The sequence below is a fragment of the Spermophilus citellus genome (genome assembly GCF_964194105.1).
Source record: "Spermophilus citellus genome assembly, chromosome: 3".
Lineage (NCBI taxonomy): Eukaryota > Metazoa > Chordata > Mammalia > Rodentia > Sciuridae > Spermophilus > Spermophilus citellus.
The window spans coordinates 176,675,224-176,747,312 of NC_138184.1; the positions used below are offsets into that span (position 1 = coordinate 176,675,224).

General features: G+C 38.0%; 1 protein-coding gene across 1 annotated transcript; it reads right to left on the reverse strand.

The window, feature by feature from the left end:
• Window positions 1-217: 217 nt before the first annotated feature.
• Window positions 218-26,262, reverse strand: SLC26A3 (solute carrier family 26 member 3; the record flags this gene model as incomplete). Its single annotated transcript, XM_081287759.1, has 19 exons — window positions 218-2,106; window positions 2,212-2,354; window positions 5,349-5,403; window positions 6,878-7,111; window positions 7,409-7,504; window positions 9,075-9,167; window positions 9,259-9,328; window positions 10,459-10,565; window positions 11,806-11,901; window positions 15,158-15,235; window positions 15,341-15,454; window positions 15,571-15,718; window positions 19,046-19,128; window positions 19,576-19,728; window positions 21,908-22,072; window positions 23,390-23,559; window positions 23,741-23,851; window positions 25,353-25,492; window positions 26,132-26,262. The coding sequence occupies 19 exons, from the start codon at window positions 26,260-26,262 to the stop codon at window positions 2,008-2,010; spliced, it is 2,286 nt and encodes a 761-aa protein (XP_081143885.1). The 3' UTR covers window positions 218-2,007.
• Between the last annotated feature and the right edge of the window lie 45,827 nt (window positions 26,263-72,089).

Sequence of the window (72,089 nt, forward strand, 5' to 3'; positions counted from 1 at the left end):
ATATATTTCTTTATATTTGTTTTAGGGACCACACAAACTCCAAGGAATTCCTCCAAGGAATTTTCGTAGCACAGTGCCTGGCCCCAGCCATATTCAGTTTTTACCTCTAATTATTGCTAGTAGCCTATCCACAAATGCTGACTTCCTCTAAGCAAAGTCAGGAGTGTTGTTACTTTTTTTTTTTTTTTTTTTTTTTGGTGCTAGGGATTGGACCCAGAGGTGCTTTACCACTGAACCTCATTCCCTCTTTTTCATTTTTAATTTTGTGACAGGTTCTCACTCATTTGCTTAGCACCTCACTAATTTTCAGAGGTTGGCCTCAAATTCTCAATATTCCTGCATAAACCTCCTGAGACACTGGGATTATAGGCATATGCCACTGAGCCCGGCCAAAATGTTTCTTTTTTTAATATGGGAAGGCAAGGTACAGCATGGTTCCTTGTTTTAAAGTTTTAAAGCTTGGATCAGCATCATATTTAAACACTGTTCTTGGGTTTTGGAAATCTATATGCCACAAAATAAAATTAAACCCCTGTCTCTCACCATGCACAAAACTCAAAGTGGATCAAGAACCTAGGAATTAAACCAGAGACACTGTGTCTATTAAAAGAAAAAGTAGGCCCAAATCTCCATCATGTTGGATTAGGCCCCAACTTCCTTAATAAGACTCTTATAGCACAAGAATTAATATCAAGAATCAACAAATGGGATGGACTCAAACTAAAAAGCTTCTTAGCAAAAGAAGCAAAAGAAACAATCAGGTGAATGGAGAGCCTACTAATTAGGAACAAATTCTTACCACAACACACATCAGATAGAGCACTTATCTCCAGGTACTTTTTATTGTACTCAGGCAAGGAGCCGAGTTTATATTTTTCCAGAGCTGCCAGGATTTATTAGAAAACATCTTCCTTAGGATTTAATATTACCACTGCCATCACCTTTGAGAAATCCCATTCTCATAGGCACTAAACAGCATTTGTTTGTACAGATCATTCAACCAGTGCTGGGAGGTAGCATGGTGGTACTTGACTCTCCTCTCATCTTTGGTCTCCCTAACTTTCTGCAATGACCTCTTCATTTGACCTTTGCTATTACTCTTTGGTCCAGGTTATTTTACATTAAACATTTCTTCATTTCTAATCTACATTCTTTTTTGCTGTTCTTAGACCTTTCCTCAGTTAAGAAAATATCACCAGTCTTGTTGTATTTGAAGATAAGTCGGTAGATTTTTCAGGACCCTCAATTCATTAGTCTTTCATCAAAGAATACAAGTAGTTATTGTGAACAGAGCTCAGGTCTTGTCCTCAGATAGGTACTAGTTTAAATTCTGTTATTGTCATTTGGTGTGTGACCTTAAACAATTTTTTTGAAGCTCTTTCCCAATTTCCTCACTTCTAATATTGATATCCTCTTTGTATATTGTTGTAAGGATTGAATTAATGAATGGGATCCACCACCATATACCTGTCCTGCAACAGAAACCCATTTTGATTTGACATTGTAGAATGAAATGGAACTATCCAGTTAAGTGATTGGTAAGTCATCTCATAAGGAAGGAAAAGAACTTAAATTTCATGTTGAGCTAAGCACTGTGCTAAGGACATCCCATGCACCTGGATTAGTTTCTCAACTCCATCACTAATTCATCTATTTACAGCAATAGCAATACCTCTTCTGTCTCATGACTTAGTACAAGGCTAGAATAAGATCATGGCTATAAGTAGTTTAAAAAATAAAAAAAGATATTCTCAGTACTGTATGAATAGAGATCTATCATCACTATTTTCTATCCTGGCTTTTTTTTGGGGGGGGGGGGTTTGCTTTTACTGGTTTGAGTTAATTTTCTTCAAAATTTCCCATGAGATTGGTTGGCATTGCTTCAGTTTTCTAGGGATGAAGCAGAGAGACTAAAAAACAAACAACTACTAGACTTTCTACAGTATGCTGGAAGAGGCCCTCCTACTTTATTTATTTATTTATTTATTTATTTATTTGCTGTGATATCTAGATAAAGATAAGTCTGTTGAAGAATCTTACCTGATATTCCCGATAACGCAATCCTCCATTTGTATTTATGGTAAAATCAGATTTCATTTCTTTCTTCTAAGAAAAAGAATGAAAGTATAGTTTTTAAAATGTTCAAATATAATGAAAAATTAAGAAATGCAATGGATTGTTATAAATGTGATGTCATCAAAGAGCTGGTACCTGATTGAAATTAAACTTTGAAGTACTATAATCTTTCTTCATCAAAATATGCAAAACAGCATCGTGAATTGTTAAGAAAAATATTGAGTCCTTGACTTCATCATCAAAAAATTCACATCGAGCAAGCTTCTCAATGAAATCATCTGAAGAGAGAAAAGAAACTGTAACACTTAGGAAGAAGTTATTGGCTGCAGGTTTTCCTCTTGAGGTTGATAATTTAATATTCCATTTGTAAATGTGCATTTCATTGACATTTGGTTAAGTGTGGGTTGCAACAATAGGATAACTTTGTATCACTAGTGCAATGTCTCCTGGAATTAAAGAGTACCTTTCTAATAAACATACCTGTTTAATGCCGTACTGTAAAAAGGAAGAAGGAAAAGATTCAAATGGGAAAATCTGAAGTAGTTCCTGGAAAATTAATCCACTTTTATTTAGGCAGGAACCTAGTAAGTTAATCTCCCTGTTCAATGGCTAGAACATCAAATATAGTTATTAAAAATTGGTATTCTTTCAAAACACAAAACATGATAGATCTGTGATATGCTTTGGTTTTTGATTGCCAAACCTATCATTTACCAGTTACTTAACTGTAGCCCATTTTCCCAGAGCTGCCAGGATTTATTAGAAAGCATTTTCCTTAGGATTTCATATTACCACTGCCATCACCTTTGAGAAATCCCATTCTCGTAGGCACTAAACAGCATTTGTTTGTACAGATCATTCAACCAAATATGACCTCATGTCTACTATGTGCAAAGCTCTTTCTGAGTAATAAAAAGGATCAAAAGGCAAATTAGATCTGAATCTCACCCTGGAGGAACATAGAATATTTATATATAATTGTAGTACTGAAAGGAAAAAGTGTTTTATAAAATAATTAGGGAAAGGAGCAGTCCAGTGTTTTCTTTATTACTAGTTTCAAAAATAATGTCCAGCACACAATAGGTATTTGTATTATCTTTTTTGTTGTTGTTCAAGAAGAGAGGTGCAGGACATGTATGTACTATGGAAATTCTGAGACAGTAGGTAAAAATTGTTTCCTCTTGGTGGGTATCTAGGATAAATTAACTGAATAGATGTCACTTTTCTAGTATCTATGATTTGGAGAAAGGTGGAGGAAGAGGAGGAGCAAAAGTATGGAGATGGGAAAGTGTTCACAGGCAGGCTTTTGACAGGTGACCAAGGGAGAGGGTAGGGGAGAGGGGTGATGTTGGTTTGACTGAGAAGGGATACCAGGCAGCAGGAATGGACACTTTCAAAGAGATCTGGAATGATGGGGAAGGAATAAAATTGTTTAGTAAATTAAGAGTTAATAGTTGAGTGAGAACATTTATAATTTTAAGCAACCCTTGAACTGAATATATCTATAGACTTGGGGATAGGGGGCAAGAGAGATTAAAGGTGCTAATTCTGTCTCCTTGCAGATCTGTGTGCTAGTCGTACAAGATACTCCTTAAAATACACTTAAAATAAATACACTTAAAATACACTTCAGATACTGTCAAGGTTGACTCCCATATTTCATTTCAGTCTCTTCTCAAGGGTCACATTACTGGGTATCCCTAATGGCTAGTCTAAAATAGCAACATGCCCATGGCTCTATATCCTTAACCCTGCTTTGTTCTTTATAGTACTATCTTAAATATTGCTTTGTTTATTATTTGACTTTCCCATGAAACTATAAGCTCCACAAGGGCAGGGATTTGTCATTCACTGCTATAGCCACTCCCAGAACAAATAGTAGTTGTGTGGCATGTTCTAAACTAGATAATTAGGTAAACAATACTAATAACTGCCCTTGGAAGAGATTACAGTCTAGTGGGGACACAAACACAGAACTGCAGAATTAAGTGATGTGCATTCTACAGATGCAAACAGTCTGAAGATCCAGTGCACTGCCTGGGTAAGGAAGAAATTGTCACAGTTATTGTTGGGGAAAATTCTAGAAGAAATTTTCTAGTCAGAAAAAAAATGAGATAAGAGATCATTCTAGCAATGGACAAAAACACTAGTTAGAAAGGTCTTATAATGATCTGGATTAAGGCTGTGGAAATGGAGAGGAAGAGACTGATTTTGGGGGGGGGGCGGGGGGATGTGTGCTGGGGACTGAACCCAGAGCCTCATGCTTTCCAGGCACTCTACCACTGAGCCACATCCCCGCCCAAGGAAGAGACTGACTTAAGGGGAAATATTTTTAGGAGCTGGTGGCTTATTACCTGTAAAGGGAAGGAGAGAGGGAGAAATTAAAGAGAGTTCTGGGGTTTCCATTTTGGGCAACTGGATGAAAAGTGATGTGGTAATTGACATAGGAAAGGAGCAGTTTAGGAAGGAAGGAAAGGTCATTTATATAGTTTAGAATACGTGTGTCGGAGGTGCCTGGGGGGGACAGGCAGACAATTGAATACATGGATCTGCAGCTCAGAAGAAAGGTCTGCACTGGAGGTATGGTATGGGGATCCATTCACATGTAGGTACACTTGAAGTTATCGTAAGGGTGAAGGATATTGACTAGGAGTTCATGGAAGTAGAACTGTGGAGTTTAAGGTAGAAGGCTGGGAAGACAAACTGCTAAGGGATAGGAGAGGCACCAGTGTCAGAAACAGGAAATACTAGAGAGGTAGGAGGGGAATTCAACTCACGGAAGTCAAGGGAGTGAGAATTTTGAAGACAAATGCCAATGAAATGGTCAAATGTTCAAGCAAGCTCCAGCAGGAGGAGACTGAAAAGGAGGCCATTAATCTTGAGAAGCTGGACATCACCATAACATTGACAAGGGCATTCTCATTATCCAAGGGAAGCCGAAATCAAGATGTTATAGCAGAGGAATGCAAGGGAAGAGGGAAGAGAGACACAAAACATGACTAATACAGCAAGTTTGGAGTAAAAAAATAATGTTTGCTCATTTGATGCTTACTAAGAATTCAAACTGTAAAATTCATTTAATTATATATCAACACAACTCAAACACAGTGAAACTGTTTCCATAGGGAATTTTATTGGCTCAACTGCGAATTAGGTTTCCTTTTTGATGATTGTATAAAATACCTGTTTTTTTGGAGAGGCTGTCTAGATCAAGCATTGGCAGTGAGCCTGCAGTTAGTATCAGAGCATAAAATCAATATAAAAGAACTTACCATCAGTTCCAACAATATACACATCTACATTGATCCTGATAAAGTCTTGCAAAATCTGTTTAAAAAAAAGTGCATCTTTTTTTTAGGGAACAGTATCACTTATCAGATACATAAGGAAAACAATTCTGGGGGATATATTACTTTCAGAACCTTTTACATTTTGAAAAGAGGTAATAGCATAGGTAGATACTAAAGTTAAAAACAAGGCTCTATGAGAGAAAGAAAGAAACCTGAATAGAACAGCCCTCCTCCCTCCTCAATAAGAAGTTAAAAATAATCAATCTTGAGGGAAGTGTTCTGAGAAAATCTCATGCCTAAAACTCATAAAATCAAGAATGATTTAATTAATTAATTTGTTATTGGTACTAGGAATTGAACTCAGGGGCACTTAACCACTGAGCCACATCCCCAGCCCTATTTTGTATTTTATTTAGAGACAGAGTCTCACTGAATTGCTTAATGCCTCGCCATTGCTGAGGCTGGCTTTGAACTCACCATCCTCCTGCTTCAGTGTCCCAAGTGGCTGGGATTACAGGCGTGAGCCACTGTGCCTGGCTCTATGATTTAATTTTAAACTAACATCATTAGTGAGGATGATAGGAACTAGAGCTTTCTGGGTACATAACATTAAAACAAAACACTACGGCCTATATGTCATTCAGAAAAAAACCCTGTCCCTGTCCTTTGTGCTATGCTGCTAGGATTTAAAAAAAAAAAAAAAAGCTAATATAAACAAAAATGAAACTAAAAAAGAAAAGGCAAGCAGTCTTCAGAATTATGTAGCGTCAAAACCAATTTCAAGATAAGTTGGAAGAAAACTAAACTGATCCCATTTCCTAATTTTGTGTCCAGCTTATTAATATTTAATAGATCTTATCTTAATTCAGATTACTTAGGAAGATTTCTGTGAAAACCTAAGGAAAATGTAGAATTAAATTTTCTGTTTTTGCACCTTTGTTGCATATTTATTTGCTTTTAAAAATGTTAATGAAATTGTGGAAAGACCTGCAACTTGATTGTTTTTGCCCTGTTTTTAAATCACATGTAACTCTTGTTCTTTTATATATCTGTTTTTTGATATTATTATAAATAGCCAAGTGAAATTTCATCAACTTACAATGAATGAGGATTAAAAAAAAAGATGCACTGTTCCGCTGTTTCCCTGACCTTTCCAAATCTTCTCTGATTTCAGGATAATGTTAGATACATGCCCCCAGGATTTGAAAGCACCATTTTCAATGCCCATATTGTACAGGAGTGTGAGCATAGTGGTCTGAGAGAAGGCTCAGCCTACTTTAGAATGGGGTTTGGTCACCTTCAAAATTGTAAGCAGTTCCATGGGAAATGTATTTTTAAAGAATTCATGGAACACACCACTCCCTCCCCTTCAGCCCTTTCATGGAATATTGTAAGATTAAATTTTACCTCTAATTCAGTGTGTATTATCTAAAGGAACATCCTTCCATAACTATAATTTTTACTTTTAGTTAATGATTGATTATTTCCATTAAGAAAAATAAATAAATTACCGTTTTGAGACCCCTCATTGAAGAAACATCAAGAAAGGACACTGCTGAAAAATCGAGAATAAGGCTGTGGAGGCTGATTTTGGGGACCATGATGTTGAGGGGAAGATCAGCATTCCAGTCTATCTGGAAAGGCAGATCTGTGGTATTGATGGGCTGATCTAGTTCCTCCATCTGATTGTTATCTAGCTCTTCATCAGAATCTTTGAAGCCATCAGCAGTACATATAAATCCTTTCTGCAAGAGAGGATAACAAGCATGATAATCCTGACTGTGAAAAACGTGTATGTTGAGGTATCCAAGGAGTTTCTAGAACATAGATTTAAAGTCAGGTCAAGCAATGGGACTGTAGACACTTGTCTTTGGTACTTTTCCCAAGACAAAAAATTTGATGAGACCATTTTTGAAATAACAGTGACACATGGAATAACTTGTTTATCTGGCATTTCATTTAAAGGAACAGGACTCACACCTTGACTTATATCTTACTGAACTGTTAGCTATATAACACATGGAATGGGCCAGGCAACTCACGGGTGTCACTTGTAGCAGGCCTCTCTTCTGCAGTTTTCGAATTTTCTTCAAAGCTTTGTTGCGTTTGCGTAGAATTCGAAGTGGAGTAAAGCCAACCTGAAAAACCCATTGCTCTGTTACAAGAGTACTGAATATTCTACCTCGATAGCATAATTCTTATAACTAGCCATGCGTTGGGGGCTTAGGACACAAAATAAGGATACTGTGATAAAATCCAAATATGATTTAAACAACATCGGCAACAACATTGCGTCAGACCTGTGATTCGCTTAGTCCATATGCAATTATCAACATTTAAAATTCTCCATACAGTCCAGGAGTTATCTACAAATGATACATTAATAGATGTAAGCCTCATTTGAATTCTTTTGTATTTTGAGCCCTCACTATTGTTAGGGAATTTTATTTGAGTATGGTGATACCTAATGAGAATTCTGCTTCTGTATATAATTTTTGTACTATTACAATTTATTTGATTATATTTTATAAAACCTATCCCTTTATGACTTTATTTCATAATTTTGTTATTAGCTCTGGAGTTAACTTTCATTTCCCCCTTTTCAACACAAATGTGTTCTTATTGCTATAATTTCAGTTCAAGAGTAGTAAGAAAGGGGGATCAAATATGTAACAAAAATCTTTGGCCAAAAAAAAAATGTAGTTAGAGGGAAAGATACTAGATTAAGTGGAAAGAGCATATAGAAAGCCACATACACAAAAGGATACCATTTTAAAAAATAGTTGCGGCCGGCCATGGTGGTGTGCACATCTATGATCCCAGTGCCTCTGGAGGCTGAGGCAGGAGTTTTGAGAATTCAAAGCTAGCCTCAGCACTTATTGAGGCCCTAACCAACTTAGTGAGACCCTGCCTCTAAATAGAATATAAAAAAGAGCTGGAGATATGGCTCAGCATATCTAGGTTCAATCCCTGCTACCCAAAAACAAAAAACCAAAAAACCAAACCAAGGCGCTGGGGTTGTGGCTCAGCGGTGGCGAACTCGCCTAGCACGTGTGAGGCCCTGGGTTCGATCCTCAGCACCACATATAATCTTTTCAATAAAAGCTGTCTGGAGTCTTAAGAAAAAAAAAAACCAACTTAGGTAGTGTACTATCTGATGCATACTGAATGATAATGAGGCTTAGGGCAACTTTATGCAAGGCATAGATCAGACCAAAATGTCTGTATCTAGGAAGAGTTCTGGGCTTTTGTTTCCCAATATTAAAGACTGCTTCCTTCTCACCTTTACCAACACCCTGTATTTACTGTTAAATATTCATTTACAACTGTTATCTCTTCCATGATCCAGTCAAATATTAAATGCTCCTCTGTTGTCTCTGAAATTGATGCCCAAAGAAAATATGTAAGATAATATCTATTAAAGACCAGCAGACTAAACCTGTGGTAAGTCTTTTTTTTTTTTTTAACTCTATAGCAGAATTGGATTAAAGGATTCTATATTGGACCTCATCTAAAGAGGCTTATTTCAGAACACATTAATGGATCCCTATACGGCAGTTTCACCTGCCGTGGGACATGGAACACAAAAAACGCTGATACAACTCAGCCTCAGCATACATGAGGTCAATAACATTCTTGTTAAAAACCAAACATTTCATTCCCAGAGACTCAACAAAATTTAAAAAAAAAAAAAACCCCAAACCTTACAGCATCTATAAGTTTCTGTTTAAAAAATCCAATGTTTGCAAAGTAGATTGGAGATGGACATCTGAAAATTTTCACTCCTTCCGGCTCATACATCTATAAGGCAGAGAAGGAATATTAGATGGTACCCAGTAGATTCATATCAATATCATTTAGCAAGTCAAAGACAAAAATGAATCTCCCTTACATCAGAATAGTCTTTTTTGTCCTTATAGATGTTGCTCCTTCCAATATTAGCCAGTGTACTACATTTTGGACTGTAGGGAAAAACAACAGCAAATAAATTATTCATGCATATTTGTTAGACCTATAAGCTAACATTGTTTTCTTCCTAGCATGTCAACACAGGTTCACTTTTCAGTTTAAAAAACTGGGGAATCATTATGCCATCAGAGACTCTAGATGGCAGACACTTTGCTTACTTATCTTTGTGTCCTCCCACAGCTCCTAAAACAGTGTTTCCAATTTGCCAGTTTACAAAGCAATGCCGTAACCTTTTTCCATGTTCATTCTGGATACCACAGCTTTTTAAGGGAGGTAAGGCAGTGATATGAATGAAGACATGGAAAAGTAAAATTACTTGATTATATGACCATTCAGTTTGTTTCTGTATTTGATGGGTCCCCAGTAAAGAATCCAATAAAAATGTAAATGAATAAAAAAGTGCAAAAGCAATACCAAAGTATTTCAATACCAGCATATTCTATTAGTCAAGGAATCACTTTAACTATTATGGTGACTTCTGCCCTAGAAAGCCTTAGTTCCCATGGAGCCTTCTTTCTCCTTATAATCACACCACTTAATACAATACGGGTTGAATCACCACATGGTGGTGATGTTACATGACAAAGATTTAAACATCAGAAAGATGCTTGAACTGCACGACTATTAAGAATAATTCCAGTCTTTGTGGAACATTAAGACCTAGAGGGGCCTTTGAGAAGTTCTCTAACCCAGCTCCAGGCTTTTAAGATGAGAGTGCAATTTAACAACCTTTGAAGAAGGCTGGAAAATTTCCCTGTCTTCTCAGTAACACATTCCCGTGTTTTAACAGGTCTGAGACAATTAAATTAAACTCACTTAGCATAGATTACTTCTGGTTTACAGGTGGGCAAACAGACTCAGAGATCTAAATGATTCCTTTGAATTATTATCAAAGCCAGAAGTAGACCAGTAGCAAGCTTCTCCCTGGGCTCTCGCCCTGTATCTGGGCCATTTTATTGGCCTTCCATCCTTGAGGTGAGCAATCTGAGGAAGGCTGTACTTGTTAGTCCTGATAGATATGCATGCCTATTAGCCAAACTCCTCTTAATCCTTGACAAAGTTTTTACTCTTCTGATTGTGCAGGTCGAAGCCTGCCAGGATGCAGAGAACAATGAGCACTCACAACTGGGTCCTGAACACAATGGTGAGGAGCTGAAATGCCACACTTGCCGCCAGGCCTAACCCGAGTCCCAGAACAATGGCAAAGATGAAGGTCATGATCCAAACCAACTAAAAAGAAAGCAACAGATGCATACGATTTACTTTGAGTAAAGTACAATGTTTTATGTCCAGAGCTATGAGAATGTGTGAACTTCCGGGGCCAAAAGCAGAGGTTGGAAGTTGTTATCTTGGTCCAGGGAGCAAAGTACGTAGGAGGACACCTGTCTTGAGAGGTCATTTCTGCAGACCCAGGGTCTGTGCCACAGAAACACTAGCAAATATAAAAAGAGCCAAAGAAAATGCATCTATTTCTAATTCCACCTCTGAACCAGTAAAGGAAACAGTCTAATTTTCACAACAAAAATTACAGAACCAGCCTAGTTGTTAAAATCAGAAAATTAACTGGTAGCGCCTATACCAATCTAATTTTTGGTCTGCTCACTTAATCAATGGCTACTGTTTCTAAGAGACTTTTAGCATGCCAAAAGGGTGTTTAAATCCCCACAATGATCTATCAGGAACAAAAGTAAACCAAGGGTAACTTATTACTTTATGTTCTTTAAGTACCACAGTGTATGCCGACAAGCATTTTTACACCATAGACTTTGGCCTTGAGTAAATTATGGACTGTGCTTTTCACAGCAAGGCATGTTGAGAGAAAGGGGGAGCCTTTTCAAAAGAAAAAGTGTTTTCCAGAAGGAATGTTCAGAATTTCAATTCTTCACAGATTTTCTGAAAATGAATACATTGTGTAATGAAGAACAAAAGTAAAATCCACCCCTAAAATTCAGAGTTTCTGTGGCATTCATGATGACTGTAAGAAAAAATTAGGTTTTGCAAGGCATGGCGGCTCACTTCTGTAATCCCAGCAGCTCAGGAGGCTTAGGCTGGAGAATCACCAGTTCAAAGCCAGGCTCAAGAATTTAGCAAGACCCTAAGAAACTCAGTGAGAACTTGTCTCTAAATAAAATAAGATAAAGGGGCTGGGAATATGGCTCAGTGGTTAAGCACCCCAGGGTTCAATCCCTGGTACTGAAGGAAAAAAAAAGGTAGATCTAAGAAAGTCCTGCACTAGTGTTGTGTGGAGCATTTTCTACTTGTGGAAGTCCAACCTTTTATATTAAAATCTCAGAGAATGTCCATTAGAGTATGCAATTTAAAGATGGCAAATAAAACAATCTGAGGTTGTTTTGAACAGACATATAGAAATAAAATTTCGTAGAGTTTACAATGTAAACATATATTTTACATCAACATTAAACTACCATCCTGAGTCATCTCCTTTTCCAGTACCATTGCATCTACTTACACAATCATATTTATCCTTTCGCCACAATCTGCCTATTTCAGCAAACTGCATCAGCATTCCTTTTAAGTTTCCAAGTGCCAAAGCTGCCAGGACAGACTGTGAAACACAGAGACAGCAGATGTACTTTAAGTTAATCAAATAAACCATATAGAAGCAAAGGTGAAGGCTGCAGATAAGTGAGTCCTTTAGTGGGCCTCAAAGCATATCAAAGAATACACCCTTTTCCGGTGTCCAATGCCATGCAAGACAGACACATTAGAGCTGGAACTCTGACCTAGCCCCTGCATTTATTGTCCCCACAGTGACAAGGGCTGAATTGCTCTTTGTGATTATGCCATAGATGATCTGATGGCACTTACTAGCCTCCATCTTGGGACAGAGAAAGGTAGATCTTCAGAACTTTGGCAGGTAAGCACTAGAATAAATTCTTCCCTAAGCAAAGCCCGTATAATGTGTATCTATTTATTAAAGTTGAGGAGATGGGGGTTGCCCTTTGTCGGGGAAAAACAAAAGCTTTGGGAACTTGAGGTTCTGGAATGAGAATCCCAATCTTTGGTGAAGACCAGCAATGGTGCCATTTTGTAAGAGGAAGCTAAAGATCACAAAAAGTTAACCAAGACTTGAGGTAGGCTCTCTGACAGCATGAACTGTATGTGTCTTGTTTCCTGGTGTACCCTCAGAAGGTATTACAGTAAATGCATATGGAAGTGGCTCTATAATTATTCAGCTGAATAATTAATAACAAACTAATATTCCCCAAGCTAGTACCTGCCACTGACAACACAGCCTCTCACAAAGCCCTAGTGTTGACATCACAGAATGATGGATTCACTAAACTCAGACTTCCTCAAAAAGCTTCAAGCTTCCAGTTCTTTGCACCCAAGAATGCCATAATTGGTCTTGTGAGAGTTGTGCTAAGTCTGATGAAACCTGCTGAATAGCTAAGTATATGCATCCTTATTCAGATTTTAACACAATGGTAGGAATGCCCCTGCGACACACGAGCTGTTCCACTCTGAGTATACTGACTACTTTCATACCATGAAAGCCCGATATCCAAAAAAATGCAGCATTTGTTTTCATATCTTGAAGATAGTTTAAGTGATTCAGGTATTTTTAATTTTCACAAGTAACTTTCACATTTCATTATCTAAGCTGTTCATTTGATTCATTCTGAGACTAGAGATCATTGTTTGGAACAAACACGGTCTTAAATAACTTTAAAAAGGAAATTGCGTACAAATAAATGTCAGTTAAGAAGTAGGGGGAAACAGCACAAAGTCTGTAATATATTTACTAGTACCGTACTAATGTCAATACCCAGGTTTTGATAGTGTACTACAGCTTTAAGAAATGTCACTGATGTAGTGGCTGGTGTGAGACTCAAAGGACTCTGTATGCAATGGCCCTCCTTCTTTTGTAGGACTTTAGTATAAGTGTGAAATAGGTCAAGTACAACCTTTTATAAAGACTTTTTTTTCATTAGGTGTTATTTCCCAACTGGTCAGTATTCTATGGAACAATACTTTGAAGCAATTTATAATGAAATATATATACAATAGAGTACTTTTAAAAGTAGAGTAGAGCATTGAGAAACCATAGAAAAGAAAGGGGGATGATTTTACCAGGAACCTGACATTCACATTGCAATTAATATAAAGGACTAAATAGGTATAAAATGCTTAAAACTCTGCTGATACTTAATAAGTACTCAACAAATGTAGTCCAACTTATTATGAGCTATTTTTCCTTCATATGATGAAAAGAAGTAAAGTTGCTATTCAGGTTGAATGACATTCCTGACATGATCATCTAAAGAGAATTATCACGTGGATTCTTTGAGGAAGGTGTTTTGATTGACATTCTGGACAATGTCCTGGAGTGTGGTTTATTCAGGAAAGAGGATTTTAAATGGCAATTGTCTCTTCAGCGTCTCCAAGTTGTTCGGGGAGGAAGAGCCCACATTATACTCTGAGGATACACAGTAGGGTGCTCTATGTAAGGGTAAGTGTACATAGTCAACTTTATTGAGATACACATTTTTTCTATTTATATAGTGGTGACTTCTTGACTTCTTTCATGCTATCAATTTTGAAATCAAGAGTCAGTATATGAAGGATATGTGTTTTTGGCAAATAGTATTCCACATTGTTTAAAGACAGATTGGACCAATGAGGTTCTTTGGGAAGATCACAATGGATGTCCAGAAACCTGGGACTAAATTCACATTTCAGCTACTAACCAACTTGGGGAAAAAAGCTTAGATAACAGCCAGTAGACATTGGTGAACTATATATCCTTCTAGTCAGAAGAACAATAGAATGTTTTTATAATAATAATAATAATACTATTAATGACTTTCATATTAATGAACTTTCATGTTAATGACCTAGGTTAAGTACCTCATCTACACCATCTCATTTAATTTTTGCAGCTGTGTGTGTTGGGTACTAATTTCCTCTCTATTTTACAAATAGAGAACTTGAGGTTCAGAGAGGTAAAGTTATTGGCACAGAAGCACACAGAAAATAAGTGGCAGAGCCAGAATTAGAAGTAGATCTACAGAGTTCCTGACCCAGTACTTTATATACTACCTCTGAATCATATTAGAACCACAAAGAGCAATGCATTGTATTTATCATCATCTGGTTTCCTAGCGATCCTATGTTTTCCACGGTCTGATGTTATTTTTTTAAATGGGGATGCTGCAGCAATTTACAAGCATTTAACTAACCCCTCACAGTTAGGGGAGCACCAGGGTGAATAGGTGAAGTCTGTAGATGTGCCAGCATCTATTCCCTGGACGATTATCCAGTTGATGGCAATCAGGTAAGTACACAACCTATGCTGGGTCTGATTAGACACCTTGAACTTTTTGCTCCCATCCTGCAAGCAGACAGTGTTGGTTTTGGAGTCAAACCAAACCTCTAGGAGCTGCAGGGCGTATTTTTGAGAACAGGTTGTGTGGCTGGTAGCACCACTCTCTGCATTAGATAGACAGCCTGTGATGACCTCAGCCTTGAAGAAAATCTCCACTTCAGTCAATCATGTTGAAGCTACAGTACCAGGGCGCTCTGCTGCTTAAACATTAATTATATTCTGCATTACGTACATGCACAGAGCAGAGTAGATAAGGTAGTTTGGGCATCTGCATTCCTAACATTCATAAAATGCTTCCAGGAAGAAAAGAAAATGTTTTTGACCCATGGAGGACTGGCTAAAGAGAATATTTGAGAGTGTGCTGTTACCTTATTTTCCCTAGTTTAGTTTGTGCTTTCAGAACTTAAGAGCCAAGACCCTTGTTGTATCACCCCAAGGAAAGCCATGTTACCTAAAGGGAGAGGAGTGTTACCTTTTGCAGTGGTGCCAGAAGAAAGGCAATGGCCACAATGACAATCAACACAATGACAGCGGAGAGGAGCCCAGCAACCTGTGCAGACAAAACAGTTCTCTTCACAATCTGCACTCTGCCCTTAGCTTGGCTTTCCCGGTTATTAACTCTGGGATGGCCCCTGCAGCAAGGATATTGAAATACCTGCGTTTTGCCTCCTGTACTCTCCTGGACCCCTGATCTGGAGAGGGCGGTACTCCCTGCAAAGCCTCTAAATGATCCAGTGAATATGTTACTCAATCCCAAGGCAATTAACTCCTGAAGGAGAACAAGGAGGAAGTTTTCTTAGAAGTATTCTGTTTTAGAAGAATATTGTGTGCACAAAATATTGTTTACAGTTGCCTAATCAGACCCAGGATAGATTATGTACTTACCTGATTGCCATCAATTGGATAATCATACTTGAGGGAATAGACACTGGCCACAGAAAAGGCCACTGCGAAGCCCACAATCGCAATGCCAAAGCTGTCTCCTATGGTGTTTTGGAAAATCTGCACATTGGGTGTAATAGGGGGCTCAAATCTGAAATTGAAATGCAACGAGTTTGAGTGTCACCAACGAGCTTATAAATTCATGTGATTATTGGAAAAAAATCAAGGAATGAATGCAATCTTGCCTGAGTTATGTCTCACTCTATGTGACAGAGCTTTGGGAGTAGTGATGAATAGACTCTGAATATGTTTTACAATTAGAGCCCAATGCTGGATGACTACAAAGCTGAGAATAATTGAGTGTGACTTAACAAAAATTTAGTCCTACTGAGACCTTTGGAATTTGCCATCTTGTTGAAAAGCAACACTGCCTGGATTTGAAAAAAAGATTTTAAATCCAGTCCAATGATAGTGGTACAATGGATATGATTTTGCCAGCACACCTACATTATGATGTCCACTTTTATCCCTACAAGCTTCTTGCAAAATGTTTTACATTCTGCTTGTATTGTTACATTGCAAAGCATTGCCCATGGTGCCATCCATGGATGAAGTCTCTTTGAGCAAACAATTTTGAGACAAGGGAAGAAAAACAAAACAAAACAAAGCAAAGCAACGAAAGGAAGGAAGGAAGGAAGGAAGGAAGGAAGGAAAGAAGGAAGGAAAGAAAAGAAAAGAAGAGAAAAGAAAAGAAAAGAAAAGAAAAAGTCATTTGACAACCATAACATTTCATGGAAAACCCCTAGCAAACAGGTGGGTCTTGGACTTTGCCCCACACTCCAGAGAGCTGCCAGAGCCAACCATGGCCCTGATGAGCATGGGTTATAGTTTAAAGTGATACAGTGTCAGAGAAATGTTCATTTCACAAGGGATACTTCTGTGCTTATGCCTCATGAACTTAAAGAGTTAGATATATTTATTAGTTGTATTATAAAAGGTGCACATATCTTAAACTTAATATTAATTTACTAAAATACTCAGTTCCTTTAAACATCTGTTTCTGATCTAAAACATTGGAAGTGGGTTAATTGGATTCAATCTGTAAATATCTTTTTTTTGGGTGGGGGGTGCGGGGTACCACAGATTGAACTCAGGGGCATTTGACATTGAGCCTCATCCCAGCTCTATTTTGTATTATATTTAGAGACAGGGTCTCACTAAGTTGCTTAGCACCTCGCCATTGCTGAGTCTGGCTTTGAACTTGTGATCCTCCTGCCTCAGCCTCCCGAGCCGCTGGGATTACAGGTGTGTGCAACCATGCCCGGTTTATAAACATCTTTGATAATACATTTTCAGCTTTAATTTGGAAGAAGTACTATTTTTCTATACTCGGCTGACATCATAAATTAGAAAGGTTGCTAGGAATGTTATTTACTTGCTTATTTATATATTTACTTATTTGTGGTGGTACGGTTGGAAACTAGGCCCTCACACATGCTAGGCAAGTGCTCTATCACTGAGCCACATCCCCATCCCTGTTTTCTGATATAATTAAATTTTGTGTTTGATGCCAAAATAACCCGGACCTTACTATTATTCTTTTGTTTTAGTTTCTGAATGCCATAAACTTGTGTGATGGAGATTTTATAGTCCGAAGTCTTCATTTCTGGTCTGCCACTTATCCTTCCTGAGATGCAGATTCCTCATTTGTAAAGTGAGGATGATAACAACTGTTCTTTTTTTCTTCATAGTTTTGTGGGAGGGTCAAATAAAATAATGAATATGACTGCTATTTGTACACTGTGAAATACAAAGTGCCTATCAGCTTCTATTACAGGACCCTCTGCATCTAAGTGACATCCTTTGTGTTTCCTCCAGTATTTCAACCAGCACTTCCCTTTGGCCAAGTTATTTGCATTTGGTGTGTGTGTCTTCATGAAAACGATTTGTAAAGTGGCATATGCATTAATAGCATTAATATGCATTAACAACAATAATTGATGATCATTATCTTCCAGTAATATTGTATTTGCAATTAACAGACATTTAAAATGCTCAATTGTTGCTTAGAAAAAAAAATGGGAGTGTAAAAAAAGCACATCAAGTGCCTCTTACCTAACTCGGATGCTAAATGAGTAACAGTCATAATTCAGTTTCAATACTAATTGTAGGTCGGGCACTTAACCATGGCACATGTAGTAACTAGTTCAATCCTTCTGAAAATCCTGTATGACAGCTATTCTTTTCAGCCTTATTTTATAGCCCAGGGCATTGAGGCACAGAGTTTAGTTATTTGTTCTCTGCCTCTAGAAGATGTGAATTTACCTAATGGGTCACACTGCCTCTCTGTAGAGTGTAATGGCTAATAAATGTGAGCTAGGTTCTTCCCCCACCCCACATTCCTTGTAGAGAGAGGTCCATTGACCTTGAAATTATATTTTGTCACTCAGTGATCTTGAAGTTTATCATTTATTTTCAAAACGTCTGCTTCTGACCAGACTCTCTTTGATTTTGCTTTTGTTTATTTATTTTTGATTTGGCGTCTTCCAGGACACAGTGCAATCACCTGAAAGTTACAGGGTGGAGGGAAAACCTAGAAATAGTATTTTAGTCTCAGCCTACTTTCCACTTCACAACTTCACAGAAGTGATGTTTGAGATTCATTAAGTGGAACACCTGAAGAGCTGGTGATAAAAATATTTTTTTGCTTAAAAATATACCTGTATCTGTTATTAAAGGAATTTGGCTATTCTAAGACAAGGATATACATAAAACTGATGACTTCTGGCATTCTCAAAACCTTGTAAAGCATGGGGAGAGGAGTGGTCTTTAATTTGTTTTGACAGATGATGATCTTTCCTTGGAGAAAGAAACTGGTGCTACCTGGAGGGCAGAGAAAGGAAAACACAAAAAGAGATCTCCCCTCTCAATCCACTAAATGTAATAAAATATATTTTCAAATTCCTTGTACTAGCTGGGAAAGCTGCTCTGGCTTTGTTTTGAACTTGACCATGAGAAAGGACAGAGTGTGCCAGTGTGCCTATCGATTGCTCAAGCGGTGTACAAGTATTCCTTCAGTGTTTCTTTTGAACTTTCGGAACTTGGCTCCAGTAACCTCAAACAAAGCACGATGTATTGTTTATAGTAATTTACAGACAAGGAAATCTGATTTTAGTTGATGCTTCTTTAGAAGAAGTGGTTTATTTTGCCTACTTTTTAACTCTCACTACTTTCCTAACATTTACTTTCATGTGCGTCCTTGCTGGCCTGGCTGTGAGTTCTTCTAACCAGGAGAAACTTCCTGATATTAACAGTGGACCCTGACTCCTTTTGTAGCTACTTCCTTGAAGGACAGCAGCCAGCTTTCATTCTTCATGTGCAGTGCTGGGGCTTCTCACCAGGGTTGCACTTTCCTGTGACTGCTGTCTACTCACTCTCTGCTGATGCACAGAGACACCAGCATAGAAAACACACTTACCCAGTATCCATCTGCCCAACCACAGACACGTTAAACCTGTGCTCGAAGTCACAGCCATAGGATACACCTGTTGCGATCACCGTCTGCAAAGTTGCAAATTGCCCAAGTTAGAAATGTTTGATGCAACCAAGAGTCTGAACCTGGGGTGGGGGAACATTGCCAAAACCCACCCTGGACTTTTTAATAAGCCTCTTTAGCCTGGGCTTTGCTATTTCTTTTTAAAAGAGGTCCTGAGGCAATCCTGACTGCCAGTTAAACAAAGAACCACAGCTCTAATTCAAATGGGTCTGTTGTCTGGTCTTCTTAGAGGTCTTGCTCCCTGCACCATCTTTGTCTTGGAAAGAATAAGCCCAAAATCATAACAGGAAGTTATTAAATTCAGAATGAACAGAAAAATCCTACTACACAGTACACCCAGAAACTGCAGAAATAGCATCTGCCCCACTAAAACCTCAAAATCTGCAGATGATGAAAACTTTCTGACATGATGACACTAGAATATGAAAGAAATTTTTAAGATGATCAATTACCACAATAAGTTCGATGGGGATAGGCACTGGAAGTTTGGACTTGTAGCGCTGATTTATCTCTTTAAACACAAATACAATAAACAGGATAATCAGGGATGTCACGAGGTCAGCAATGTTAGTCTTCTCTATTTGGGTGAATACAGACTCTAGTACCTACAGTTACAAAAAAAGACACCAAGCTCCTATATTAGTGCATAATTTGGATACAACACTTACCTCCAAATAGATAAAAATATACATTGAAGCAGGAGGACTGGCAGAAGAGGGATAGTGAGTCTCTGTTCTGCTCCTGTCAAATGTAAACTACAAAATCGTAAAGACCAGCATGGAGATGTGTATGAGAAGGGTAAATTAGCCTAGTGGAGGTGATACCCTGGTGTAGGGGGACATCTGTCATTTTTTTTTCTTTTTCTGAGAAGCTCTTTGGCTAGTGTCAAATTTTGTTGGATACAATTTACAACAGATCTTTTCTGCACTTAGTTCTCTTTAGCTGTTGTTCTTTATTTCACAACCATCACTGCTGTTATATCCAAGGAATAACTTCTAATCCCTGATAGTTTTTTCTTTTTTTAAAAAAGAGAGAGAGAACTTTTTTTAAAGAGAGAGAATTTTTTAATATTTATTTTTTAGTTCTCGGCGGACACAACATCTTCGTTTGTATGTGGTGCTGAGGATCGAACCCGGGCCTCACGCATGCCAGGTGAGCGCGCTACTGCTTGAGCCACATCTCTAGCCCCTGGTAGTGTTTTTTTTTTGTTTTTTTTTTAAAGCCTGACCTGTATTCCCTTAAATCTTAGTCTTTTAAAGGTTCAACTCCCTCATATTTGTTGGCTTATTTTCCAGGTCACTTTTTGGAAAATAGTTCCCTAAATGCATGCTCTCACTTCCTGAAGTCAGAGGGTTGCATATCTATGGGGCCAAGACAGGAGTTGCTCTGGACAGGAATGAGAGACTGTTTGCTCCAATAAGGAGCAAGATCTGTCTCCAAGATTGTTTTGATAGAAGTACTAAGAACACTACCTATTGGTAAATGAAATGATGGAAGGTCATTGTTTTAAACTGAGCTCCTGCAATAGACCTCCCCCGGACCAGATCAAACCAAAATGAAGTCACTCATGCTGAATGCCACATAACCAAGATGAAACTTTAAGAAAGCAGATAGATCTTAAAACATAACAGTTTCCCCCTGCTAGACGCAGGTGATTCCAGTCTGACTTAGCCTAAAAAGATGATCCCCTTTGCTTTAACTCCTGGGGGAAAGAGGAGAAGCTAAACCAGAAGTAATCAGCCTTTAATCAATCAATTTTTTTTGTATTGTTCTTCCCACTTTACCAACCCCACTGTTCCACTATTTCCCAATGGAATTTGAGACTAAGTCCATTTATGATGATGATAGAGAGTGACATCACTATCCACAAAACTGGGTTAATCTCTCAAAATTAAAAAGTTGAACCAAAGTGGGGGAATAAGGTTTGGTCTAAAACTACCTCTGTTTTAATTTGACCTAAATAAATTTCTTTTTATGTAATAACATAACTTCATGTGTACATAGATTAAACTACTCTTGTAACAAGTAGCTGAGTCTCACTCAGCTAGTCACAAGAGGTTGACAGTTCAAACCATCTTCAAAAAAAGACAGACATGAGCTGTAACCAGTCGGACTGTCTCTGTACCTTACTTCCATCTTCTCTGTGTCACTTCCTTTCCTCCGACTATAAATGTAACCAGACTGTGTGGTGGAGTGAAGCTTTCTGAACCATTTTGGTCCAAACTATTGCTTGATTCTATAATTACAAATAAAGCCAATTAATATCTGCAAAACTAGGATTTATTGTTATTTCATCTTAATACTTCTACTTTGCTTTCTTTGGAGGAGGGGAGAACCACTGCCTTATCTACCCGTGGAACAATTTTCTTTTGCTATATGAACAGATATGCATAAAGGACTCAACAACTTCAATTTCAAAAGACTTGATTTATGAGAAATAGAGAAATATAATAAATTAATAAGCAAATTTCTTTGAAAATTAGACTTTGAGAAAAAATTTAAAACTCAGGAAAAAAATAGCAAACCTTTTAATAATACGCTTAGATTGTGGTTATTTTTTTTCCTCTGTTGTTAACATTAACTATATGGTAGATGTGGTTGATTTTCAGTGTTCTTCTCTTTTCTACCAACCTTTTTTATAATATGAATCAATTTCACAACCCATTGATTTTTGGAAGTTGTAGGTTTGCCCTACAGCAAAGGCACTAAAGGAAGGTTCTCTAGGAAACACGTGGTGAATTTTATGTATTTCAATAGTTCTTTTTAAGTGAGGGGAACACTTACTTTGAAAATCGAGAATGGGTCCGTGTGTGCTGGAACTGACAGCTGCAACATGAATTTGAGCTGGGAAACCAACACATGAACGGCGGCAGCAGTGGTGAAGGCACTGATCAGGGACTCAGATAGGTAGATCACTACAAATCCGATCCGCAGAACCCCCAGGACCAGCTGGCAAGAGAAGGACAAAAGCGTGTGTTAATGTGGATTAAGAGTACACCTCAGCAAACTAAAGGATCAGCCATGGAAAGGATTCCAACGTAGAGGTTCACCCTGCATGCACAGGCCTTGAAGAGGCTGCTGTCTCTCCTCCCGGAAAACTCCCATTCAGGACTCCTCCCTCTAATTCCCTCCCATCCCACCCCCCAGGTTGAAAGTTACATGGTGTTCAAAGAAAAGAGGACATAAGTCCAATATGCCCCCAGGATTTATCCCACCCCCCTTATTTATAGGTGCGGTGTCTTTAGAAGACTCACCATAAACCATTTATAGCAGAATCTTATCTATCATCAGCCCTCATAAATTTGCTGATGTAATTTGAAATCAACACTTTCTAGCTGCTACAGCATGCATGGGTGAGTGTCCATTCACATCCCCTCAAATACATTGTTTGACTGTTTAAGAAACACGGAATTGCATATTGGACATCAAAAGTGCTTGGTTCTAGCTGGGGAACAAGGGTAGTTAATTCCTCTCAAAGCATCAGGATTTTGCAATAAAGTGAATGGAATGGACTTTCTTGGCCTTTATTTGGCCTTTCTTTCCTCTCATGTCTTCAGAATGAAGACAAAGTTCTGGGTACACAAAGTCCAGTTGGGTTTTATTTCTGTTCTTAGGTTCAGAAATGTATTACAAACAACTGACTGCATGGTTTGACAGTAAGTAGGACACACACTATTTTCTGTAGAGATTGATTTATTCTTTCTTCAAGAAATTCACTAACAGTAAACTTGAGCAACATCCTGAAGTTTCCATGGCATTTTCTCTATTCAAAATGGTGTCAGTGTTGTGGTTTGAGAGTGAGTCTTTAGGTTCCACCATGATCTTCTCTACTGTCCCTCAAATCTTTGATATGAACAGCTCAAAGTGCAAAGCCCCTAACTCTTGCAATTAGCTTGGAGTCACTGAAGGATTAGGAAGAAAAAATCCCGAAGTTACTAGTGTCCCTATTACTTGTTATGTTTTATGACTGTACCAAGTGATTTTATTGACTTGAGCATTGAATTCCTTACCAGTTGCACCACCCTGTTCCCCTCCTTTTTTTTTTCCTTCTATCTAGATGCACATTCACTTGTTTTTGCAATGTGGATCTGTCTCCCCTTCCCAACCCTTTGGCTGTGGAGAGTGATACTTTTTAAATCACTTTTTCTGGGCCTCTGAACAAGGGACACAAACCAAAGGGAAGATGAAGAGTGTGTGGGAGGAGGGGAAAAATTCCCAGAAAAATGCACACTAGTCAAAACAAGCAGATTATGAGAAAGTGCTCACCTGGATGATTCCAGAAAGGACTGTGACAGTTGTAGCCACCACTAATTTCTTCTGCTCCAATATCGATTCATTATTCTCTGTGCTATTGGATGATTCCAAGGTGGTACTGGCATCTGAGACTACATTTGTAACCACTGCTCCCACCATCATACTTAGAACTGGAAATGGTCCTAATTAATAGAAGGCAAACTGTGGTCAGCCTGTGCCTCCCTGGAGCACATACTACAATACAGCATATACAAAGAATGCCCTTTTCCCAAATCCCAGTCCTAGGTCTTACGGGAAATGATGGCTAATAGAACTCATAAAGAAAAAGCAATAAAGCATTCATTAGCACCATAACTGACTTACCTACAGATATGTGTTTAGAAGTACCCAAAAAGAAGTAGACTATGACTGGGAAAAAGGCTGCATACAACCCATATCTTGGGGGGATGGTGACCAGCAGAGCAAATGCTAAACCTGTAAACACACAAACAGAAGGATCCTTATTTTGTGCAAGGGAATCTCACAAATTCTCATTAGGGCTTTTCTGATATTTAAGGTTGGAACTTTAAAATAAGTTATCTTAAGGAAACAAAATAAGTTACCTTATTAATTAAAAATGTATCAAAGATACAAATGTAAGAATGAAAACCATAAATCTCTTAGAAGAAAACAAGTATACATTTTTGTGACCTTGGGTTAGGTTATGATTTCTAAGAAATGACCCCTTACAGTATAAGCAATTGGAGAAAAAAAAATAAATAAACTGACTTGATTAAAATTTGTAAAATGTGTACTCAAAGGATATTTTCAAGAAACTAAGGGCTAGAGATGTAGCTCAGTGGTGGAGGACTTGCCTCACATATGCAAGGCCCCAGATTTGATCCCCAGCACCACTGGAAAAAAATAAACTGAAATGATAATCCACATAATGAGAAAAATTATTTGCAAATATATGTTGGATAAGGAGTTCTTTGCAACTATATGTACAAAATATAAATACCCTTTGCAACTTGACAATAAAAAGACAACCTTTTTTTAAAGGGCAAGGGATTTGAATAGCCCTTTTTGCCAAAGATGTACAAATGGCCAATATGTACAAGAAAAGACGCTTAACATGAGTCATTGGAAAAATACGAATTAAAACCACAACGAGATACCACTTCACCTTCTAGGATAGCTAAAGTAATAAAGACGAAAGTTAAGGATGTGGAGAAATCTGAATCCTCACACACTGTTAGTGGGAATGTAAAAGAGAGCAGCCACTTTAGACAATAATTTGGCAGTTCAACAAGTGATCAAACATGGAGTTACCATATGATCCAACAATTACACTTAGGTATATACTGAGGCAATTGGCACATGTTTACACAAAAAGTTGTACACAAATGTTCATAATAGCATTATTCATAATAGGCTCAAAGTTCAAACAACTCAAATGTCCATGAACTGGTGAATGGATAAACAAAATGAAATAATCATGTAAAATATTATTTGTCTATGCTGCAATATGGATGAGCCTGGAAAACATGATACCAAGTGAAGAAATCAGACACAAAATGCCACATATTTTATGGATCCATTTTTATGAAATATCCAGAATAGGGAAATTCATAGAGACAGAGAATCATTGTCAAGGGGATAAGTTGGGGTGTGTGGAATGTGAAGTGTCTGTTAATGAGCAAGGGATGTTTTTTGGAGGGTGAAAATGTTATGGAATTAGTGGTGTTAAATATTCAGCCTGTTGAATATACTTAAATCCATTGAATCATACACATTAAAAGGGTGGCTGCAGATATGACTCAGTGGTAAAAAGAGTGTCTAGCATGGACAAGATCCTGAGTTGCATCTCCAGCACCATACCACACCCACACACCCCACAAAAAAAGGGCATATGCATTATATCTAATTTTATGGCATATGCCTTGTATCTAATTTTATGGCATATGCATTATATCTAAAAAGGAGAGGAGGGTACCTTGAAGTACAGCCACCAGCCCTGTGCTGATACCAGAAACGATGTCACTGAGTAGCCATTCCTTTATTCGGTATGATGGTAACCAAGATGCTATGGGGAAGAAAGAGAGGGCAATTCTCTTGGCCTTTTGTGTGGAACAGCTGAAACATTGAAAACCACAGGTCAGTTAATTAATATCAAATTTTAAGTTCAGTTCCTAACTGTGGGTGGAAAATTGGTAAAGATGATAATATATTAAAGATCAAACTAGTCATATAACTCCTACTATACCCAGGTTAACAGATCCCTGGTCACCATCATAGAATTTTTTTTAAGACAAATACTAGGCTAGGGTTGTGGCTCAGTGGTAGAGTGTTTGTCTCACATGTGTGAGGTACTGGGTTTGATCCTCAGCACCACATAAAAATCAATAAAATAAAGGTATCGTGTCTATCTAAAACTTAAATATATTAAATATATTTTTAAAATAAAAAGATCAAATTTTCTTTAGCTGTAGTAGAATTTGTTTGTCATCCTTAGCTTGAACTGTGCTATATTTCAATTGAGAATTTTCCTCGTCCCCATCTATTATCTGATTTGGAAAGACTGTGTCGCTAGCTGAGACAGTATTCATTTTAGACATAACTTTCCAACCCTGGCAGGGAGTAGGAGATTTGGAAACTTCAGACAAAAAGACTCCTTGGTTATGGACTAGAGCCAGAAAGGAGAGCTTGAAAGCTAGAAAATTTAGGAGAAAGTCTCCGTTTATTCCTAATGTCAATGCCTTAAAAATATCTTACCTACAACACAATTTGAGATGATCCAGAAATGTCTTATGATGTCTGTGTTTCTTCTTATGTTCTTCGCCAAAAGTGTTTGCAGAGTACACTGGCCTGGCCACAACATACTGATTTCCTATGGGTTCGATCATTTTGCTTCTTTTGGCAGTGGTGGCAAGTGGAAGACCTTTGGAACTATGTGGTGAACCCTTCTTCTTGCCGTTAGCAGGTTAAAATGCCTGAAACCAAATAGAACTTGCTTCTTAAATAACTCAGAGATAATGTGATGCAATTTACAGATGGGTGAGCTCTGAACTGAATGTTACCACCTTTTGAGATCAAAAGAGGCAGGATTAAGGGACCTAGATTGTATTTTGTGACAGTGATATCACTTTTTCCTCCAATGAGCTGGACACTTCTCCTTTGGGTAAGTAAACAAAGAGCTTGTATTTAATTTTTTAAGAAGCAATAAAAATTGACTCAGTGTACAAACCAGTGAATCTGTTTTCTATGTATAAAGTGAGATCATCTTGTGGACTTTTTTTTTTTTCCCTAGAAATGTTTCCAAAGTAAGGCATTGGAGAACTTGGAGAGATTGAAGTCTTTTCATTGTCCCTAGGTTCAAACAATATTCCAATTTAGTCATCAGGATTTTTATGATACCATTTAAAGTGCTTTTAATTTGTGAAATTAAAAGATATAATCTGTTTACTTTCCTATGGTTTCTGGGAGTCTGGTAAAGTTTTATAATTTATAGTTGAGGAAACTATGGCACAAACTAAAATTAGACTTGGTTACTTAGTTACAAGTGACAAGAACTTTCCTAAGGAAAGACCCTGGGCAAGTTACTTAACCTCTCTGAGCTTCATCTATATAACAGTGATGATGATGATACCCAAGTTTTAAGGTGATTGTGAAAATTAAATGAGAATGTTTTCAAAACATCTGCCATTGTGCCTGGCATGCTATAAGCATTCATCAACTGGTAGTTATTATTTTAACAATTATATGTCTGATCTGAATTTTTAATTCTTATTTTAATTCTATTTCCATTACACTTAAAAGATCAATTTTACAAAGACTTTTTATGTACATTGTCAATTTATCCCTCACAATTCTCTAAGGCCTTACAATTCTTCTCCTCTTACAAATAATAACATGATTGCATACACATCTACCCCTTGACAAAAATCTAAGTACTTTTTATTGAGTCAGACCATGAGTAGTGTCAAAATGGGACTTCCATTTTCAAACTTTGCTGTTTCTTTTACAACATGCAGTTTCTCTATTGTCCTATAAAAACAATTTAAAGAACATTCTGTTAGCATTCCATCCCCCCCACTTGATTTTGCAGTATTACCCATAATGCCCAGGGTTCTGTTCCCTGACTGAAATCACAGTGATTAGATGAATTATGTCACACTAGACTGTATGTTGCTACATGGTGCTTTCTCATACCGGAGGGCATTTTCAGTATGTTTGCAGAGCTCATGTTACAACCAGGAATCTGATGATGGCCTTAACTCTTGGCCTCACCTGACTTCTCTTAGACCATCCATTCCTCAATACCCCCAACCCGCCCACTCCAATTTCTTCAGTGCCCTTATCTTTCTCTGTATTGGTCTTCTCTGACCACAGTGAAGTGCTTCTGCCTCACCCTCTAGCATGGCCCTCAGTATTGAGACCCTTTGAATTTTATTTTGACTTTTAGATCCTCTTGCTATTCTTTCTTTGCCTTTTCCTCAGTCAAGCAGCTTGTCTTCTGTCTCTCATCTCCATTCACACCTCCATCTTTCCATCCTCACATCCAGGTGGCATACCCTAACTATACTCGTACTGGGTGGGGTGGCCCATGCCTGTAATCCCAGTGGCTAGAGAGTCTGAGGCAGAAGGAATGTGAGTTCAAAGCCAGCCTCAGCAACTTAGCTAGGTCCTAAGCAACTCAGTGAGACCCTTGCTCTAAATAAAATACCCAAAAGGACTTGGAATGTGGCTCAGTGGTTAAGAGCCTTGGTTAAAAAAAAAAAAGAACTTGCTCATAAAGTGGAGCTGGCTTGGTCATTGCCATTCATAACATAAATTTTTGTTTTTATTTTTTTGCCAATTACCAACAATTTGGTTGGGGCATTAACATTTAATATCTAATCTATGGTCAATGACTGTTGACATCTTGGGTCTTTTGCAAAGACTGTCTAGAGTGTCTTCCAAGAACAGCTTTACTCCTGTGAGAGATCCAGCCTGGCCAGCTAGCTGTAGGACAAAGACTAAAGCACTATGTGCTTTTACTTTTCTCAGATGCTGCTCTGTGCCACAGTCTGGCTGGGCACAAAATCACGAGCCACTCAAGCAGGAACAAACTTTTATTTCCAAAACTCCCGCGAATGCCACACGCGTGGCCTTCTCCTGGGACACATCACACCAACCGGGAATCCCTCCTCCAGAAATCCCTCCTACCGCACTTCCCCAACCAATGGGAACTCTCTGGGAGTCCCCAGGAGAGCTCCAAAGTAGCAGGCAGAGGTGGACAGCAGGGGTCTAATATCCAATTGAATACACAACTTAACATGACCATTATCATCTCAATGCCTTGCTGGGGTCGTCTTTTAACCAAAAATACCATGCGTCATTTCTACTATGGCTCTCAGCAGCTCTGGACAGAAAGAAAGGAAAAGAAAAAAATCTGCCTTTTTGTTGCTTCATTCATGTTTCCACTGAGGAATTCACAGAAACTCATTGGTTCTCTTCCCTAAGAAAGATCCAGAGGGTACTTCTTTTCTTCCTTTGACTGTTGTATGTGCTCTCTCTGCTAAGCCATGGTCTAATTTAAAAAAAAAAAAAAACTAGTGACAATAATGGTAGAAAGACCTTCATTTGTATGTAGCTCCTTCCCTGGGATGACTGACACTGGGTCTGTAATATGCTCCCTCAAACCCCCAGCTGATCAAAAGCCTGAACTCTAGCCCTCCTGCTGCATACTGGAAAGAGTCTCCTTTTCACACCCAGCACTGCCTGCAAGGAATCAGGGCAGCTCAAGAAATCTTTCCAGAACTTGGAGACCTTGAGAACCACATTCCAGTCTGCCTCCTGCTCCCAAATCTGCTACTTTGTATTCCACATGTAACAAACAACATGAGCCCTGAGCCAACACTCAGATGGAGCCCCTGCTGAAGCAGGTTCCAGATAGTCATAAGTGAATGTCATTCATCATTTCTGAGCTTGTTAAGAATGACCTACTTTAGTTAAGGATTCAAAAGTGATCTTATTTACTTTGTTTTCACCTGAACAAGTTACCTTTCCCCTAGAAATTCTTGGGATTTTTTTTTTTTTTAATTTTTGGAACACATTTTCACCTGCAAATATCACTCCCCTATTAACATATGTCTTCTCATGTTGTTTTATCTTTGTGGTTTAATTTCTCTCTGGGTTCCTTAGGGTGTCATTGGCTCCTGGGAAATTGAAATTCATTCTCAGGGACCCTTCCTCCCAATAATTTTGGAATTCTGACACTTTTTTTGGTGAATATTCGAATTTTTATTCACTTTCCTCTAATGTGCTCTTTTAAATTTTTTGGCCTTTAGATGTGTACACTATTTACATAGACACACACATGTATGCACACATATTTCTGTATACCTTGGTGCATGTCTTAGTTATATGTATTTGTCATTCTCTTTTTTTAAGTAGATTTTTAGTCCTAGAGTTAATTTCTGAAATTTAGTTTCTCAATTTAACTATTCCAGTTTTTTAAATACATTTTTAGTTGTAGATAAATGCAATACCTTTATTTATTTTATGTGGTGCTGAGGATTTAACCCAGTACCTCACATGTGCAAGGCAAGCACTCCACCACTGAGCCTCAATCCCAGACCCAACTCTTCCAGTTTTTAAATAACTTTTTTGATACTTGTAAGGATTGTCATATACACACCCTTTCCCCACCACTTCAGGTTCCACTCTTTTCCAGCCTAAGCACTTGTATCTTCCTGGCCTCTGATTACCTGGGAGCCTCCACTCTGAATGCCCACTCCTGAGAGGTGTCTGCAGCTTTGAACTTTCCAGAGTTCAGCATTGATCTAGGTTTCTAGACTTTCAGAGGTCTGTCCTTTCTGCTGGGAGACAACTAATTTGAACCCAAATGCTCATGAGCAATGCTAGGATTTGTTTTTACTTAGTGATAATTTGAAATCAGGATGCAAGCAGGTGTGCAGAGCATTTCCCAGCCCCTCCCCAGTCACAGGGCACCAGGTAGCTCTTCTGACATCACCCCTCCAGAGCCATCCACATTAAGGAGGGTCTGCTGAAGGCATCACTGCAAATGCCGTACTATGGCTAACATGTGCTGAACATGCTACTTCTTTCATGGATCTTAAATACACCTGTGCCAATCAGTGGAAAACCATAGGTAAGCCAGCCTTATTTTGTGAATTGGTCCTTGGAGAAGGGGAATACAGCAGTGTTCTAATAACTGTCCTTGGGAGAGTGGGGAGAGATGGGAGAACAAGTAGAACAACTGTTGCGGTGATCACCACCACAGGCACCCCAGTCAGCAAAATGGAGCCAGGATCAAGGGCACAAAAAGGTCCACATCAGCTGAGTAGAGGCAGGGAGATGATGGCTTCAGCACGGGATAGGGCCCAGGTGGTGATGAGGAGTAACTCAATGGTAAAGAGAGGTCAGAAGGGGGCGAGTTCCTGTTAAATGCTACGATTCTCCTGTATGTCTGTTTTGAAGCACAATAGGATAATTAATGAAGGTATCTTATGAATGTACACCTGAGCTGTTTCTTTGAGATAAATAAGTGTGTCTGTTATCATTTAGAACATGAAAACCACTTGAGTTTTTCTCTGCTATTTAGTGATAATCGCTATTGGCATCTCACAAACACAAGACTGATTTTGAAACCAGAGTGGGAAAGAGGGGATAATAAGCTGACACAGGTGTTTAAAGGTGATGAGAGTTGGGTGAGGATCCTAAGGGAGTGGAAGTGGTTCTCTAGATGTCTAAGCAAGACTGCTAAAGAAAATGTTCTTGATTATTTTTTCCTTTGGCCAAATTTATGTAGATAATTCATGTATCTCTATTTCAGTGTCCATGGTGGGCAATGACATGTGTGTTGTAGTATTAATTTAGGATGTATGCTTACATGTTTGAGTTAATATATAGTTCTAGGAATTTAGCTCAGTTTGAGCTTAATTTTAGTCACTAACATTATTTTTCATTAATTCTCTTACTACACTGCCCATAATGCTGGAAAACAAAGCCAAATCTAATTTAGGTAGGTCTGAAGCAGAAAAGAGTGAGAATTTGGCGGCTAAGTAGGCCTAGTTTTAAATCCCCACTTTGCCATTGTTTACCTGTGTTTGTTATGAGCAAGTTGTTCCAGCTTCAGTTTGTCTAATGGTAAAAGGAGGAGGCCTTCCCTGAGGGCTGTGGTCAAGGTAAGCTGAAGTATGTAAAGAGAGACACCTTGGCCTTGATTTTATATATAAAAGCTTTAGGATTAACTGTGTAGGCCCAATTTACAAAATCAACCATAGCCTGTTGGAAAATGTTCATGTTGCCATCTTTTCTAGATCTTCATGTTTACTCTGAGCTTATCTCCAGAAACAACAGTTTTCCATTCTCACCCCAGTTTATTTGAACATAATTTTTTTTTTAAAGAGAGAGTGAGAGAGGAGAGAGAGAGAGAGAGAGAGAGAGAGAGAGAGAGAGAGAGAGAGAGAGAATTTTTAATATTTATTTTTTAGTTCTCGGCGGACACAACATCTTTGTTTGTATGTGGTGCTGAGGATCGAACCCGGGTCGCACGCATGCCAGGCGAGCGCGCTACCGCTTGAGCCACATCCCCAGCCCTGAACATAATTTTTTAATAAATATTTTTTAGTTGTAGTTGACACAATACCTTTATTTATTTATTTATTTATTTATTTATTTATATGTGGTGCTGAGGATCGAACCCAGGGCCTCACATGTGCTAGGCGAGCACTCTACCACTGAGCCACAACCCCAGCCCCCTAGAACATAATTTTAAAAGAATCTACCTCTCTCACCTGTTTAGCCTGGCATGCAAGGCTCTTTATATTTTGTCTCTGGCCTATGTCTCAAGTTCTTGTGTGCTTGTTCATGATTATAATAGGTTCCTAACATGCCATGATGATTTAACATCTCCATGTCTTTGCCCATATGGTTTCCTTTATCTGGTTTCTTCTCCCCATCTGCTAAATTCCAATTCATCTTTAAAAATACTCAGCTGTCCCTGACCATTAATTCCTTTCTTCATTGCTTCAACAGGCATCGATCGGCCTATTGTTTGTCAGGAACTTGGTTGTACAAGATAAGAAAATGCTGTAAAGCTTCATGGTACCCCTCAGAAAGAGTTAATCATTTCCTTCTTGAAAACTCCTTGAACATATTTCTATTCCATATCATACTGTATTGTCATTATTTGCTTATGTTTCTCTCCTCTATAAGATTAAATTCCCCAAAAGTTAAGGTCCAAATTCTATTTTTTTCTCTTTTACATAGGTCTTATAACATAGTAAGTATGCAAGAAGGTTTGTTGGAATAAACTAAACTGTGAACAAAAGAGATATACATGATATCACCCTGAAATCTGAAGTTTGCACACACAGGAGAAGTGTCCAAAATGATTGGTCCAGATAATAAGTTGAAAAAAGAAAGGATGTAAGCTGGAGTTGAGAAAAGTTTCATGAAGGAACTGTTTCATGAAGTTCATGAAGGAAGTGTGGGTCTTGAATTAGACTTCACAGAACAGATAAGTTTGGAAAGGATGATGAGAAGGTTGTAGGGAATGAACAAATCACACCCAGATGACAGTAAGAAACCCAAATACAGAAACAGAAAGCTTTGTTGGCCCAAAGACTAAACCATTAGATAAATGCACCATAGCAAGAAGTTTTAGGCCCAATAGGAGCACACAAGATACAGAGAATTCCTAGCCACTTCTAGAAGGCTATGTGGTTTCTGAGCACTTTCACTTTTCTTCCTCCAGTGGTTCCCTGTGAACTATGCAGAAAAAGTAGATATTATTATCACCAATTTACAAATGAAGACATTGAGATGAGAGAAAATAAATGACTTGGGTGTAACTCAGTGGTAGAGTGCTTGCCTAGCATGTGTGAGGCCCTGGGTTTGAGCCCCTGCACTACACTGCACAAAAAAACACACAAAGCCACATCTCTAGCTAGCAAGTAACAGAGCCAGAAAGAAACTAGGTTTTGTGAATCACTGACACTCCGCTGCATGTTTTTCTCTGCAGTGTTAATGTGGGACCTGTTAGCCCCTATCTTCATGAGAAGCAAGGCACATGCTCAGAGCTCCAGGAGAGACACCCTTAGAACCCTCGCCCTTGGGAGTAGAACCACCCACCCTTACTGTCAGCATCACACACACTGTGAGCCTGGGCAGCCTGGGGCGCCATCTTCATAACTTGATCTGGTTTATTCTCCCCTATGCTCCTCAACACTATGAAACTGAGGTTGTATTTTCTTGTCTACATTTGTTCATTTATTTTTGTATTACTAACCTATTTATCCAGAGGGAGGAGGTAAGATATGTATTCACTCATTATAAATTACCTATTTCTGAAATCAAATAGAGGCATCCTAATTTCTTAGTAGAAATGATGTTTATGTGGCCAGCTTTCACTATACTGTTTGCTCAAATGATAAATTTACTTTGGAAAAAAGAACAATTTAATTCAAAGGCATAATAAATTGTTTCCTACTTGTACATACAAAGACTATTGTAAAATTTTGTTCCTGTTATTATAAAGAATGAACTAGACTCTATATATTTATGTAGGGTTGGTAATCTACAGGCTATGTACCCCTGCATGATCTTATACGTCTTGTGGCATAGGGCTCTCTGCAGCTGTCCAGTGATAATTTTTTTTCCCTATTTCTGTTCCCTATTGACTCTTGGTCCTTCTATTGCCTTTTCTCCTTTCCCCCTTTCCTTTGGTCTTGGACTTTCTGGGTGTCTGGCAGATAAATCCCTGATATCAGGGCCAGATGGCCTTTCTATATCCCCTCTAAAGGATGATTCTACCTCCTGGAGAAAACTTTTCCTAAAGGCTTGCTATGTTTGCTAGCCTTCAGAGCAGATGATCTAACTATACAGTCAGATTTGGGTGGGGAATAAAGGAATTAGCTGAATAATTAAGGTAAAACTCACCACTGTCTTTGAAAAGGAACATTGAACCTTCACATTAACTTGGTAACTTAAAGACCACTCAAATATTTATTTCACATTGCCAGTGCTCCCGACATACATTTTTCGCCTATTAGTGGAATCATTCAAAATATTCATGCTTGTGAAATAAACTCAAGAATACAACAGTAATTTCTACACAGGTCTTAATCAGAAAGACAATGCCATTTTCAAGAAATAGAAATCCAGATTGAGTAAAACAAATATAAGATTTTTTCCTACCTGAAATGCACTCAGTGAGGAGCTTCAGCAACTGTGGACAATTTTTGAGATAAAGCAGCCCAGTTCGAAGAAACAGTGTCCAGTTACTTAGGTCTATAGGCTCTGCATGCATCCATATGTTCATGGATGTCTATATATAGGTTATGTAAGGCAGTGAGCTAATTACCTTTCTGTCAGTTTTAATAATTAACTTTCATTAACTTTTACAACAATGGAAGGACTCCAATGTGGTCTTGACCTTTGAGACTGATCAGCAGAAGTGATGATGACAACAGCTTCCTTAAGTTCCTTGTGAGATTAAACCACCTATTGCACTTGTGTGTGTGTGTGTGTGTGTGTGTGTATGTTGTTCCATTGGTTTGCAGAGATTTGCACACAGAGATTTAAAAAAAAAAAAAAAAAAAACCGCCAGCGTTATCTCCCTGACATTTTATCAACCAGTTTAGATGGAAGTGCAGAGGTGTCGTTTCTTGGCTGGATGACTCCATGAAATGCTTAGGAACTGCAAAAGGGGAGCGTACAAGTTGACTCTTGGTACGATAAAGGTCCTTGCTAGGAACGCTCTTTCAACTCCAGGCAACAGTGCTCTGTTTGCACTCTAATTTCTGCTCCTACCACTGCTTTTGCTAAGAGCAGTAAACCCTATGTTGCTAAAGCCAGTGAATACTTTCAATCCTCTTCTACTTAACCTCTTAACATCTGACCCTGCGACTATTCTTCCTCAAAATCTCCTCCTTTTAAAATGTTGATTTTATTATTTTTTTTAAATTTAATTTTATTTTTTACACAAATGGAGCACATCTTTTCATTTCTTGGTTGTAAATGATGTAGAGTCACCCCATTCATGCAGTCATACCCATGTATAGGGTAATAACATCCGACTCATTGCACCATCTTTAAAATGTTTTAAAAAATGTTCTCACCACACTTCATTGCCAACTCCTTTTCTATCCAGTTCCTTCTTCAGCATTCTCCAAGGTTCTGTCCTGGACTACTGTTCTCTTGTCTGTATTCCTCTTCTAAGTAAGAGTTCTCTGGTTCCCAGTGACCTTCAGATGTAACTGGAATCCTCAAGATCCATATATTTATATCCTTGCTCAACATCTCTACTTGGATACTTTTATGGCATCTCAAACTTGACACATTCAAATCTGAACCCTTGATCTTCCCTCCCAAATCTGCTCCATCTCTACTTTTCCCTACTGTAGTAAAGAACATGCCCCTCTGCTCAAGTCAGGAACTTGGAAACTTCTGCTGACCCTCCCCTTACTGACCATCTCCCCATTCCAACCAGTCCCTTACCAAGTCCTCTTGAGTCTACCCCCTAAATATACCCCAAAGCCATCACTTTGCTTCATCTTCACTTAATTCCCTCTCCTGAGCCACCACCGCCTCTTACAAGAGCCTCTTGTTGCCCCTCTCGCTTCCTTTCTTAGCCTTCCTAGTCTCTTTTCTACCTAATAACTGGAACAAACTTTTCATGCTCACCTCCTTCATGGGACTAGTGATTTTATATAGGATAAAAGGATTTCAACATCTTATATGATGTCCCCCTGTCCAGTTTCATCTGGCCCGGCTCACCATTGCCTTCTCCTTGCCTGCCATACTGTCTCTGTTAGTCCCCTGAATTTGTCAGCTCCTTTCAGGTCCCATTTTCTCTGCTTAAATGCACTTCTCCTTCCCTCTGTCTGACTTTGATGTTACTTCCCTTTGACTTCTCAATCTCTAGATGCCCCTTGTTAGTATTCTCTTATAGCTTCCTACACTTTGTTTTTCTAAACACAGCAGCATAATTTGAAAATACACAATTATATGTGTATGTAAAATTTGGCTCCTTTATTAGGGTGAAAGCTCCATGTGGGCAGGAACCTTGACTGTTGTACTCACCACTGCATCCCAATACCTCGAGTCAATCAATCACAGAACAACCAACAATGGAACAGCAATATTAGTTGATTGACAGTTAATGAATAAATTGTATTTGGTATAACACAGTTGCAAAATAATTTAGACAGGTCACTAAGAGTTTGTTCTAAATTAATCTAACCCATGTTTTAATCTCTGGTTTATAAATCTACTATGTAATTAATAATGGTATCATTTACCTCATGCTTTTAATAATTAACCTTAATTCAATGCTTACAATGGGCCAGAGACTATACAACATATTTTATTGTGTTTATTCCATTGAGTCCTTGCAAGAACCACATGCAGCACAGTATTTTTTTTTTTTTGTGGCTACCTACTGGTAGCTTCTTTTGATACTTGTTCAGCTCATTAGACATTATTACATGCTCTATCTTGGGACTTTCATTAACATCTTGGGGATTGTGAGTTCAAAGACATAAAGAATTGGCAAAAACTCCTCTTTCAGACCTTAAAACAAATTTTAAAGTTACATTTCTGATTATCTAATACATAATATCTTCTTAGCCATTAATGTAATTCCTTTGGATAAAGATAATATATTCAAAAATATTGGGACCAAAAAATGCACTTGTTTCTTGCCTATATATATATATATATATATATATTTTTTTTAATTTGGTGTTTGTTTATTTTGGTTACATTGAATATAGATTTGCTGAACAGTTTTGATGTTACTTATTTTTTTAATAAAATTTGTATTGTTAAAGGGCCTTGAGAATTGTTTTCTAATAAATAACTTCATATAAAACTGTAGATTGTATCATATAAGTAACTAGAAAGATTGCTTTGCTTCTCACATGGAAGCCTGATTGCTTGGCCTACAGATCAAGAACATTATCTATTGAATGCATCTTGCACTTTTTCTCCCAGCATATTTAGAAGCTCACTGTTTATATTTTATTAAGTAATTTCTTGAACATTTTTCCTGCATTATTGGGAATTAAACTCAAAGGCACTCTGCCACTGAGCCACATCCCCAGCCCTTTTTATTTTTTACAATGAGACTGGGTCTTGCTGAGTTGTCAAGGCTGGCCTTGAACTTGCAGCACAGTATTTTTATTTCAATTTTTACAAATGAGTATGTTAAGATTTGCTTTAAGTGGTAGAGCCAATTAGAACCAGGCAGCCTAACTTTATCATTTCTTTGGCTACCATATAATACTACTTTTGATTATTTTAAGAACCGTACAGCACATCTATTCAGAACCACTGTGATTGATCAAATTGTGTATTTAGGTTTCGTTGCTGAAAGAACTAGAAAATATTGTACATAAAAGAAGAGTCTCAGAACCACTGATCAGATTAAAAGTGACTTATTTAGAACAAATAAGAGATTTGTAAGGTTAATTGATACAAGCTGAATAAAAACAAATACTAATACAAATACACACACACACACACATACATACACTATAACCAGATAGAATATATAACAGGAAGATACCTTTGATGATAGCAACAAGAGCTACAAAGATTAGTATAAATAAATTTTATCTAAAGACATATAAGAATGCTAATGAGAGCTGGGGTTGTGGCTCAGTTGCAGAGCACCTGCCTCACATGTGTGAGGCACTAGGTTCCATCCAAGCACCACATAAAAATAAACAAATATAATAAAGGCATGCTGTCCATCTACAACTACAAAAGAAATTTCTAAAAAAAAAGAATGCTAATGAGAAAATCATTAAAGGACAAAAGGAAAACTTGAGAAAATTATAAAACCATACATCTTCATGGATATGAAAGCTCAATATTTAAAGAGTCTTCTTCAAAATAGTCTATTACTCAAATGCTATTATTATAAAACTCTTAAAGGTTTTTTTCCGTAGATGTGAACAAACATCCTAAAACTTGTATGGAAGCACAAAGGACCAAGAAAAGTCAAAATGACCTTGATTAAGAAAAAATGGGAGACTTATTCTGCCTGATATCAAGACTAGCTGTAAAGCTATAGTGACTGTGACAATGTCAGGTTTGTGCTATGAACACAATAATTAGACCAATGGAATGCTGAGAGTCATCCTTGAACTGTGTGTGAACTAAAGTGATGTGGAAGCCATTAGGCAGGAAAGCCTGGTACTGGGAACTCCCAGCAGCAATGCTGCTGGTTTGAAGATGCCTGGTTCCTGTGGCTTCCTACCCAGCTCCATCACAAGTTCAGCACATCACCGGAGATGGGATGACCCACTGGAGCCATAACCTGTTTTCTGCAAGACCCCTGCAACACTGAGAAGGAAGAGCCAAGACTACCAAGACTCCTCCTGCTGAAACCTATCTCTGCCTTTCATGTATTCCCCCTTAAATAAAGAATTGGAGCCATTTTTTAGTTGTTTAGTTCCAACTCCTATCAGGACTGTAAGATCTATTAGGCATTCCGCTTTTTAAAATCTAATTTCTGGCTCTGGCTTGTTTTTTACTAATTATTTCAGGCTTTCTATTTCTCAGGCAGCTCACACCTCCTGAGCAGCGATCTACCCTGGCAGGGTGCTGGCAACTCTGCAATGGAACAAAAGTGTTGGAAACATACATTGAAACTTGAAACATGATGGAGGCTACAAGGCACTAGAGAAATGAGGGACTTTTCAATAAATGGTGCTGAGACAACTGGCTATCCATGTACAGTAAATAAAATTTAGATCTTAATTTCATGCCATACTTCAAAAATTTTTTTTCAGATTCCCTAGAAGCCCAAATATAAAGATCGTAACTTTTAGAAGGAGAAAAAATACTGTTATGACCTTGTCATAAAAGTATTTCTTATACAAGTTACAAAAATGTGCACATCATAAATAAAAAAAATGGATAAATACAGCATCATTATAAATAAAACATGAAGGACACTATGACAAAAATGAAGACAAACTCCATACTGGATGAGTTATTTGTCCCAATTAAGTCCAGAATTAATATGCAGAAGATATAAAGAATCCCTACAAATCAGTAAGACAAAGAAGCTAAATTCACAGGAAACTTGATGTGCCAATCAACACATGAAAAGGAGTAAAATTACACTAGTGATCAGGAAAAAGTAAATTGAAACCACAATGAGATACACTTCACACCCATCATCAGCAGGGCTGCGTCTAGATTTGGTGGGGCTTGAAGTTTGTGCAATTTGTGGATCTCATTTTAAGAAAAAGAAAACACAATTTCAAATAAAATATTAGCTACAAGGTTTTCAAAGAGGTCGATGGGAATGAAGGGTCCTTAAGCTTAAACTTCATTTGTTTCATGGTGAATTTTCTTTTGCCTATCAGATAGTAAACACAATACCTGTTTGGAAGTGTAACTCAGTGGTAGAATGCATGCTTAGCATGTGAAAGGCCCTGGGTTCGATTCCTAGCGCGCGCGCGCACACACACACACACACACACACACACACACACATGCCTGACAATATTGTCACAGGAGATGGGAAGCAATAGGAACTTTATCAGGAAGGGGTATTTTTTAAAATTACTGCAATTATTAATGCATATTAATTGCACAAATAATAGATTTCTGTGTGACAAGGAACTCTCATACTATCGCTGTGAGTGTAAATTGGGGTAGTCACTTCCCAGAGCAGTTAGTCACTATCTTATCAAGTTGAAGACACAAGTTATCTAAGACCCAGGAAATTCCTTGATATCCTTAAGGATATTATCCTTAACGAAAATATCCTTAAGGAAAATTGCATGTGTTCAAGTGTGCCCATAGCAGTAATAGCAAAAATATAAAAATAATTAAATATCCTCATCATCTATTAATAGTAGGGCGACCCCTGTTGGGCCCCCTCTCCTCCTGCGGGAGTTCTGTTTCTGTGCACTCTTGAATAAATCCTACTCTTACACTCAAAAAAAAAAAAAAAAAAGTGCTGCTTTGCTCATAAAATGAAATTCCAGACATCCAATGATGAAAATTAATGTATTAGAGCTGCAAAACATGAATTCATTTCACAAATACAAATTGAGTGAAGAAATTATTAAAGAACAAATGCAATACAATCTGTTTATAAAAAGTTTAAAAACATGCAGAAATGAGATTGCTAGATTACATGGTGGTTCTATTTTTAATTTTTTTGAGGAGTTTCCATACTGTTTTCCATAATGACTGTACCAATTTCCATAATTTCTGGACCAATTTACAACAATATCACTTTGGGGTATATATTCAAAGGAAATGAGATCAGTAAGTTCAAGAGATATCTGTACTCCCACATTCATGACAGCATTATCCATGATTGGCAAGATATGAAAACCTGAGTGTTCATTGGCAAACGAATGGATAAAGAAAATGTGGTAGGTACACATAATAATATTAATTCATAAAGAATAGATAAATCTGGCCATTCACAACAATATAGATGAAACTGGAGGACATTATGTTAAATAACATAAGCCAGATGAACATAGACAAGTACTGTATGATATCACTTATATGAGGAATATAAAGTCAAACTCATAAAAACCAAGAGTAGAGGCCAGGTGTGGTGGTGTATGCCATAATCACAGCTACTTGGGAGGCTGAAGCAGGAGGATAGCAAGTTTGATGTCAGCCTTGGAAACTTACAATACTCTGTCTCAAAAATTTTTTAAAAAATTAAAAAAGGCTGGGGATGCAACTCAGTGGTAGAACATCCTTGGTTCAATCCCTAATACCTCAAACAAAACAAACAAACAAAAACAAGGGTAGAATTGTGAATTGTGGTTGACAGAGACTGGGAATGGAGAAATCAAGGAAACATTGGCCAAAAGATACAAACTTTCAGGGGCTGGGGATGTGGCTCAAGTGGTAGCGCTCTCGCCTAGCATGTGTGAGGCACTGGGTTCGATTCTCAGCACCACATAAAAATAAAATAAAGATATTGTGTCCACCTAAAACTAAAAAAAAAAATGTTAAAAAAAGATACAAACTGTCAGTGATAAGGTCAATACCTTCTAAAGATCTGGGCTGGGGTTATAGCTCAGTTGGTCGAGTGCTTGCTTCTGCCAACACACACACAGACACACACACACACACACACACAAAATTCTGAAGATCTAACATATAACATTGTGATTATGATTATAGTTAACAATACTATATTATATACTTGAAATTTACTAAGTAGATTTTAAATGACCACACACACACACACACACACACACACACACACACACATACACACAAAAGGGTAACAATGTGAGGTGATGGAAGTGTTCATTAGCTTGATTGTGGTAGTCATTTCATAATGTGTATATATATGTAACATCATCATATTATACATCTTAAATTAATAATTTTTATTTATCAAAAAAGAGAAAGGAGGAATTTATATTTTTGTCCTAATAAATTTTAAAAAGAAAAAATGTTTATGATTCATAGCTACATAGCAAATGTATGCAAAACAAACAATAGAATGATAAAAAGAAATCAAAGATAATGGTTGTTTTATGGAGAGAGGGGCAGTTTTCTGGAGAGGACTACTAAGTGGGCTTCAACTGTATCTGTAATGTTTTATATTTTTTCTTTTTGCAGAATTTTGGAAAAAGTTGAGGTATATATTAATTTCCTAAAGATGAGAGCACAAAGTATCTCAAACCATGTGGCTTAAAACAATAGGCATTTATTTTCCCATAGTTCTAGAGGCAGAAGTTCAAAGTGGATGTGTCTGCAGAGCCATATTCTGAGATGTTGGGTGCCTCTTCCTACCTTCTGGTATGGCCATCAACCCTTAGCATTCCTCAATATGATGTCTGACAGTGTCTTTACATGGTGTTAGCACTGTCTCTATCCTTGCCTCTTCTTCTAGGGATATTCATCATTGTTGATTAAGGGCCCACTTTATTTTGGTATGAGTTCAGCATAACTAATCACATCCACAGGGACCCCTTTTCCCTAATAATGTCTTTCTGAGGTACTGGGAATTAGGTTTTCAACATATCTTTTTGGAGGACACAATTCAATTAAGAATATGATATACTTACATGGAGTGAAATATGAAAATCTTGAATGTACATTTTAATGAGTTTTTCTAATGCATATATCCGTGTGTATTTGCTTTTATTGATCCTTTAAAAAAACACATATTTAGTGACTTAAAGCAACACAAATTTATTATCTTATACATCTGAAGGCCAGAAGTCTAAATGGCTTTTACCGCACAAAATTAAGGTGACAATGGAGCTGTGTTTCTTGGGGCTCCAGAGGAGAATCTATTAACTTGTCTTTTCTAATGTGTAGAGGCCTCCCACATTCCTGGCTCATGACCCCTACCTCCACTTTCAAAGCCAACAATTTTGGATCTCTCTACACTTTCTTCTGGTGACAATGTCTCTCTTCCTCTAATCACAGTCAAGAAAGGTTCTTTGCTTTTAAGAGCTCAGATGATTTGGTTGGGCCCATTCAGGTAATCTCCTCATTTGAAGGTCCTTAACCTTAATCACATCTGCAAAGTCCTTTTTGCTGTATAAGGTAAAAGGTCATTATTCTTTATTGCTTTGTCTAATATCCACCCCACTAAAGCAGAGTACACTTCCATCCCCCTCCCCAGAAAATTTCTTCATGTCTTTTCTCAGTGAATCCCAGCCAACTCCCAGAAGTAAACCTTGTTTTGATTTTCATCATTCTTCATTAGTTTGACCTATTCTTTTTTTTTAATTATTGATGATTTATTTGAATTTCTTGTTTTTTTTTTTGGCCTATTCTTTCTTGAAAAAATATCTTTATTATTTTTATGTGGTGCTGAGGCTTGAACCCAATGCCTCACACGTGGAAGACTAGTGTTCTACCACTGAGCTCCAGCTCCAGCCCCTAGTTTGGCCTATTCTTGAAATTCATATAAAAGGATATGTTCTCCTTAGTGTCCGGGCTCCTGTCTCATAGCTTAATATGTTTGCAGTTTATCTATATTGTTATGTGAATCAGTTGCCTGTTCTTTTCTTATTGCTGGATAGCATTCTATTGTGTGACTATGCCAATTTTTGTTTATAATTTTCTTGTTGATGGACATTTGGATTGTTTCTAGCTTATGGCTATTGTGAACATTCTTATACAAATATTTTGTGGGTATATGTTTTAATTTCTCTTTGGTACTGTGAGAATTGCTAGATAGAATAGAAATATGTTTAACTTATGTAAAGTTGCCTACCAGCTTTTGAAAAGTGGTTTTACCAATTTAAATTCCCATGATCCAGGTATGAGAATTCCAGTTGCTCCTTATCCTTGCCAACACTTCATATTATCAGTTTTCCATTTTAGCTCCTATAGTGGATATTTGTTTTATTTATTTAAGTTTTCTCCCTCAAACAACAAAATAAGGAATATTCCTTAAAAGTTTAGCCTTGGTGTCATGGGATTACACCTTTGGTGTTATACATTAACAAGCTATTTTTAATGCCATTATATGATTATAATCTGGAAGCATTTTTGTCTGTGTGTGTGTGTGTGTGTGTGTGTGTGTGTGTGTGTTGTGTACTGTGGATTGAACCCAGGTGCTACACCAATGGGCTATACCTCCAGCTCTTTTTATTTTGAGGTCTCACTAAATTGCCCAAGGCAACTTTAAACTTGTGATCCTCCTGCCTCAATCTCTGGAGTCACTGGGATTATAGGTCTGTGCTATTGCACCTAGCCATCATACATCTAAATTAATAATTAACATTTGAAACTTAATATAACAAATTTATTGATTTACTCATATATTCAGAAAACAAGTCTTTTTCTATCCTGTCAAATATCATTGGAATTGCTATGATTCCTTGGATTAAAAATAGTTCTCTTGACTCCTCACCATCTCCTCATTCTGAAGATGAGTTGTGTTTTATTTATTTATCTTTTATTTACATTTTATCTTAAGTGCTTAGCATAAGCTGGGCCTGCAGCCAGTGCTCAGTAAGGCTATTGTTAATAAACAAATATGTAAGCATAGTAGTTTAGTGCACAGGAAAAAACCCTAGAATTACCAGTCTCTGTCTTTTAATAACAGACCCACAATGTCAATTTTGAAACACTAATTTTATTCAATTTACAAATTTGGGTTTGTTCTGTTATTCATTTATAGTGGAAGAGATTTGCTTCATTTAAGAAAAAAAATTAACATTGAGTAAAAAAATATTTTTGTTACCTACTTGGGCTCTCCTAAGTTTTTCACCCACATGTTTGTTTTAGATGTGGCATCATGTGACTTTTAATATTTCAGAGAGTACGTTTGGTAATGTGGTACCACCCTACTCTACAGCACTAAAAGACATGACCTTACCACTGTACTGAATTCTATTAAAAATAAGAACTCCTGGGGCTGGGATTGTGGCTCAGTGGCAGAGGGCTTGCCTAGCATGTGTGAAGTACTGGGTTCAGTTCTCAGCACCACATATAAATAAATGAATAAAATAAAGGTTCACCAACATCTAAAAATATATAAAAAATAAGAACTTCTGAATAAAATTTTCATAACCCAAATGCAGTTTAAAGGTAGCAGAAATACTTATCTGGGTAACCCCCACCCCAGGGATCTGTGATTAGAATTCAGAGAATCTACCAAAGCCCTACAAAACGTGTGTTTGTGTGTGTGTGTGTGTGAGAGAGAGAGAGAGAGAGAGAGAGAGAGATTGAGACTATACAAGTATGAATTTTCTAAGCAAAATTTCCCATACTTTTCATCAGGTTCTCAAAGGCAGAAAAATATGAAAAGTTATAGAGCAGAGTTAACACACTTAATACTGTGGTTCTAGAGATCCATTATGAAGCTTTGTGTAAAAAAAATTAGTGGAGTCATTTGAATAACCGGCTTTGTTTTTCTTCTCCTGAGTTAAATTTCAGTGTTTTAATGAATAAATCAAAACAAATTCCCTGTCATAGTGTATGTGTGTCCCCCAACATTATTGATTAAAAAAAAAAGAAGAAGAAATTAAACCAGGAGGCAAATCTCTTGGTCATGGAGAGAACAAAACTTTTAACTCCTCTATTTCTGCCTTGATTTCAAGTCAAACAAATTCTTCTAATAGATCCCATCTGTCTTTACAAAGATGCCCATATGGAGCATCTTCTTCTGTTTCTTTCAGAAGTTTGGAAATCAGACTTTGTGAAGACTGCTCCATCAAAGAAAACAATTCCCCAGTTTAATATGAAGCTCTATTAATCTCTCTTAGTTTCAAGATAAGTCCAGAAATACCTGATAGTAACACAAATATCAGAATGAAGAGAAAACAGTAAAACTAATCAGTAATCCCAGATTAGAAACAAACTGTCTAGTATATTTTATTTTAGTCAAACTTGAGAATTGAGGGTAGAAAGAGGAAATGAGAAATAATTCTGTAAAATACATTTTTAAAGATTTCTCCTTCCCCGGCAAGAGTTTGGCTTAGTGGAGTCAAAGTCATCCTCAGAAATACACATCCGGTGGGGGTGGTTGAGGGAAGGAGTGGGACATGATGTTGAGATGCTTGCAGGAAGTACACTTTGTACAATCTTGAACAACAGTCACCTGGGGCTCATGACTCTCCTTTCTTGCATAAGTCACATTTCCTTTATTGCTTCTTATTTCAATTCATTTTATTACGGGTAGCAGTATGATAAGATTCCTTATAGCAATATTGGAATGAAGGATTAAATTTTATATGTTTAAATACAGCATGATAACCTTTTGTCCTCATCATGTCCAAGCTCACTCTTATTGCCAGAGTCTTCATTTCAGAGGTGGGACTCCTAGTAAAATAATGGGTGTGCATATGGGTGTGGGATGTGATTCGTCATTTCACTTTATTGTCAATATTATTTAACATTTTGGAAGTGGGCCAACTTCATCTTTGGAAAAGAGCTGGCTTTCCTCCCAGCCTACAAATTGTGGAATTTTTCGTTTTTTAATTATTTTTTGGTAGTTGTAGATGGACAAATAAAGATGCCTTTATTTTTATTTTTTTGTTTATTTTTATGTGATGCTGAAGATCGAACCAGGGCCTCACACATGCAAAACAAGCGCTCTACCCCTGAGCCCCAGCCCCAGCCCAGTGGTGGAGTTTTTCTAGTAAAGATTTCTAACCTAGATGTTGTCCCCATAAGTCTCAACATATGAGTGATAATGAAATGGAGTTAATCCACTTTCATTGCTCTGCCTAATCAAATGGCTCTTTTGTGGCTATTTTCCTAGTTCTTGATGCAATATATGGACACTTTTCACTTCCTTTCTGAGACTCTTCCTCTTTTTCCTTCTATAATCTTAAATTTCTCTTGATTTCCTGGTCTCTTATCAGTTTCCTTATATATCTTCCTCTTTGAATCATTACTCCTGGTCCCCCAGAGCTTAGGTATGTTTCCCTGCTCTTTTAACTGCACACTCATCCTTTTAGAAAACTTTATTTTCTTCTGATCATGATCAGCATCTGTAGTCACTGCTGCTCATTCAAAGACAGTCTTGTACTTTTGACCACCTGCAAGAACGCTCCTTTTAAGGGACCCTGACTCTCCTCAAACTTAGAATGTCTAAAAGTTATGTAGCAACTGAAAACAATAGTATAGTAACATTATTCATGTGGTCAGTTTGGCAAGATGAAAAGGTTTGGTTTTGTTGGTAAATTTATCAACATTTAAAAGACATTTATTAGAATTAAAGAAAAATGTCATTTGACTTGGTACTTCCATTTCTAAGAATATAACTTAGACATACATGTTCATAAATAGGTCAAATATTGTATATAAGAATTTGCATTGCAGCAGTATTTTGTGGTTGCAAGCAGTAATAGTATCAAGAAACAACACCCTACAGAAATCAAATGACAATTAAACTACTTATCAGTATAGAATTGGCTAAATATATTAAGTACAATGGAATACTATGCAGTCTTTAAAAAGAATGAAGTAGAAAGCTCTATCTTAAAAATATAGTATTAAAGACAATGCAAATAAGAGTTGTCATGTGTGATCATATTGATATAAAAATAAATTTCAAGAAAGAATACTCAAGAAGCAATAAATAGTCATTATGGTTTCAGAAAAGGATTGAGAAAAAGAAGAGGATTTTTCTTTTTAATACATATCATACTGTATTGCTGGATTTTTGAAAATTGAGTTTTGTTATTTTAACACTTTTTTAATGCTTCCTTTTTTCCTACAAAAATTAATCTCATATTTTCCCTGATTTCATTCTCATCACTTTCCTATCACTCTGGCTTGAGTGCTTACAATCAGTCTCAATTCCTCTTTCCTTTCTGACTTCATTGTAGAGTTGCTAAATCCCCTTTCTTCTACAGGCATCTCTTGGTTTCATCCTTCCCTCTCAATGGGGCTTTCTCTGCTCTGATCTTGATACATTATCACTTTTATTTGCACAGAGAACATGAACAAGCCACTTAATCACCCTTTCATTTCCTCATGTATAAAATTGAAATAATAACCCCTATAGGGTAGGAGGGTGGCTATTTTAGAATTTAAATGAGGCAAGCAAATGAAGTTTCTGGCACATAGTGTGCTCAATAAGTGCTATTTTCTACTTTATCTCTACAGGTTTTGCCTATTACTATTATATCTTCTAATTCATACTACATGTTGTTACCAAGTGAATTTTCTGACAATATCATTTTAATCATCAAATCCCTTCATTCTTCCCCCTTTGTCCTTGAGCCTACTTTGGAATCACAGACTAGACAAGTACAGCAGTACTTGATAGCATCCTGACAGCTGGGGAGCTGGTGGAGCTCTTGGAGAGTTTCTTCTGGAAGGAGGAAGGGTTGCTGCTGCTGTCCCCATAGAACTCTGCACTAGCAGAGTTCTGAGCTACTCCTGGAGTAGTTTTCTCACCGTCACACCCCTTCCTTCTCAAACTGGAGTGTTCTGGAAACACTCATGGTTCTTATTTGAGTAATGGGTAAGCAGGGGGAAGCCCTGACTTCTCTGTCAACCCTCATGACTTTGCATCAATTAGTTCTCTCATTCTATTTCATTTTCTTCTCTACTTTTCCTTAGTGTGACTCAAGTCAATCCATTTCTCAACTGTCCTTTCCATATTCATTTTCAAAATGGAAAAATTCTTTTGGTACCAAAGTGACATGAAAAAATAATAAGTTTTACTTTTTTTACAATGAAAATTTCATTTTTAATCCCATCTTTTCATAAAGTTTACTACTTTTTTTTCATTGTAAAAAAGTAATAAACTTGGGCTGGGGATGTGGCTCAAGCTGTAGCGCGCTCGCCTGGCATGCGCCGGGTGCTGGGTTCAATCCTCAGCACCACATAAAATAAAATTAAAAAAAGTTGTTGTGTCCACCGAAAACTGAAAAATAATATTTAAAAATCCTCTCTCTCTCTCTCTCTTAAAACAAAGTAATAAACTTTATGGAAAAATGGGATAAAAATGAAATTTCCTACCCATCACCCTAACTTACTTATTAACAAAGTTGATCAAGAGTCAATTGAGAGGAGATTTTTGGTTGCTTCAGTAGACTTAGATGAAAACACTATAATAACCTATTTTATTTCTTTAAATAGCACTAATCTTTTATTTTTAAATGGTTTTGGTGGATAAGGCAGAAATTGATTTCCTAGATGTTGTAATAGAAGAAGTAGGCACTGCTCTTTCTACTCTGAATAGAAGAACTACCACCTGGTACAGCCAGGCACTTAGGCCTCTCCCCTCTGCACGTGGGCTGACCTTAGGTCCTCCCAATTCATGTGCGAGATTGAAGGGTGCCCTTACCTTCCTTCCGTGGCTCTGACTTTTCAGGGCTCCTCTTTCTTCTATTCGTAGGCAATTTCCCAGGAACCACTCCGCCTCCTGAGCCCGAGGTATGATCATTTCTTGGAGTGGCCTGCTGTTCCCTCAGGGCTTCTGTTCTCATCTTGTTAACATTCCCCTCTTAAATAAGTACAGTTCTTATACTTGGTTATTGTCCTGAATTGGTAATTGATTTATGTACACATTGAAATGTGTATTATTGAATGGTTTCTAGACAATGTAGAACCAATTGAATGGGATATTTGTGGTCATTTCTTAAAAAATAAAAATAGTATGGGATCTGACATTTGGCTACAAACATAACCCTGCTATTGTAACATTGTTCCTGTGAGAAAATCAGATTTGACTCTTAATCTCTTGATTTATTTTATCTTTTTGAGTAATGCAGTCAATTGTGAGTTTAAGGACTGCTTGTCCCACTATTTATAATCTTTGGATGTTTTGTTGAATTCATTATAAAGAAACTGAACAGACAGGTACTGTGAACTTTATTCTTTACCAAGTAATTAAGATTTTAGAAACAGAGGGAGAAACACATAAATCATGGGCAACTGGGCATGAAAAGGAGCAAAAAATAACTCCCTTTATTGAAAAGAAAAGAATTTTCTTGACACAATTTATTAATACTAATAATTGACTTTTTTGTACTTGCAGTCAGTACTGCATTACTTTGTTTTAAAATATTAGAGTCTGGGTTCCCACTGGCTTTCTCTTTTGTTCTAAACATTCAACAGCAAGGCTAATCCAGCAAGGAAAGGCAGTCAAAATCAGGACAGGCTATTGTGAATTCTACATCCACTTTAGACTAAAAATGGTCATCTCAAAAATTCATTATACATATAATTTGAATTTATTATCAACTCCAAATTTCATCTACTTTGCATATCTATATAGCCCTGAGAAATATCCAAAACACATTCAGTCTTAGTGGCTTGTCCTTTCACTTTCCAAAACAACATTGTCAGAAATAAAGATTCCTGTTCCAGAGCACGTTTTCAGACATTAAGTGAGACTGGGCTCAGCAATGAAGACCCCTGTGGTGTTTGGTCTTTCCTGATGGTAGGGTTTCTTTTTGTCCCTATCTTTTCTTGCCTGTTGATTTGAAAAAACTCATTTCCTCCTCTTATAGTTCTTAGATATTTTCAGATATTTTTTCCTTGTGTCTGTAAAGGGAACAATTTTGACACCAAAGAATGTGAATCAGACATTCTCATATCTATTGTGAGCTTCAGGAATATCAATTGCAAGGTCTCTGGCTCCTATAACAGAAATTAGCATCTGCTCTACAATTTTCTCAACAAGCTTGCTGTGATTGGACTTCTATCATTCATCTATCCAGCACTGATTAACTGTCTAAAATATGCCTTCACCTCAACATTTTCCAAAGTTCTGTAATGCCCTGCATTTCTTCTTTTTGATTGGGGAAATACTGGATAATTACTGAGGCACATAGCTTTGGCTGCAAATAACTGAAACTCCAAATCAAATAGGTTTTGACATAAGGAAAAAGTAATGTCTTATGCAACTGGAAAGTTCAAATGTAGGCTTCGGAATAGGCTTGATCTGGCTTCCTTTCTTTTGAGAATTTCTTGGCTTGTCTATTCTTTGTAATCTCCATCACCAGCTTAGATTTTTCCTCCTGAAAACTAAGGTAGAAACTACTCATTGATTCCAGTAGGAATTGTAGTTGGATCCATGATTGGTCAGCTAATGGCATGACCTCATGACCAGGTCTGGCTTATAGGATATGAACAGAAGGCAGGAGGGGAGAGTGCCCTCCTCTATATCTCCTCCTTTCTGCTGTATAGAATTTGGACATGGTAATAATCCATCTTGAACCATACAGATGGTGACACCTTTGAAGGCAAAATCATCTGGACCCTAGAGATTAAGGTGTATCAAAAGTTAAAGGAGTCTGGATCCTTGACACTGTTGAACTGCTGTGACAACCTTTAATGGCTTATGTTTTATCTGCAATATGGAAAAGAGATAGTCATTTTGTGTAAACCAGTACTATTTTGGGTCTCTGTAGTGTAGGCAACTAGGACCCCTGGGTTTTTTTTAAACAGATTATTTTATAATAATAGTGAGGTAGCCTATGGCCCCCTAAAGATGTCTTCACCCTAATTTCTGGAAGTAGGGATATGTTCTTTGTGTAGTAAAGGGGACTTTGCAAATGTGATTAAGTTAAGGATCTCTCTCTCTCTCTCTCTCTCTCTCTCTCTCTCTCTCTCTCTCTCTCTCCCCCTCCCTCCCTCCCTCCCTTTTGTGGGTACTAGGGATTGAATTCAGGGGCACTCAACCACTGAGCCACATCTCTAGCCCTATTTTGTATTTTATTTACAGACAGGGCTCAGTAAGTTGTTTAGCGCCTTGGTGTTGCTGAGTTTGGCTTTGAACTTGTGATCCTCCTGCCTCAGCCTCCCCAGCTGCTAGATTTACAGGTGTGCACCACTGCACCCTGCTAAGTTAAGGATCTTGAGATGGGAAGATATATCCTTGGGTTATCTGAATGGATTCAATAAAATTACAGATTCCTTACAAGACAGAAATGAGAGTAGAGTTAAAGAAGAAGCTGTGATAATACTACACTGGCGGCTTTAGAGAGAGAAGAGGGAGCTGCAAATGAAGGAAAGTGGGCAGCCTCCATAAATTGAACAAGGCCAAGGAAAGGACTCTACCTGGAGACTCTAGAGGGAAACATCCTTACTGACACCTTGACTTCAGCACAATGAGACTGATTTTGGACTTCTTACCTCCAGAAGTGTAAGATAATATAAATTTATATTGTTTTAAGCCATTAGGTTTGTGCAACTTTGTTGTAGCAACAATAGGAAACTTAGCCAGATGTGGTGTTGCATACCTGTAATCCCAGTGACTTGGGAGGCTGAGGCAGGAGGATCTTGAGTTCAAAGCCAGACTCAGCAAAAGCCAGGAAGCAACTCAGTGAGAACTTGTCTCTAAATAAAATATAAAATAGGGCTGGGGATGTGGCTCAGTGATTGAGTGTCCCTGAATTTAGTTCCTGGTACATCCCCCACCACCAAAAAAATAGTAAACTAGTACGAATATTTAGATGTTATTTGTCTTTCACTCTCATTCTTTCTCAGGCATACAAGGGAGTTTTCCAAAGGCTATGTGATGTAACAACAGATTGAATGCATCAGATATGAGAATCTAGCTGTCTTCCATTAAACTAGATATTGAATGGATTTGCAAACAATGTAAAAAGTATACTCTTCTAATTTTATCTTTCATTTTGGAAAATTAAATATTTTTTAAAATATTTTATTTTTTAGTTGTAGTTGGACACAATACCTTTATTTTATTTTTATGTGGTGCTGAGGATCCAACCCAGGGCCTTGCATGTGCTAGGCGAGCGCTCTGCCACTGAGCCACAACCCCAGCCCAAATTAAATATGTTTTTAAAAGTTAAAACTATGTTGTTTATTTTAACCCATTAGAGGTTTATTATTGTTATTTTAAATGAAGTAGCAATTTAAAAATTCTCAAATTTAATTTATAATCCATTAAATATTTGAAACTAAAAAGCACAAGATTCGTTGTGGCCCTCAAAAATTTTTAAGGGTACAAAATGATCCTAAGCCCAGAAAATTTGTGAACTGCTCATTCAGCCTAATACAGTAATACAGCTAATACAGTAGCAAAACAGTCCTCAGCAATTTTAGGTCATAGTTTTACTCACCACACTGTATAAAGAGAGAGTTTTTCCCACAAAACATTAAACAGAAGGGCCAGCTTTACTCTGGTCAAGCCAGTTTGTGATTTGTGCCAATCACTATGGCAAGGGGATAGATTGGTAATCTGAGGGATCAGTAATCAGGACCTATGTGTGAAGCTGGGGGTGGCTCAATACCACTTAAACTCTGTGGATGCTACTTAGTAGGAAACGAACATGAACCAGCAAGTCAATTAATATTACATTTGCCATATAAAATAATAAAGATGATGCTAGCAATCACACAGCTCTTGCTAGGCTCTCTTCTAAAACCTTAATTCTCACAACCATCCAATGGGAATATCATTATTATTTGTTATAGCATGCAATATACCTTCTGCCACCACTTCAACTAAAACAAATGTGCATGAGAAATGTTCAAATGTTTAAAATTTCTAAGATTTTTGACCAAAGCTTTATCATTAACCTACAATGGAATTAGAATTCACAGCTAGAGCTCAGGCTCTGAGATCAGATAGATTCACTCATGGTGCTCAGATTTTGTCTGAAGACTCTCACTGAGGACATGAATATTTTTATTTATAAGATATTCTTTATAATTCTCCATTTTTCAGTGGAGGAAATTATATTTTAATTTAATTACATAGTCTAGTTTCATCAATACTTGAAATAGTCTCTTTAGAATTAAATATTCTTTTTCTTTTGGAGACAATGTTCAATCTGTTGGATTTCTGGCCCTTCTCTTCCAGATGTTACTGCATGTTTGGGGGACTGGGTGGGCAGAGGAGTGCCTGTAGGGGAGGATAATGAAGTAGTAAGAGGCACATCCTGGTCTGGCAGCTGCCAAGGGTGACTAGACCAGTCCCCTGTTATTTTGCTGGTGTCTGTGACAGAGGAAGGGGAGTGGTTTTCTCTCTTGGCTTGTGGTTAGGCTGCTCTTCTCCTCCCTGACACCTCAACCTTACCTTGACCTTCACAGAGCCTGAGGACTCACTGAGACACTTGCCTGTGGCAGATTCCTTAGCTAGATTCTATACTCTCATCCATAGTGGATCCCTCAATGCCTAATAGCCAAGTAGGACTGATATCCATTAGGAGAACTAAAGTAAGGCTCTCCTCCTGCCTAACCATCCTGCAATCTGAATTTACTTCAACCTGGCTCCTCCATGTTGGTACAGGACTCTTCCTGAAGTGGTTCCTTCCCAGAGTCTTCCACAGAAAGCAAGGCAGAACCCTCTCAGATTTAAGCTTTCTATTCACCTGATCTACTGCTCCTCTTCTCTCAAGGGCATTGGCACAGAAAGGGAAAATGTCAACATGTATGTCTGCCTGATGTGTAACTCTGCCTTTCTTTCCACAGACCAATGAGAGGAGAAGGGGAGCAGGTAGATTTTCTGTGTTATCTAGATCTCTTCTGTATGAAGGTCACTGGACAACTTTCCCAGACATGGTTCTTTATTTGATAACAGAGGAGATAAGAGAATTTAGAAAAATCCCCTTCCCTGATGACAGAGCTTGACTTTCAAGCCTATTGTTTTGCTAAGGAATTAGGAATCTGCTTTTAGATGTCCAGGTTGAATATTAACTCACTCTCTCTCTCTCCTTCCCACTGTAACACTCCTGAGCTCATATCTTCCCCCATCTCGAGCTCATCCAAATCCTCAGTATGCCTTTAGGGAGATGATTGTATTCATCTGAGAGAAAAAAATGAAACAACATGGTAATATATACATAGAAAAAAAAAAGAGGCACACTAATACATTTAATAAGGTGACCTCATAACAGGAGCAAAACTAGCTGAGAATTTTGGTTCTGCTACCCATTAGCTGGGTGCCCTGACATGTTAACTTTCCTAAGCTTTAGCTTCTCTATCTGTAACAGAAAACAATAGTATCCACCTTACACCTTTGTTGTGAGGGTAATATGAGGAGATGTTCGGAAATCACAGCATAGTTCTTGGCCCATAAATAGGAGTTCCATAAAGGTTAATTATTATATTGTTAACATCGGTTTTACCACATGCCTGTCAATCTCATTTATGTGCTCACCTAGTATAACACTTGCAATGTAAATATATATGCTGATGATTCCAAATATATCATTTTGGAAAGTTAGACATTTAGTCTGTACTCACAATTAAATTGAAATAAGTTGGTTCTGTGAAAAAATGTTGATCAATGATTGGCTGAACTACTTAATCAGCATTTTGCTTCCTAATCAGTTTCTTCCAATTTTTATAGACTGTGAAAAATAAAATTTCAGAGTCACTTTTATTAGGTGGAGATGGTCATTCCCTTCTTTGGAAAAGCTAAATTGAAAAGGGGTAAGGGAGAAAGAAGGAAAGAAAGAAAGAGGGAAGGAAAGAAGGATGGAAGGAAGGAAGAAAAGAAAGGAGGGATTAGGCTCAAATAGCATTATTTATCTGTCTGATACTAGTTTGGCTGACAAATATAAAGGCTGCTGTAATTTGTATGTAGAAGCATTCTGTGGACAATGTCAAGGCAATATTGTCCTTGTGGGATCTTTAGTGGACAATTCAGATTTTTACATGATTTAGCCAATAGATTTCTCAAGTTGTTCAGTGACTTTCATACAGGAGAGGTCTAGATAATACAGAAAAGCTCTCCACCCCTTTTTTCCTCTCAATAGTCTGTGGAAGGAAAGGTCTGGAAAACAGGCTTACAATCAAGGTTTGGTAACACACACATGTTTTTTAGTTCTAAGAAAAGTACTTTAGATACACAAGTGTATACTTATATGGAGGTGATATAGACTACAATCTACAGCAGGGCTCTGCACAGAAGGCCAGATAAATATTTTAGGCTTTGTAGGCCATACACTTTCTGTTGCAACTACACAACTCTAGTGTTATGGCCCAAAACGGCCACAGAGAACACGTAAATGTATGAGCAAGACTGTGTCCCAATGAAGTTTGTATGAACACCGATACTTCAGTTTCACGAGGTTCAAAATCACAGTGCCCGTCAAATTCATCCTGTGTCAGGCCAAAGCCAAAATCAGGAATCATGGAAAAAAATAGACATAAAGAGAAGTGGTCCTTCTCTGGGGATGCAAACTCAGAAATGCTTAATGAAGGCATTCTCTGGATTTTTCTAGTCACTTTGATTCAGTGGTCTGCTAAATAATCTAAATATTACAATAATCCCTGGTTTATGTTTATGTTAAGATTTATATATCTATATAATTATATTTATTACTTTTTGTTTAATGTGAAATAGTTATAGCCTTATGGAAGGCACATTTGAATGCAAACTTTATTTTGGTTCCTTGGAAAGGGGAAAAAAATACCTACTTAAAATTTCAGTTTTAGGCTTACAGAAAAATTGCAAGATAGTAGAGACTTCCCATATGCATGTAGTTCCACCTCCTACATCTCAAATTATTATAGATTACCATTTCAATTAATCAATAATATTGATACTTATTACTAATCAAAGTTCATATTCTTTTCAGGTTATAAAAAGAATTTACCTGGGACTTTCTTAAACTGAAAAGTTTTTTCTCAGCAAGAGAAACAATAAGAGAGGTAAATAGGGAGCCTACATCCTGGGAACAAATTTTTACTCCTCACACTTCAGATAGAGCCCTAATATCCAGAGTATACAGAGAACTCAAAAAATTAGACAATAGGAAAACAAATAACCCAATCAACAAATGGGCCAAGGATATGAACAAACACTTCACAGAGGAGGACATACAATCAATCAACAAGTACATGAAAAAATGCTCACCATCTCTAGCAGTCAAGGAAATGCAAATCAAAACCACCCTAAGATACCATCTCACTCCAGTAAGATTGGCAGCCACTATGAAGTCAAACAACAACAAGTGCTGGCGAGGATGTGGGGAAAAGGGTACTCTTGTTCACTGCTGGTGGGACTGCAAACGGGTGCGGCCAATTTGGAAAGCAGTATGGAGATTCCTGGGAAAGCTGGGAATGGAACCACCATTTGACCCAGCTATTGCCCTACTCGGACTATTTCCTGAAGACCTTAAAAGAGCACACTACAGGGATACTGCCACATCGATGTTCATAGCAGCACAATTCACAATTGCTAGACTGTGGAACCAACCCAGATGCCCTTCAATAGATGAATGGATAAAAAAAATGTGGCATTTATACACCATGGAATATTACGCAGCACTAAAAAATGACAAAATCACGGAATTTGCAGGGAAATGGATGGCACTAGAGCAGATTATGCTTAGTGAAGCTAGCCAATCCCTAAAAAACAAATACCAAATGTCTTCCTTGATATAATGTGAGCAACTAAGAACGGAACAGGGAGGATGAGCAGGAAGAAAAGACTAGCATTAAACAGAGACATGAGGCGGGAGGGAAAGGGAGAAAAAAAGGGAAATCACATGTAAATGGAGGGAGACCCCCATTGTTATACAAAATTACATTTAAGAGTTTACTAGGGGAATGGGATAACAAACATGGAGGGAAATGAATTACAGTAGATGGGGTAGAGAGAGAAGATGGGAGGGGAGGGGAGGGGGGATAGTAGAGGATAGGAAAGGTAGCAGAATACAACAGTCACTAATATGGCAGTATGTAAAAATGTGATGTGTAACCGATGTGATTCTGCAATCTGTATTTGGGGAAAAATGGGAGTTCATAACCCAATTGATTCTATTTTATGAAATATGATTGGTCATGAGCTTTGTAAAGTTGTGAACATCCAATAAAAAATAAAAAAAAAAAAGAATTTACCTAATGACTGTATTTATTCATTTCTCCTGAGATACAGAACCAACAGAAGACTCTATCTATCCATCCATCTGTATTTGTTTAATTAGGAAGCAATTGATATGACTGTGGGGCAGGCTGGCAGCTGACAAGTCAGGCAGGATTGGATGTTGCAGGTTCTAAGTTTGATATCTATGGGGCAGACCAGAAACTGACAATGGTCAATGCTTCTGTATTGAGACAGTACTTCTTCTTTCTTGGGAAACCTCAGGTTTTGCTTCAAGGCTTTCAACTGATTGAACGAGACCCCACCAACATTTTAAAGGTGATCTCCTTTCATTAGAGTCAACCTATTATAGATATTAAACTATTATAGATATCTACAGAACACCTTCACATCAAGACCTATGTTAGTGTTAGATTAAATACCTTGGTACTATAGTTTAGCCAAGTTGAAATATAAAACTGATCATCACAATTTTGAGGAATGTCAGGTACTTTGTTGAATGTCCTTCAGTTGGATTTATCTGATATTTTCCTTAAGATTACATGGGGGACATGTGCTTTCGATGGACTGTATTATTTTTGGTGAATGCAATGAAGAGCAATATATGAGTCATTTGGGAATGAGTTCTTTAGAAGTAGAATATTGGCCCAGGCTCTGGAATTTTCAATGCATTCTTGCTATGGCCTATAATTTTGCTGAGGTAGATCTAACTTTGACAGTTGAGAAAATTATAGAATTGGAAATAAGCAAGCATCTGTCTTCAATGCTCAACCCACTTTTATGTCAATCTCTATTCCCTCTGGCCCCCTCAATCCCTTAAGCAATACAATTTTGGAGTATTTGGTACTAAAACCAGACAAATTTCCCCACTCCTATCATTCCATCCCCTGCTGATTTGGAATATTCTGGTCTCATTCCTTTGTTCAGCTGACAAATATTTATATGTATCAGTCTCTATATTTAATTATTTTATTCTCTTCTGAGAATATTCACATGTCATTTTATGATATCATTGTTTTTCAGTATAACCAGTAATTTGGGTTCCCAAAACAAAACATCACACAAATATCCTTTTGCCAGCAATAAAACACAGCACTTCCTTGGGCCCCACCACTGATCTCCTCTGCTCAGAGGATCAAACTTGTATTTTCTTTACAAAATGAGAAAGGAAGGAGTTTGCAAGACTATCTCTCTGATCTGACTCTACTCAAAAGTCTACTCCATTGACTTATTTTCTTCCAGATGAAATTCAGATAACATAAAATCAACTATTTTTTTTAAAGAGAGAGTGAGAGAGAGAGAGAGAGAGAGAGAGAGAGAGAGAGAGAGAGAGAGAGAGGGAGAGAGAGAATTTTTAATATTTATTTTCTAGTTCTCGGCGAACACAACATCTTTGTTGGTATGTGGTGCTGAGAATCGAACCCGGGCCGCACGCATGCCAGGCGAGCGCACTACCGCTTGAGCCACATCCCCAGCCCAAAATCAACTATTTTAAAGCATAGATTCAGTGGCATCTAGAACAGTTATAAACTTTAAGCCATCACTTCTATCTAATTCTGACCACTTTCATCCCAACCAAAGGAGATTCTGTAACCACTAAGCAGTTCCTTTCCTTTTGCCCTTCCCCCAGCTCCTGGAAGTCATTAATGCAATTTCTGTCTTGATGGAGCTCCCTGTTTTGGATGTCTAACTGAAATTATTCAGGGCATGACCTGTTATGTCTGGCCCTCTTCTCTTAGCACAATGTTCATCCATGTAGTGGCAGTTACCAGGATTTCATTCCTTTTTATGTCTGAATAATATTCCATTGTATGTATGCCATAACTTATTTATCCATTCATCAGTTGATGGATCTTGAGTTGTTTCCACCTTTTGACCATTGTGAGTAGTGCTGCTCTGAATATTTGTGTGCCAGGTATTTGTTTGAATATTTATGTCCTGTTCTTTTGAGGATATACCTATGTCTAGAATTGTGAAGTTATATGGCAATTCTATGTTTAATTTTTCCAGGAACTGCTAAACTGTTTTATAAGAGTGACTAAACCATTTTACATTCCCACCAGCAATGTGTAAGTGTTCCAATTTCTCCACATCTTTGTCAATACTTATTATTTTATTTTTTAAAAGAATTTATTACAAGCATCCTGGTGTGTATGGAGTGCTTTCTCATTGTAGTTCTGATTCACATTTCCCTAAAGTAACTATGTTGCCAACTTTTCTTTTCATTTGCTTATTTTCTCTAGAGAAATATCTGTTTGAATCCTTTGCCTCTTTTTAAGTGAGTTGTTCATCTTTTTAAATTATTATTATTATTATAAGAGATATTTCCATATCCTGGCTCTTGGGCCCTTGCCAGGTATGCTTTCTCTAGTTCTGCAGGCTGCCTTTCCCCTCTCTTAATACTACCCTGGATGCATAAACATTTTTAATTATGATGAAGTCCAACTTATCTATTTTATCTTTTTTTTATGTCTTTGATCCTATACCTAAGAATCCATCCCCAAATCCAAGGTTATGAAGATTTATCCCTATGTTTTCTTCTAAGAGTTTTATATTTTTAGTCTTTATGTTTAAATCTATTACTCACTCTATTTTGAGTAAATTTTTGTGTATGGTAAAAGGTAGGGGTCCAGCTTCATTCTCTTGCTTGTCAAAATCTAGTGGTTTCCACACTATTTGCTGAAAAGTCTACTCTTGCCCCATTGACAGATGCTGTTGAAAGTAAAACTATTGTAGATACATATTTCATTGACTTTTGTAATTTTTTTCTACTCAGACCAGATGGACATTTGAGCTTAAAAAATACTTTAATACTTTAAAAAAAAGGTATTTGTGATTTAGCATGGACTTATCCATTCTACTCTCCAAATATGCCTCAAGTGTCTGCACCTCTTTCCTTATCGGCTGCTACCATGTTACTCTATCATCTCTCATCTGAACTCCTGCTGTGGCCTCATTCTCCTTCTTCCCTTGACCTCTCCTACCAGTCCTCAAATGAGCAGCCAGAGGCATCTTTTAAATTAGAAATCTGTTCACATCATTCAATGACCTTAAATTCCTATTGTTCCAATCTAAAATAAAAAATCAAAATCTGTAACATGATCCCAAAGCTCCACCAGTCCCCTCACCAGTCTCCCTGCCCTTCAGGTCACCCTCTAGCCTCCTTCGGTTTCTTGAGCTCACTAAGCTGTGTACTTCCTTAAAGCCTGTGCATATGTTGATGCTGTTTTCTTTGCCTGGAATAATCACCTCCTCACCTCCGCTTAGCTGTTATTCATCCTTCAGTTCTTTGTCTATGGAGAGGCTTCTACAAAGAGGCCTTCGATAACTTCCACCCCCTTAATTTCTCTCACTGATCCTTGCACTTTTCTTTCCCAATCCTTATTATACAGTGTGATCATATATTTATTTATGCACGCTCCTTCAAAATCTGGATTTATGACTGTTTTATGTTGTTATTGTACTTCTTGTGCCTAGTGCAGTATCTAGTACATAAAAATGATAAAGGCTTGTTGGATGAGTAATGAATAATAATGAGTAATGATTGTTGAATGCTTATTGTCTTATCAATACCTTCAGGACAAGAGTTTAGTTCATTTATTTTCCCACCATTCATTAAACATTTTTTGAATGTCTATTTAGTGCTAAATGCTGGGAATAAAAAATGATAAGACACAATCCCTGCTCTTAAGGAAGTCCCAGTTGGGACAGTTAGGGACTAAATGGTGGCCCCCCAAATATCATATTTTAATTCTCCCTGAAAACTGTAAATGTTACCCTTATTGGGGGGGACCTCTTGCAAATGTGATTAAGGATCTTGAGGTAGGGAGATTATATTGGATTATCCACATGAACCTAAATGCTATCACATGCATCCTTAAAAGAGGGAGGTAGAGAGACTACACACACACACACACACACACACACACACACACACACAAACTTATACTATATAATGATGGAGGCAGACAATGAAGTAATGAGGCTACAAGCCAAAGAACTCTAATAGCCATCAGAAGCTGGAAATATAGGAAACTCACTCTCCCCTTCAGTTTCAGGAGGGAATATGGTCCTGTTGATACCTTCATTTTAACCTATGATACTGATTTCAGATTTCTGTCCTCTAGAACTGTGAAAGTATTATTTCAAACTACCCAGTCTGAGGTTAACTTATTACAACAGCCAGCGGAAACTAATGCAAACAGTGATACAAGTAAATAAATCTTTGCAAAACAGCATCATACATGGAGAAAAAAAAAAATCAAGGTGAGGGATGGTTGCCGAGGAAAGAGCTGCCTGGGAGGTGTCTGGGAAAGTGTCTCTGAGGATGGAACACTGAGCTGGGTTTTAAAAGATAAGCAAATATCTTCCAGGCAACTTTGGGATGAATGCACAGGAGATCATACCTTTTGGAGCAGCACCAAACATAAAGACATGGGAACACATAGAACATGTTCTGTTCAGGAGGAAATTCAGGTAGATGGAGAAGAATAATAGGAGTAGGAGGTGGAGAATGAGACTGTGGCCAGATTGTGAAAGACCTTGGCATGGTAATGTGCTTAGCCTTAATTCTGTAAGTAATAGGAAACTCATGGAAAAGGGGGATGACTGATTTGTAGACAGTGAACTTCTGTAGCAATAGGAATAGTGAACTGAAGTGCTGAAAACCAGTTCCGTTCTGCCAGTAAAGGCATCTAAAGATGAATAGGACTCAATTCTTGCCCATAAGTAGTGTAGAGATTTTAAGGGAAAACAAATGGGGGAGCAGATACATACTCTATCCCAGAGACTTGTTACAAGGTAATAATAATAATATAATCCTGTCGGAGACAATGAACCAAGGCAGGTGGGGCTAATGGGAAGGCACCTCCTTAGTACAAACTGAAGGAACTTTTCCAAGTATGGAGTGTAGGAGGGGGAGGACTCAAGGAAGAGTCAAGAATTTAAATTTGCAACAGCAGATGGGATAGAGAGGGAAAATGAGAGGGAAGGGGAGGGGGGATAGGAAAGGTAGCAGAATACAACAGTCATTAATATGGTATTATGTAAAAATGTGGATGTGTAACCGATGTGATTCTGCAACTTGTATTTGGGGTAAAAAAGGGGAGTTCATAACCCACTTGAATCAAATGTATGGAAGATGATATGTCATGAGCTTTGTAATGTTTTGAACAACCAATAAAAAAATAAATAAATAAATAAAAAGAATTTAAATTTGTAAGGCTGAGAAATACGAAGAATAGAATTGTGTGGGAGAAAAGAAGAAGGAATTTATTTTTGGTTGAATTTAAGATTCCTGAGAGATAGCCAAGTAGAGACTTTAGAAAGATGATTAGAAACACCTGTTGAGGGTGTGTTCTAGAGAAACAGATCTGAGAGTCATCAGCAAGAGAGGGGACTTAAAGGCATTATGGGGAACAAGGAGGCAGGTAGATAACAGAAAAGGATCAAGGTAGATCCCTGGACAGCATTAGAACATAAATAGAAAGTGTACAGATGGTGTCATGTACCAAAAGTCTCCTGAAGTCTTTTAGGTACTGATGGCTTTTGTAAATTTCTTTATTTTGGGTCTTTTAGAAACCTTATTTTCTCCAGGCCAACAAACTAGGAACTTTGTTGTCAGCTTCTACGTTGGTAACTGCGGGTTTCCCGGGATCCGGCCTAAGGATAAGACTGTAATTGGGTTAATCTGAACAACCACGTCAGTAACCAAACCCTTGACCAAATTATTAAACAATCAGTCCAGTGAGCACTTAATGATCTTGTTGATTGGCTGATCATAACGAAAACGGAAATGCCCCTTTGTCCAACAATTGGACCAATTCATCACCATTTCTTGAGATAAGCACTTTCCAGTTATTAACAGGCTTCTGGGCAGATTGGCATTTTCTGTGGAGCTATATAAAAGTCTGCTTGAACTAATGAGCATTGCTACACATTAACCTATCATGTCCTTGTTGTGTTCTGAGTGTTACTGGCGAGGGAGAGGGAGAAAAGGAAAGAAAAGACAAGAGGAAGGGAAGAGAAATTGGGGGAAGAAAAGGGGTAGGGGGAAATGAAGGAGAAAGAACATAATCAGAACTGGAGGCTTTATCTGAATTTCTTCCTCAAGGTAGGAAGAAGCACTCCCCAGAGTCTTACTTCTAGCAGTGAGGTGCAATCGGAAACAAGTATGGAGGTGTCAGACAAATCTGGGCTCTGAGCCCTGGATGGGCCCCTCTTACTTTTGAGACCTTGGGCTGGACAACCTCTTAACTCTAGTTTGCCCATCCTGAGAGGTAGCATATGAAGAGGTTGAGACCCTTATTTTTGGAGCTTCCTTTAAACTCAATTCTGTCATGTAATAGCTGTATGACCTTGGACTAGTTACTTAACCTCTATCTGATCCTGTTTCTTCATGTTCTAAATTTAGGAAAATAACAGAATATCCTTCATGGAGTTTTTCTGTTCTTAGATGAGTAAAGCTCTTGGAACAGTGTGCTTAATGTTAGCTATTAGCTATAGGATTGTAACAATTAACTTGGGAAATATTTGTAAAAGCTCCTTGCACAATGCCTGACTTAGGGGAGGTGCACTTGGACTGTGTGAATGAATCCCTTTCCCTTCTCTCAACTCCTCAGGTACCCTAGATGGAGGTGATGTAGAAGAATGGTGCCAGCAAATGGAGATGACAGTAAATAGTATGAAGGGGGAGGAGTGCAGGGATCTGGAGTCAAGCTATTTGAATTTGACTCCACCTCTAACAGTGGTATGAATTGGCCATTTCACACCTTTTTCTAGCTTCATCTTTCCTCATCACTGAAATAGGCAGGTGCTAGTACCTGCCTCATTGAGTTGCCTGGGAATTAAAGGAGATCAGATGGTTAGCTCAGGCTCCAACTTGTAATAAGCAGTCAATAAACCATTGCTATTCTTTTCAAAAGCTTAGGATACTGTTCTTTTCAAAAGCTCCACAGGGAGCTGTGGAGATAGGTTGTGGAGAAAACCTTCTGGCCACCTGCAATGGATGAACTTTTTTCCCATTGTGCAGGAGAAATTGAGTTAGTCAGAAATGCATCCAGGTGTTAATCAAGTGGGCTTTGCCAGGATATGGCTATCTTTCTAAATGTTGACTGCGTGCTAGGTTATCCTTCCTGCACTGCTGTCAAGGTCACCTGCCATTTGTCTTGAAACTGCTGTTGAAATTTTATTACTAAACTAATCTGCCTCTTCCATCTACTATGTGGAAACTTGAATAGCCCAAGGGGTGTGAGGCATCCTGTCAAACCATCTTCCAGAGATTAATTCCAGAGAGGAGAATTGTGAACACTGGCCCACCCCAAACCAGGGTTTGGGAGATGGTGGACCTGCTATTCGGTCCTTCCTACACTTCTGCCAGCCACTGGTAGGTGAAGATTTTAGTCAGGGAAGCATCTCCTCTCTCTTATATCTGGCTCTGCTTCTCACCTGGTGAATCCTTTAGCAAGGTCACCCAAACCAAAGCAAACACTGTGGTATCTTAGAACCTTGACTTCAATGAGCCACACCAACTGCTACATTTACTCCTGACACCACCTTTAGGGATAAGATATAGTCAGAGGAGGAAAAAAAAGAAAAAGATACCTGTTAGTGATGTGGAAAGAGCCTGGGGGAGCAGAAAGGGAGAAAATCAAGTGCTAGGTGATGACACAGTAACACCAGGGTGGGTAGGGCATTTTCTCTTTGGAGTCAGTAGTACGTTTTTTGTTCTAATTGAGTTTAACTTGGTTTTAATTGGAGTTGAACTGAGCCTTCAGCTTTATGTACCCAAAAATGCCTCTTGAGGGAAAGGGAAGTTACTGGGGAATGAGATAGATCAAATTATGTTATATGTAAGTGTCAATATGACATAATGAATCCCACTTATATATTATACATATAATTTTAATATACCAATACAAATTTTTAAAAAATTTCAAAAGATGTGCCTCTTGCACATCTCCCATCTCTCTGTACCCTTTCTTTTTTCTCGCCAAATTAGTAAGTCAGCATGGGAACTTTATTTGCAGGAAAAAGATCAATGTTGCACTGAAAAGGGAGGGTACAAAGGATACCTCTGTATCCTACTACACTCTCCACAGCCTAAAGTTCCTGGGAGGAAGTCAGTTGTGATCCGGGCTGGGCATGGAGCTTTGAAGAGCCTGCCTCCTTGCCTGGCCCTGCTTCTGCCCCTCCAGCCAAGACCAGCTTCCACTCTGCCCACCTTCCTGGGCTTCAGCCTCTCTGGCCTCCTCTCATCTCAGAGTTTTACCACGAAGCTCTGCACCAGTTCTCCTTGGCCTGGCTGACTCCCAGCCCTGGTCCCTCACACCTTCCTTGCACCATTCTCCAATTTTAAATTCATTCCTCCTGTTTTTCTTTTACACTGCCCCATGTCTTTTCCTTTCTCAGTATTTAACATAATTTGGGTTTGTTTCTTTTCCTTTAAAATAATATTTAAAATTTTTTATTGACACAATTGCACATTCATGAAGCACAGTGTGATATTTTGACACATGTATACAATATTCAATGATCAAATCAGTGTAATTAGCCTATTTCGCACCTCAAATCTTTATTATTTCTTTGTATTGGCAACCTTCAAAATCTTCTCATCTAGCTATTTTGAAATATACAATAAATCATTAGTTGCTTATTTCCTTTATTTGGTGCCAGGTTCTCTCATTAGAAATCCTGGAGAGCAGGGACCATGTCTGTCTTATTCATTCTTTTACTTGAAGGTGCATAGGAAGATTTCAATTAATTTTTATTGAACAAATTAACTTGAATTTTGAGGCTTTAAATATCAAGATTATGCTTTTTCTTTGGCACAAGCCAGAAAGTTTAGATGGAGGGTGAGTTTTCCAATTTGTAAAAATATTTTTTTAGCTGTTTTCCATGGCACATATTTATAGTCCCAGCTATCCCAGCACCTGAAGCAGGAGGATGGCTTAAGCCCATGAGTTTGAGACCAATTTGGACAACATAGCAATATCCTGTCTCCCTCCCCCATTTATTTGTTTGTTCGTTTATTCATTTAGTCTCTCATAGTCTTAGAAACATGGACAGGACATGATGCTTTTTAAAAAAAAATCCTCTTTTATGAAAGGCTTAGAAGATCTTAATCGTAACCATTCTGTGGAGGATTAACAAAGGGTAAAGATACGTGATCACAGACCTACATCAGGGACATTCCTTTATGAAGTACGGACTGAACTGGCCAAGAATGCAGTAAGCCCAACCCTGAAGCCAACAGTACACAATTCTATGATATTTTTGCAGATGTGCAGTGTGACAGCATATACTGATTTAAAATGCATTCCCAGCACCACCATACTGTACCCTGCCTGGCATAAATCAACAGCTAAACTAGAGACAAACATAGGAGAGAGAGGAAGACAACAAGGAGCAAAGGTGAATTTACATGACACAAAGGACAAGAATGTAGAAGCTGGTGAGTACATTTTAACCACTGTATCATCAGATGTATGAGAACAGTAGTGATATTGCTCAGGACTGGAGACAGGACTCCTATCATTCTAGAGACAACACTGTGAGTTTATTGAGGGTGGGTAAGTGGTTTCTCTTTTAGGTGCCCTTTGCTTTGCTATTTGGTAGCAGGACAATAATGAATTGTAAATCTTTGGACATGACCCACTTGAAAGCGTATATATGTGTATGGGGGGAGGGGATAGATAAGGTAATTGGGTGTAGCCACTTGTTAGAGGAGTGCTGGGTACATAGTAGGTGCTCAGGATATTTGCTAGCTTACAGAATGCAATCAATAATTTTCTAGGGCTTGCAATTAGTTTTCCTAGGATCATTTAGAAGTCTAATTTAGTGCATTCCAAAAGGAGCATTGCTCTCCAAACAATTAACCACCCTGGCTGAAATCTGTATCTTCACAGCTTTTCTTCAATTGTTCTTTCAGAATGAGGGCAAAGACTTTCTTAATGTTTTTAAAACCCAGGCATCGTAATCCATTAGTTATAGTTACTTTATCAGATTTTGGCATCAGGGTCCAAAAAGTAAGGTAAACAGAATGTGTGGAAAGGAAAGTGTGTGTGTGGGGGGTGAAGGCAGGTGCTCTCATTTCACCCACACTTCAGCATGAACAGAGCAAGTCCTGTGGTTTGTCTTTTTTACAGTGAGGCACCTGAGCCTCAGAGAGTTAAGTGACTTGCCTGACACTATGGGAACAGTGAGTCCTGAAGCCCAGGACAAGTGTCTTTCCATTATGTTGCTTTTACCTGACACTTGCTTAGTTTGTGTTGAGAATTTCAAATAAACACCCAGTGATGACCACAGTTCAAGAGTTATAAATATGCAAGGTTAGTCCCCCTGCACTTAAACCCTTGCAGCTCCTGAGCTGTGAACATGCCAGCAACAGCAAACAACACTACACCGTCTAGAAGGGACCTGAGATTTATGATTATTGTCATTAATTCAGTATTAAGTGGTTGATAAAATAAATTGCATCAATTTATATAATATTCATCCAACACATATTTATCTCTCTCCTGCTGTGTGTCAGACACTGTTCGAGGCCCTGGAGCTATAATAGTAAATAAATGAGTAAAACAAGAAATAATCTGTGTCCTCCTGAGCTTAGATTCTAGTGAAATTAAAAAAAACCAAATAAGTTGCATTTCTAGTATGGCAGATGGAGATAAACGCTATGCATAAAAGTAAAGCAGGAAAGAAAAATACAGAGTATAGGTAGGACTATGATGGACTTTTAAATTGGGTGATCAGGGATGGATCTACTAAGAGTAGCCTTTGCACCAAGTCTTGAGGGAGGCAGAGAAAGCCTTGAGGACATCAGGGGCAATTTTTCCAGGCAGAGAGAAAAGCAGGTATAAAGATTCCATTACAACAAATAAATGACTATGGTTAAGAAGATCTTGAGCAAGAAATACTCAGTTTGGCGACTCTTACATAGTTTTTGGTGAAGAGGGAAAAATACCTAGTTAATATATAAGCCTATGATGTAAATATTTGATCTATAATTATTAGAGAAGAAATCAATATTTGAGTCTTGGACTGTGGTTTACATAGGAAATTAATTTTTAATCACATTTTCATTAGGAGAAGCTTTAACTTATTAATTGACTGCCTGTGAGAAGGTATTGTGTAATGTATTGATCAAAACCAATTCTTTCATATTTTAGAAGTGTTTGTGTACATTCTGTGGTATTACATACACAAACAGATCACCATTATGTTGTGGTGCACAATGACACAGTTTGGTTCTACCCACACCCCATGAACTTACCCTAGAAGTCTTTCCCCTCAGAGCAGAAATGCACTTGTGGATGTCCTGTTTTACCAGGATTTAGTGCCGCTGGACATGGTGCAGACACCATTGTGCCTCTGTGACCAGAGGATAAATGACAATTGTTGGTTCTGAATATAATTGCAATGCTGGGTAAACTTGTACTGCTGCTGATTTGATCTTCTTGCCCTAGGCAAGGGCTCTAATCTCCTTGGTTCAGTAAACATTTACTGAGCACCTACTTTGGCAAGGCACTGTGCTAGGGTGAGCAAGGCAAAAATGGTGTCTGCTTTCACAGGGCTTCCTTCTCCAGGACGATGTAGACGATAGCAAGTCTATGAATACACACGAGTGGGCGCGAACACACTACACACACTATAAAAAGTTAACATCATGATCTGTGAAGCAAAGGACAGGGCATGGTGGCAGAGAAGAACAATGGACACTTAATGTAACTGGGGAGAATCAGGAAGAGCAGTCTGCTAGGAGGTGACTTTAAGCAGACAATGGCAGCATCAGAAGACACCCCAGGGGAGTAGCTGAGGAAAGGGCAGCCCCAGTCTAGGAAGAGTAGGAAGCACAGGTGCAGAGAGCGGTGGTGGGATGCAGGATGCTCTGCTGAAGCTGAGATTGTGTGAAGCCCCGAGTGAGCAGGGAATGGCGTCTGGTCTCTGATCAACTGCTTCATTGTTTTGAGCAGCAGTGTTCCTGGGGTCATCTTGATAGCAAGGGTCCAAAATTATCTCACAGGAGCAGAGAATGGGGCTTGCCTTTATCTTAAGAAGGGGGGCTATCACTTTAAAAGTCAGATCAATTGGGGTATGATTTACATACAATGAAATTTGTAGGTTTTAGTGGACAAAATTCTGAGTTTTGACAAATATGTATGGTTGTATAGCTACCACCACAATCAAGATATAGGAAGTTTTCATCACCCAGAACAATTCTTTTTTATTGTTGCAAAATCTCTCCTCACTCCAACTCTTGGCAACCATCCATCTGTTTTCTATCCCTATAGCTTTCGCCTTTTCCAAGAATCTTATGTAGTGAAATCATGTATTACACCATGCTTTCTGAGTCTAATTTATTTCACGTAGCATAATGTATTTGAGATTCACCCATGTCATGTGTATCAGTAATTGCTCCTTGTTTGTTGAATAGTATTCCTGTGGATGTATTTCAGTTTATAATAGTCCCCAGTTGAAGGTCTTGGGTTGTTTCTGGTTGGTTTTGGCCATGATGAATAAAGCCACTATCAATATTTCCATCCAGTTATGTGCATGGGTGTGTGTAGGAACATGTTTTTGTTTTTCTAGACTAAATACTTAGGAGTAGGACTCCTGGGTCATATGGTAACAGAATATATTTTTTTAAAAAATGCCAAACTGTTTTGCAAGATGACCATTGTTTTGCATTCCCATCATCAATATGTGAAAATTCCAGTTAACTCATTTTTTTTAATTTTAAAAGTGATTGTTTCCCTTTCTTTTCTAATAAATAATATTCGTTTGTGGATAGGATTCTATGCTGTCTGGATATTGGTGGAGAATGTAATATTGTAAATAAGAGTAGAAGAAATTATAACTGGTTCACAAACTGAAACCAAATGGTGTGAGCTGAAATTCTCTGGCTTCTTTGTTCCTTAGGCCATCCTCAAGTCCTGGACATGTTTGCAGTTTGTCTGGGGTGCCTTCCAGGCAGCTGATAGCCCAGGATGCTCCAACTTCAGGGTTCAGAGTAAGACTAAGGGCAAATGAGAATCACAGCCAGGAAGACTGGAATTTGATAGAGTAAACCCTGCATAAAACACCTGAGATGCAGGGCAGATCTTGGCGTCTTCAGAACTCAGCTGTGAGGTTTGGGGACTTTTGAAGGACAATCATGTGGCTCTATACACAACATACATATCTTGCTTGTCTGTGCATAGAAATGTCCTACACAGTGGAACTAACTCCTAAGTTATGTATCTGGAGTTACCATCCAATTTGAGGTGCTCTGCTAATCAAATGAACAGGATTAGGGCCCAGTCTACTCTTCATTTTGTGCTTCATTAACCAGTTTATTTGGGCAGAGTGGAATTTAATGCCTGCACTAGATATCAATTTGCCATGACTTTCCTAAGGGGCTAGGTGACACAGTGGCCTCTGGGCCATATTCTCTGAATTACAGATAAGGTAATATGATTTAGACATGATTTGGAGGACTCTTGTGTATTTTATTACAATATTTATTCATTTACCATTTATTTTGTTTGTTTTTGGTTTTGAACCTTTAATGAGAGAGAAAGAAAAAAGATATAGTATGGAGCTCAAGAACACTGTGCTCTGTAGGTCATGGGGTCAAGGTTTGGAGTGACACATGGCAGAACTAGTAAACAGGATATACATCAACAAAGATACACAGGGTTGGAAAATGTAAAACTGCCTTGCTTTGTTAAGTCTGGCTTTCCTCATCACTCAGAAGCATGCTGGGAATCCCACAGCTGGTGAGGAACAGTTGTTTAGTTTGTGCACATTGCAAGGGTCCTCCTGAATCTTTCTTAGAAATGTCTCATTGGGTTCCTATCCTTAGGGCACCTTCACCAGGTGCAAAGTATCAGCCACCTTCAGAAGTGCCCCCTACTCCACTTTGGACATGATCTGCCTCATGAAGTTGGGGTTGAACTCCACAGGGTTGACTCTGTGGCCTGGAGGAAGTTGGGGAGCCATCTCCCACCCACTCACGTGCCAGCATAGTGGATTGTGGGTGAGGGGTTTAATGTCACAGGCAGTCTCTCCTCACTTGCCATTTAAATTTTAGGATTTCTGGGATATTTTGATGACCTTGAAACCGAATATTATAAATTAGAATAGTTGTGGAAAAGCCAAGAGATATGCTTCCCCAGCGGAGCACATCTAGAGCTATATCTAGAACACATCTAGAACCGCCTTCATGACAATTAGGAGGCTGGAGGAAATAGATAAAGCTCTAGGGGAACTCTGGATGAACCAGTTATGGTCTATATTAGCAGTGTGGGTTTTGGGACTTGAGTCTCAATCCTGGCTTTGCCCATCTCTAACAGGGTCATGTTGGTTAAATTTTTGCAGCTTTTAAAGACTGTTTCTTCATAAGAATTAAAGCAAGGACGAACTGGGATAATGTTTATTGTGCTGAGTACATGTGCATGGTATAAGCAGGGGCTCAGTAGTGACAGTCATGAAAGCTAAATTCTTCTA